The sequence below is a fragment of the Miscanthus floridulus genome, chromosome 4 (genome assembly GCF_019320115.1).
Source record: "Miscanthus floridulus cultivar M001 chromosome 4, ASM1932011v1, whole genome shotgun sequence".
Classification (NCBI taxonomy): Eukaryota; Viridiplantae; Streptophyta; class Magnoliopsida; order Poales; family Poaceae; genus Miscanthus; species Miscanthus floridulus.
Genome location: NC_089583.1, coordinates 29,109,892 through 29,181,980, shown reverse-complemented (window position 1 = coordinate 29,181,980; position 72,089 = coordinate 29,109,892). Strand labels below are relative to the sequence as shown.

The following is a 72,089-nucleotide window of genomic DNA, read 5'->3' as shown; positions in this document are numbered from 1 at the left end:
ATCAAATTATCTACAACTATTATTCAGAGCACATGCCTAGATTCTGTCGTTAGGTTACTCAAAATTAGGACACAACCGAAACTATTCTAGATTCCAGACTGCGTAGAAACTTTAACTTTAAACAACCATATCTCTCAACCCAGATCAGATATAAGGGTGATTCCAGAGGAATTGGAAAGATACTTAAGTCTAATTGTTCCCATGAAAATGTCATAATTTTTGGTTAAATAGATTTAGATTGGCATTGAGATAAGGGCATACTACTCTAAAAAATAGATCCGAGAGAACAAGATGTACTAAACCCAACTATTTATTTATTGACTCAAACTTTAATATTCTTAACTATGGAACTTGCGGACATGCCCACAAAGTTCCAGCACTCATTACAAAAATCTAACTCACACATAAACATAATAACAATTCAACTAGGCATACCAATGTTCACACCGCACTGCTACACTCGACTTGACTCAACTTGACCCGTTCTACTAACTTCTTATTACATAGAAAGGACTCCAACACCTATGGGTAAAATTTATGGGGAAGCTCCTCATACATCCTTGGCAAGTTGAGACACTCCCTTTGCTCGTCTATCACTTGTTGGTATCTCTTAAGGGTTTCCTGCTGTGCCTTCAACTGATCTTCCAATCGCCAAATCTTCACTACAGACTCACAGCCAAAGTGTACCATCACTTGGGTAGTTGGATCCATGCCATACGGGTCCATCATTGCCCACTCCAATTCAGGGTGTTGGCGAGGGAGGAATCGGTATTATCTTCCTTCATGTCATCAAAGCGATGACCACAGAGACCCATGCAAGCTACAGCGGCTGCATCTTCTATGCTATCCTCCATGGTAGCACAGTGAGCATCATGCGCATAGTTTGAGTCCAGCTGATATGTGTCCTTCTATTCATCCCTGATGGAGATGCACACCCTGGTCTTCCAATAGGTGTCCTCTAGAGGATGCGTACGCTCTGTGCAGACATACTCCACAGCTACGTCCTAATCACCATAGTAGGTCTGAAGAATCCCCATAAGTTGGTGGTATGAGATGAAGGATTCACACCCTGGCTTGTACCAGACCTTCATAGTCCATCCTAGGGGAGGGATCGGCTCATCCTCTTGTACGGCGTCTTCCTCCTCATCATCATCATCATCAGATAATGAAACGACCTCCACTTCTTTAGGCTCTTCTTGGAATAGCTCAGGCATAGTTGCAGGTGCTGGCGAGTCAACTTCTTGTTCTAGGGGTTCCTCCTCTGTACTTGGTGCCATGGGCTCATACAAGCCACGAGGCGGGTAGTAGCCTTCGGTGCTGATGCGAGCGGTCTTATTGGCAAGAGGCATCTACAGAATTAGATTTAGTTAGATTAGAAGCAATAATTTTCATAACAGAGTGAGGCAAAAGAAGCATAACACTTTAGCAAATAATAAGGGTGAGATGGGAAGCATGAAATAAGTGAAGCAGAAGAAGTTAAAACGACCATTGCTAACTAGGCTTGCATCCTACAGTCAACACGGCTCTGATACCAATCTGTCACACCTGATTTTAAGGATAAAATCGAATGCAAAATCTTATGTGTGCTTAGAGATCAGTCACACATATAAGCCGATAAATTATCAATAGTATCATCACAAGTGTTTATTACATCATGAATAATAAGACAGTCTTCACATAAATATAGCGGAAGTATAAAGATAAATATCTAATGGAAGCTCCATATCACAGGGACGTCAACTGCCAGACCACAAGTCTAGTATTCCTCAGGGAAGTCGTCATTACCATAGCCATCTATTACCCATCTGAGATTTTAATCCAAATAATTGAAAAATAAAGTAAGTGTAAGTACATATCGTACTCAACAAATATATCATGGGGTTCATGAGGCTCAAAAGGCTGACACAGGTTTAACAATATTCAGCTTTTAGTTGTCACAATTTTAGCATAAGAGTAGCAATAAGTTGGTTCAATCCCAAAGTAAAACACATGATCAATGTAAACATGAATAATGAATAGCATAAACCAATAATTCTTAGTGATCATCTATTCCATAAATGTTCTAAGGCCACTCGTGACTGTGAGCACGGCTGTTATAACAGTTTTACACTCTGCAGTGGTTGTACACTTTCACTGTGAGTCATGATTTGCCCTTTCACCCGAGGTCGCGAGCCTCTTAACCCACTACCAAGGAAGGTCGACAGGGTTCATTTGAAGCCTTTTAAAGGTTCATCTAACAAGTTAGGGCTATTAGAGTCACTCAGCAAAAAATGTGGAGCCCCTCTTCCCGATGGCACATTGACACGCAACCTATACTCATGGGGATAGAGGCCGCACTATACCCAATTTGGAAAGCCATTCTTACACCAGTTAAGGTAATCACTAACAAGCTAGAAAAAGTCCTCATACAAAGCTAAAGCCAGAGCCATATAGCCCTCATAGATGTACTATAAGTCATGGATGATCACTTATAGATAAGTCCTTAGGGAGAGAAATCTAGAGCACTATAAAAATAGCCCAATGCTCTAGCCCCCTGGTTCCATGTTGCTAAAAAGTCATATTTTAATGTTTATTGCATATACCATTAGTCAAGTTACAAGATTATGGTTTAATTGAGCACTAGCAAAGCTACCCAATACAAATCCCATAGGATACAAGGTATAAGTTCAATTCTAGGGAATCCCTATCAAGGTGACATATGCAACATGAATTAAATGTATTAAAGTGAATAGGAAACAAGAATGATCCCATGCTATACTTGCCTTGAACAAAATGCTCCTACTGATCTTGCTCGTCAAAGTAGTACTCTTGTTCACCCACGAATTGCTCACCGTCTATACTCGATAACCACAACAACATACAAGCATCTAGAAGCAATCATGCATAGCAAACAAAAGCTATAGATTAGAACAGTATACCAATCAGCATAAAATCAAGATGAAAATTTTGTGAAACTAATCTACGTCGTACTACGAACACACATACGCGAAGATCATAAAAATCGGAGCTAAAACAAAGAAGTTATTATTTAAACAAGATTTCCTTTAGTAAAATAATAGATTAAATCTAACCTCGAATTTTAAAAGTTGAAAACATACTTAACAGTAGTATGAATATGTAGATTATGGAATTACGAACCTAACGCAAGTTGACCAGATCAAATCGGAGTTAAAACAGAGATTTTATGGCCTACAGAATGCAGTGGCAGTTCTGTAAATAGAGGAAACTTGATTTTCAAATTAAAATAAATAAAACCTGATTTTTAAATCTGGCCGAGGACTGCGGGCATTATTAAAAGAAAAGATAGGGGTCCTTTTGAAAGAAACTACGGCCGGCGGGTTAAGATCTAAATAGTTATAAGGTCCTTTTTGCAAAAGCGACCGACGAAGGGATATCGGGTCATACCGACCGTTGGATTAGACTCGGGCGGCCAGGATTGATTCAGGAGGGGGAGGTGGCCGGCGACGAGCTAGTCTGCGGCTGTGCCATGGCCGAAGCGGGCGGCGCTAGCGATTCACGACCTACGGTCCACGACTGAGAGAAACAAGGCCACGAGGAGAGGAAATCAAGGCGAACTCATCGAGACCGAAATCAAGAGCTAGGAACCGACGATGGCGCGCGACGGCTGCTCGAACCCGACGACGGCGCGCGACGGCTGCTCGAACCCGACGACGGCGGCAGAACATAGGGTTGCGATGGCTACGAGCTCTAAGCGAGGGCATAGGCTTGCGCTAGGGCGGAATAGGGAGGCAGCGTGGGCTCAGGCTACTATTTATGGGCGGAGCTGGCATGGGGTTCACACTAGGCGCGGCGTAGTGAAGGTGGAGTCGAATCGGCGACGGCAGTAGGGAGAACTCTGGCGCGGACACGGGAGGAAGATGGCGCTGACAAGCGGGGCAGGGCCGTCAGCGAGAGGAGAAAGGGAACGGCGTGGCGTGGCGGGGAACTGGGCCGCGTGCTGGGCCGAAGCCGAGAGGAGAGGCAGGCCACGCAGAGGAAGGACGGGCCGCGCAGGGAGAAGAGAGGCGCGGGGATGAGACTGGGCCGGCGCGGAGAAGCGGGCCAGCATGCCCAAAGCAAAGGAGGAGAAAAATTCCTTTTCCATTTTCTAAACTAATTTCCAAACAAATTTTGAATGCAAATTCAATTCAATTTGAAATCTGATTTCAAACCACACAATACAAAAATAATATGCAGTAGCATGAATGCATAAACATGTAGGTAAAACTCATATTTGATTTTAATTTGATAAAAAATATTATTTTCCTAAATTCAAATGCTCACAAAAAATGCATAATTAAATCATTCTCTCCTATTTTAAAATTATGCAAATTTTAGGGTGTTACATAAATCCAGTACTAAGACATCTAGTAATGGACTTAAATAAATCAATTTGGTGTTGTAGAGGTTTGTGTATTTTCTATGAAATTAGTCAATAAATATAGAAGTATGATGAATTGTTTCAAAAAAAACGGCTTGATTCTTAACCTATGGAATATGACAGAACCCGATAGAAGAATAATAATTATCTACATTATTTTGTGATCACCAACATTTTTATATTAACATATATATATATATATATATATATATATATATATATATATATATATATATAACTAATTTATTTTCGTCTGTATGCCCGCTATGTGAAAACCAGAAAAGTGATGACTTTGTTGTGCGTCACTAGTGATCAATATACCTCTGGGTAGGGTCATAAAGTGGCCCAACACATTTGAGTTATTACTAGAAAATGCCCGTCACCAGTGACAACAGCGACGGCTGGGTTGTAGCACCGTCCGCCAATTTTCATTGGGTGAAAATTTCCAAACACCATTTATCCAATCCACTCCGGTCTCCTACATTGTCGCTTGCGAAGCAGTTTTTGCCATCAACACGTGATGCCACCATCGATGAGTTCTAGAAGCACAAGTATTCTCGTGCCCGTGTCACCGGTGCGCCACTATGCCAAAAACACACAATGAAGACACTACATCGGAGACGAAACAACAGCGCTTGTCTGTGATATGATATTAGAGACGGGCTTAGTTGAAACACGTATGTGATGTGTTAGCCCCAGCAAAACCTGTATCGGGGAACATATATCACATACAGCTCTCAAGAAAACACGTCTGTGGTATATAGTTGTCGCCTATCTATAAAATAAAGAAATATATAATAGACAGGGTTCACAGAACACACGTCTGGGTTCACAGAACACACGTCTGTGCTCTAAGTCCAAAGACCCAAAATAATTATTGATTTCGGTGCACCAGTGACTCAAATCCGTTGTTCGATCGGCACCCTGGTCACCTCCCCCATTTCTCCTGTCCTCGCCTCTCTCATCTCCTCACCCATCTCCCTCAGGTTCGCTTGCCCTCCTCCCCCATGCTGCCCATATGGCACAGAAGCGGCACATATAGTGCCTCAACACTACCTCGCTCCTTTGGATACCAATATATAGGCCGTGTTTGGCCGGGCTCCGCTCAGCCTGCTCTTGTGCGAGAGCCAGAGCCGGAGTGCCGAAGCCTCATTTTGTGGCTTCGCTTGCCGTACTAAAAAAGAGCTCCTCCCCACCGATCAAAGCACCAGAAGGGCTCCTCTCCCACCAGCGTTTGTTGCGGCTCCACCACCGAAGCCGGAGCCAGAGCTATGCAGGAGCCACACCAAACACACCCATATCCTGGCTAGCTACTTTATCATGCTCTAGAGAAAAAAAGGAAGCAATGTTAATGTCTCGTAGGCATTTATGAACTATTAGATAATATGGAGCCTTAGATGAATAGGATGTTAATGTTAGCCCACAGGATCACCGGCTCAAGTGAGTGAAGTACTCATTAGTCTTGCTGAGCACCCGCTAGTGTTGCCGAGCACCCACTACCTAAGCCAACCATGAACAAGCATTGTCTGTCCCCACACACTATGGCTAGAGGTTGAAGAAGAGGGAGAACAGAGCATACACACTCAGTACAAGACACCAGCATTGGCCGAAGCCCTGTATGGGAGATGGCAAAACTGAACTCTCTTTACTGAGTTGTCGTGGTAGTCTATTTATACAACTCTATCTATCTAGTATTAGTATAGCGTACATATTGTAACAGTAACTAGATAACACAGCAGGACTGACTTCTACGCCTGTCCCTGCATGTGGCTACAGTATGACAGGTGAGCCATTCGGCGCCTGCCTCTGCAATGGCTACAGTACCATGGCAGGGGGGCTTTTCGGCGCCGCCTTCCCTTGCTGTGTGTTCACACAAGGAAGTAGTAGTTTATTCTAACAATTCTTCCCCTAAACCTACTGCTACCCCTTGTACCCCCTCCATGCCGATCATCTCCTTCAGCTCCGTGAGTCGAAGACGTTCGAGCAGCTTGGTGAGGACGTCCGTGAGTTGCCAACCAGTTTCGACGAACTCGATGACGATCTGCCCTCCATCGACACAGTCCTTGAGAAAGTGGAACTTCACGTCGATGTGTTTGCTCCGGTCATGCAGAACCGGATTCTTCGCAAGGGCGATGGTGGCTGGTTGTCCAGCATCAGTGCTGGTGGGTGAGCTTCCACGTCGGTCAGCTTGCCCAGCAGCCGCGTAGCCACACAACTTGGAACGCTGTTGTGGCCATCGCTACGTACTCTGTCGCGCACGTAGATAGCGCCACCACCTTCTGTTTCAGCGACATCCATGAAATTGGGGCCGACCCGAGGAAGAAGAGCACGCTAGAGGTGCTCCGTCGTCCGTCAATGTCCCCCACCATGTCTGCATCGCTAAACACAGTGAGCTATAGCCTACTCCCGCCGGTCTTTGGGAAGATGATCCCATGATCTACCATCCCCTTGATGTAGCGCAGTAGCCGCTTCACCGCAGTCCAATGATCCTCTCTGGGATCCTCCATGAAGCAACTGACGTAGCCCACGGTGAACGCAATGTCCAGCCTCATGTGGACTAGGTAGTGCAGACCGTCGATGATGTTCCGGTAGAGTGTTGCATCCACCTTCGCCACGGTGCTGGCCTTGTCAGCTTCAACCGCTCTTCCATCAGAGTCACGCATGGCTTGCACTAAGCCATGTCGCTTCGCTCCAACAGCTAGGCATACGCGCTCAGACCAAACATGAATTCCTCCTTCCTCTGTCTCACCTCGATGTCGAGGTAGTATGAGAGTGCACCGAGATCGCTCATTCAAAAACGAGCCGCCATCTCGCGCTTGAAGCCATTGATGTCCTCCGTGCGCGTGCCGGTGACGATCAAGTCATCCACATACATGCCGACGATGAGCTCCTCCTTCCCCCATTGCCGTGTGTAAAGCGCGTGCTTAGTTGTGCACCGCTGAAACCCAAGCTCGCCCAGCGTGACGTCAAGCTTGGCGTTCCATGCCCATGGGGCCTGCCGCAGCCCGTAGAGCGCCTTGCGCAGTCGGAGCACCCTGTGCTCCTCTCCATTGACGGTGAAACCTGGAGGTTGCCTGACGAAGACCGTCTTCGCCAGCTCGCCGTTGAGGAAGGCCGATTTAATGTCCAAGTGATGGACGTGCCAGTCCTTTGCTGCTACCAGGGCTAGTAGCAAATGGACAGACTCCTTGCGTGCTACTAGCGCAAAGACCTCCTCGAAGTTTATGCCCTCACGCTAAACAAAGCCTTGGGCGACGAGGCGCGCCTTGTACTTGACAACGGCGCTGAGCTCATCCCGCTTGACCTTATACACCCACTTTAGGCTGATCAGACGACATCATGGAGGTGGATCGATGAGCTGTCATGTCTCATTTCCTCAATCGCCTTTATCTCCTCCAGCATCGCTCGTCGCCAGTTTTTGTCCCGCTCGGTCAGCATGAACGTGGGTGGTTCCTCTACACTGACGAGCAGCAGCTCTGTGTCATTGAGCAGCCGACCAGCCAGTCTTGAGGGTCCTGTGCCACCGACGATGTCATCTAGCCTGGGGAACCGCACCTCCTTACCTTCGTGGTAGGCATCCATGAACTCAGTGATGTCACTTGGAGGTGAGGCGAACTCAATCAACACTGATGGAGTTCCCTGTTCCACCAGAGTGGTCGGCATAGTACCTGAAGTGCTCGGCACCCAAGATTTAGTGCTTGACACTACTTTTGGACTTCTCGTCATAACTCCTATAGTGTTCAGCCACACTGTAGGAGTGCTCAGCCTCAGTCGTGCTCGGCACCCGTCCTGTAGTGGTCGCCACCACTGCAGAACCTCCCGGCACCACTCCTGGCGTGCTCGGCACTGCTCTAGGAGTGCTCGGCGCTCCTCCCGGAGTACTCGGCACCTCTTCCCTAATGTCTCCACCACCATGGATGACCAAATGCTCAACGATGAAGGTGCTAGTGAAGCTGCCAGCTTCCCCCGTGCTTGGACTGCTCCAGTCCCAAGCCGCCTCCTCATCGAACACGACGTTGCATGAGACAAGCACCTTGTCTTCGCGTGGGTCATAGATCCAGTACGCCTTGGTACCCTCCGCGTAGCCTAGGAACACCATGGGTGTGCTCCTGTCCTCAAGCTTGGTGAGGTTCGGCTTCGTCTTCCTGACATGGCCGATGTAGCCGAATGTCCGGAGGAAGGACGCACTCGGCTTGCGCCCATACCAAGCTTCGAACGGCGTCTTGCCTGTCAGGGCTTTGGTTGGAGCGCGGCTGAGGATGAACACCGCCGTGGTCACCGCCTCCCCCTAGAACCTTGCCTGCATTCTTTTGGCCTTCATCATGGATCGGGCCATGCCGACCACCGTCTGGTTCCGTCGCTCCACCACGCCATTCTGTTGTGGCGAGTATGGCATGGTGTGGTGTCGCACCACACCCTGATCCATGCAGTAAGCAGCGAACTCCACCGAAGTGAATTCGCCGGTGTGATCAGTCCTCAGCACCCGGAGCTTCTTTCTCTCTCGGCCTCCGCGCGCATCTTGAACTTCTTGATCGTCGCCGCCACTTTGTCTTTGCTCATCAGGAGTTGTAGCCACATGTAGCGACTGCAATCATCCATGAGCAGGAGGAAGTACCACCGACCACCGTTTGTAGCAGGCATGATCGGCCCGCAGAGGTCATCGTGGACAAGCTCGAGAGCGTCCTTCACGCGATACTTGGCCGCCTTTGGGAATGGTAGCCTCCTCTGCTTCCTGGCCAGGCAGCTGTCACACAGCTCGCTTCCATGCTTGATGTGGGGTAGCCCTCGGACCATCTTCTCTAGCCGACCAAGCACGTCGAAGCTAAGATGTTCGAACCGGGCATGCCACATCCATGGTTCCTTGGAGTGCCTTGCCGCCAGGCACACCGGCTGCACTACCTCTAGGTTAGGCAGGTACAACCAGTTTAGGGACCTCTTCACCTTGGCAAGAAGTCACTGCTCCTAGTCCCTGATCCTAAGGACTCCATCCTTGATCAGTACCTCGCTACCGCGCTCATCCAGCTGACCAATGTTGATGATGCTGGAATGCAGCTGCGGGATGTAATATACATCTGTTAGCGCATAGTGCTCCCTGTTCTGGCACCTAAAGATGATGGTGTCGTGCCCTTGGATAGCCACCCTTGAGCCATCACCAGACTTCACCATACCGGTAACATCGTCGTCGAGCTCAAAGAAGGATGCCTTGGAGCCCATTATGTGGTTGCTGGCACCAGAGTCCAGATACCACCGCTGCTCCTGGTCAGCGCCCACACGTCCGAGGTGGACTTGGATGTGTGGTTCATCGAGGTTGACAGTCTTCAGGGCCTTCCTAGGTCCTTCCACCGTCATCGCCTCTTCCTTCTCCTCGGCCTCGACATCGTGCAGTGCATAGAACATTGCCATCAGGATAGTGGCCTCAACCTCATAATCAGCTTGCGCTAGATGAGCCTCGGCCTTCTTCTCCTACTTGCGATTTGGGCACTTCCGTGCCCAATGACCCATCTTCCCGCAGCGCCGGTAGGTGTTGGGTCGACCTGCTTCTTCTTCTCTGAAGAAGCCTTGCCATGGTGCTTGCCATCGCCACCGCGGCTAGAGGAGGCTACCTTCCCGGAGTTCCTCCGAGCAGCCCACTCCTCTTCTGTCAGCAGCAGTTTGCCGTTGTCCTTTATTGCTGTTGCCTGCTCTAGGCGCTCGTCCACCGCCCGTAGACGGCCTCTCACATCCTCAATGGTGAGGGTGGACAAGTCCAGCATCGTCTCTATGGAGAGAGCGATCTAGATGTACTTTGCTGGCATGGAGTGGAGGTACTTGGAGACCTCTTCCTCTTCGTCGATGGTGACGCCATGGCTCTTCAGCTTGTCGATGAGTGTCTACAGGCGAAGGGAGAAGTCCTCCACGGTTTCACCATCCTTGAACTTGAGGTTGGCGTACTCCTATTTCATAAGCTAGGCCGTCGCCTTCTTTGCGTGGTCGGAACCGACGCGCATCGCCGTAATAGCCTCACACACCTCCTAAGTCGAGCTCTTCGCCCCCAACGGCTCCCTGTACTCCACCGGTACAGCAGCGAGGATAGCCTCCAACGCTGACATGTCATCCTCCTCATTGTCAGTGCCCTTGTCAACATCATTCCAGAGCCATCGGGCTATGAGCTTGACCTTTATGGTCACCGACCACTCTCCATAGTTGGTGCAAGTCAGCGTCGGCCAACTGGTGCCACTGACCTCCCGCACCGTGCGAACAACGACCTATGGTCATGGCTGGGCAACCACAACAGTGCCACTGTTGTCGCCCATCTCCGAACCGCCCGTCATCGCCAGCAGTTATTCTGGCGACGGCGCTTGTACGGCTCCGATACCACTTGTTAGCCCACAGGATCACCGGCTAAGGTGAGTGAACCACTCACCAGTCTTGTCGAGCAACCGCTAGTGTTGTCGAGCACCCACTAGCTAAGCCGATCATGAACAAGCGTTCTCCGTCCCCACACACTATGGCTAGAGATTGAAGAAGAGGGAGAACAGAGCATATACACTCAGTACAAGAGACCAGTGTTGGCCGAAGCCCTATATGGGAGATGACAAAACTGAACTCTCTTTACTAAGGTGTCGTGGTAGTCTATTTATATAACTCAATCTATCTAGTCCTAGTACAGCGCACATGTTGTAACAGTAACTAGATAACACAGCAGGACTAACTTCTGCGCATGTCCCTACATGTGGTTACAGTACGGCAGGTGAGCCATTCGGCGCCTGCCTCTGCAACGGCTATAGTACCACACAGCAGGGGGGCCTTTTCGGCGGCGTCTTCCCTTGCTGTGTGTTCACACAAAAAAGCAATAGTTTATTCTAACAGTTAAGTTGTCAGTCATATACAGTTGTATAAATGATGTCATTTACGAAAGATTTCTAATCGGATCAAGAAGTATGTCAAACACTCTTCAAATAATGAGCCGGGTATTGTCTTAAAGCAAATACAACAATCAATGGAGGTTGGTTTCCACAATGATAAAGTAGTAAAGCTATTGCTACCTAGAGGAGAAAGGTTATTTATTAGTGATGGGCATAGAGAGATGTACGTCACTATTTAGTAAATCAAAACATGACGGGCATTTTTTTATTTGGATATTCAATGATGATGTGATTCACTCTACTCCCATCACTTTCAGTGCTAAGGGTCTGTTTAGTTGCCAAATTTTTTTGCGCAGTACTCGTCACATCGAATCTTGCGGCATATGCATGAAGTACTAAATGTAGACGAAAAAAAATTAATTGCACAGTTGGGTGAGAAATCGCGAGACGAAACTTTTGAACCTAATTAGTCCATAATTAGACACTAATTGCCAAATATAAACGAAAGTGCTACAGTTGCTAAAATCCAAAAATTTTTGGATCTAAACGGGGCCTAAATCTACTTAAATACCCAACACTTTTGACAAGTCATTTGTGACGTCTCACAGGTGGCCACATTATAGCATTTCAACGGCTTTGAATGTTCAACTTTAAATACATAGTGACCACTTCACATGAGTTAGGTAGTCTTCTCTTTTCACCTGAGAACTGATTATGTCTTCAGCTTCTGTACACAATGCCTCGTGAACGAATGAATCTGTACGATTCAGTGCCCATATCATAGAATGGAAAAGAGTCTGCAAACCTTACAATTCCAGATTCAAGCATCTCCTTCCAAACTTGCAAGGAAATGAGTATTTTGACAGAGATATCAGAGATTTCTTCGGGATGCCTACAGTTGGCTTGTAAACATCTTTCGATCATGAATTTTTTTATTAACCATTGCGATAATCGTGCTACCGTAAGTCAGAAGCTTAACCGTTTTTCTCCAAGATCGGTTAGCTTCTCCTTGCTGGCCTGTTCGCCTGTAGCGGGGGCTTAGGAAGGCCCCATGCTTCGAGCAGCCATCCTGATCCGCTGCTCTGAAGTCAGGCGATTGCACGCCTGAATCCTGCCAATACCACCTGGGGCACTGACTAAAATCTCTATGATTCCTCCGTTCTCTTTCGAGCAACCGCAACGTCACAGCCGCTGCGCTCCTCGAGGTGAAATCTCTGTTCAGTACGGTGACAGGGTCTCTGATGGGTCAACGTCACAATGCAGGATTGTTTTGATAAACCCGGAACACGGACTGCAGTCACTCCAATGGTGTACTAATCATCCGACATGATCAGCAAACAGATGCAAGCTCGCGTTTCCTGATGCATCCCAATCTCATGCATGCTCTTGATGTAGTACTAGTCTCTTAACTTTGCCTCTAGTTTTGTGCAGGAGCGCGTAACGTTCTTGTGCGCGATTGAGTCTACACAGGATCATATCAAGCAAGCAATTCAGAAGGGTTCTTCATCACCAGTCTTATATATAATATAACCCGGCCCTCGCTCGTTTGCCAGCCAACGAGAGGCATGTGCATCCCTGGATCGGAACTGGAACAGGTTCTAATTTTACTGCAGCACGGCACGGTGCTCCTATTTACCACAAATTAACCTGCAGCACACAGACCAGAAAAAAATATTATGACGGAGAGTTAATATTAATAACACCAGAATATTTTCTTTTTCATATTCTTCCATTAATTCCATGCTGATAATACTATGCCCGATCCTTATCATATAGAGTATATGTACATTATCTTCATTGAGGGTGGATACTGAAAACCAATGAATTATTAAAAGCAAAGGCATCAGGCTGGCTACCGGCTTTACTCCTACTGTACTCTACGTACGTCGGTACGTGACTATATGGAGAACTGATCCCAATAAACTTTTGGCCAGGGCTCACTCTGGCTCACAATATATATAATACGAAACGATGTGAAGCAGCATCCAAATTTCGCCATATACCTTGAAGGCTAGCTTCAACTTACGAACCTGGATTTCACCTAGGCTCGGTTTGGTTCCCAGGAATTGATCGAGAGAAATCGGAAAATAATCCAATAATAAAATGAGAAACACTTTTTTAGATATTGTTTTGAATTCATAGGATCCAAACAGGCCCCCATAATGAATTTTCTTGTGTTAGTTGCAGCAAACATTTAGCTCAAGCAATCAAGACAATAACCTCCACTACGTCACACAGGGTTTGTAGGGGCGGCTCAAGACCATTTGTAGGGGGCGGTTTGGCCAGCCGCCCCTACCAAACCATCTCTATAAATCATGCATTCCTACAAATCATTTGTAGAGGCAGCTGGTGTTATCAGCCGCCCCTACAAATCAATTTGTAGGGACGGCTATAGTACCAGCCGCCCCTATAATACCCGTTTGTAGGGGCGGTTCAGTATAGAACCGCCCCTACAGTACATTTTTCCGCCAAAAAAATTTTAAATTTACAATTCAAATTCGACCAGAACATACATATGGCCCTGTTTGTTTCCGCGTTCGCATTGCGAGTGAGCAGGAAAGTGAGATAATCCCGTCGAACGCGCCGCGACCAATGTTCCGAACCGCGTTCGTTCAAGAGTATTATATAAACTACAAGCACAAGAGTATTATATAAACTACAATTACAAGTCCAATTCACAAGAATATATACAATCCATCATTAAATAGACATAATTCACAAGGTAAAACAAATGTCAAATTCCATACACATTGTTATCAACGGCCTAGAGCTAGCCTTTCAGTCTCACGAAGATGTTGGTACTGAGGATTCCTACCTAAGTCAGACTCTCGGTCATAGTAGGTGCCTTTGACGTGTACAATCTGGTCCAATATGAAGTTGCAAAGATCGCCGATGAGCTCTAAGAGTTGGTCATCCTTGTATGGGTCTCTTTTCATTTCTTTCTCTTCTTTCCACTACAAGAGAACAAGTTTCGGTTTAGTATTTCATACCATGTACGAAGTTTTTATACTACAGGTGAAGGGGTTCAAACTTACCCTTAAGGGGTGTCTCCTGTAGGCACCGGTGTTACTCATCATAGAACATACATAGTATCCACAATGTACACTTCCAGACTTCTGCTTGGGGCACTGTGTGTTTTGCATATGAAAATATTAAGTAATGCTTTTGACAGTCATGTAATGGAGTACTGAAGAAGTAAGTTATACTTACCGCACATAGTGTTTTTATAGCCAGCTTTTCCTTCCTTACTGGATCATGCCTTCCATGATGTTTAGTGACATAGAACCTAAATGCCCTGTTCGAACTATTTTAGTAAATACAACTTGTTAGTATCCAAAAGTGAACATTACAAGTATGTATACAAACATATAAGCTAACGAGGATTGTCGATATGTATACGTCTTGAGAATCGATATGAAGTCTTTGTATGTCACTGAGTCCCTATCTATTGAATCAAAGACCCATACCATGCTCCTCCCGACATCGATGCCTATACAAATCCAGTGGTTGCTGCATGGATTTAATCATAGAACTAGATAAGCTCTTTTGCATCGAATAAAATATATCGAACAAAGCTTTAAGTATAGAGTTGAACTTACTCGAAGTTGTATGATAGCCATATAGTAGAGTGCTATTGGAGAATTTTAAAAGCCAGGGCAATGTATACCAAAACCTTAAGGGACTATTCCCTTAGTTTCTTCGTACGGATGTGCTCTTTCTCCTGAAGGGTCTTTCCAGCAGCTAGCTCTTTGTCATCCAGTTTTCACTGTTTAGGGTAATTAAAATTTGTTTGTGCTATAGCTTGAGGGTCTATATACCCGGCTTTCACACTTGGCATTTGTTTTACAATGTGCACTTGCATTCTACAAATCACGACGTGGGTTAGTTACAACAAAATTCAAAGATTACATTCATATCATATCGGGAGGACAAGGACTTATAGGCACCACGTGCGAATTAGATTCATCTCCATTGCTCTGAGGTGAAAGCATGTATGTATGTCATTGAAGTCAAAGATAATTTTCCTGGCTAGGCTTCCAAATGTACCGATGGGGAAGCATGCTTGTACGAGGTCTATGCTCGTTAGGAGAACACGCAAATATCAATCATGGAACCTTCTCATTCCAAGTGGTACGCGCTGGATGTCCCAGTTTAGTAGGAAGGGCTTGCCTCTTTCATATGTTTTCGGGCAATCCTTTAACCGTTTGATGGCATCAACATTTGGATATTGCTTTGCTGTTTGGTGGAGTTTGCTAGTGACGACCTCCTCAAAAGCTCGTGATGGGACTTTTTTAACTTGGTTCTCATGCTTGAACTGGTCATGGGAATACCACTTGTGCATCGACGAGACGTCTTTCATCAAAACATAAATTGGTCTTATGGTGATTGAATGCTTCTTTCAAAGTTCCCATTTAGGCGCGTCCTCATCTTCTTGTGCATCACCTTCTTCAGGAGGCACTCGTTGTTCATGTATCGGTTGTGCTTGTTGAGAAGACTGTGGCATCTCATCATGCACTTGCTCGGTACGAGCTGGAGAAGGTTGTGGCTTATCAGGCACATGCTCGCTAGGAGGCGGGGAAGAATGTGGCATCTCAGGAATCTGGTGGTCACGAGATAGTGAAAATATCTCCCCGGCCTCAACAACTCGCTCCAAATTTGGGAGAGGGGGATGCGGCGAAGAAGTAGTCAATGTAATGTCCCGTTTGTGCCAGAGGATGAACTGCCCCATTACGTCTCCGAGTAACACCAGCCCCTTGGGAGTTGTGTAGTCTATCCTCCACTGCATGAACTTGGGCTTCACAGTATGCACCTCAACCCTAGTGTAGTCCAACAGTATCTTATTATTATGGTGTAAGCCACTGGGAGGATGTGCCACACCCGTAGCCACCTCCATCACAATGTTCTGCTAGCTGCTGAGAAACACCAAGGTGCAACTAGTTGGTTCCCGTATGCGATCGATGGGGGTTGTGGCTGCACTGGAACCTTCACTACTAGGAACTTTCGGAGGGCTGCCAACTAATGCCAGTTCTCCCGGCGGCGTCATTAATATTTGTGGCTCCGTAGATAGTCCTTGCTCCTCCAGCACCTTCGCAACTAGAGCATTCACTTGGAGCTCAAGATTAGTCTCCCGGTCTCTGTCATGTTTCTTGTACATGTGTTTGTCCTCTTCGAATCTGTGCTTCTAGGTTGTCCTTTTCCCTAACCCCCTAGTGCGGTATGTGTGCTCCTTGTTTCCCAAGCCAAGGCTAAGCTCGTCCCTCTCTCTGGAAATATTGAATGAACCCTTCTCCTTGTCTTCAGCATATTTCAGTATCCTTGATACTGCCTCTTGGGTCTCCGGCTTATCAAACTTAAGATTACCGTCGGATGATTCTGTACTCCTTGCATATATCTAATTCCTTGAGCGTACTTTCAAATTCATCACATCAATATTCCCAGCAGTTGCGGCCTCTTCGTCCATCTTCCTAAACTGCTCTTCCTTGGCATAGTAGACACCGTGGCCAAGATGATGGTGGTGTTTGTTCCTCTTCGCTAGCTCAGTGTTACGGGCACTAAGCTCCAATGCCTCCGATGAAGTCTTCTGAGCCACGAGCTCCTCCCATTGAATAGGAGTTATGTTGCTGAACTCGTTGAAGGGAGTTAACCCCTTTTGGATATACTTCTTGTTGAGCTCCGACCTCCAACATTGGAATGACTCTCCTATGATCCTGAAAGCATTTTTTACCAGTTCATGCTTACCCTCCAAAAATCTAAAATTGAGCTTCAGCTGCCTATCCCATAGTTCATCCTTTTTCTTCTTTGGTACCTCTTTCCAGTTAGGGATTGCTGGGTTCAATTTATCTCTTACTAGGGCCCCGATTGCATTACAGAATCGTCCTCTTAATTCCTTCAGCTCAAGGATCTCCCCTGCTGGCCCGACCTCCGTTATCACATAGCATGCCTTATCTGGATATTGATTTGCTTTCCTATCCCCTCGTTTCCTCTTTGGCTTGGTAGTCATGGTTGTGTCTTGGGGTTGTGGAGCAGAGGCCTCAATGTCCATGTCTGTGGCTGTTGCCTCTGCTCTCCTTTCCTCTACTCCGTCTTGTCCAGCGAGATGTCTCGGACGTCAATGTCATCTTTTCTGAGTTTCAGGAGGAACCTGTATATACGATAGGTCAAAGTGTTAGTAGAGGTAACACAGCCAAAGCTTTAGCAAAATTTACAAGCTAAGGCTTTTTCCCTACCTCCTAGTTCAGGTCAAAATTCTTGTCCAAATCTTTCTCTGTTGGCCTCCTTCTGGCTTCACGTGGGAAAGGATCCTAGGGACTTATATATCCCTCTTCTGAGTCCTCATCATCATCTTCTTCTTCACCTTCAGCTGCCTCTCCTGCTCTTCCTTCTGCTCCCCCTTCTTCCTCGTCATACTGCTCCTGAGTAAGCATCACTTCTAGATCCTTTTCTAACTTGTTATCGAACTGCTCCTGAGTAAGCTGGTCTTCTAGTGCTTGCTCCTCATAGGTTGGCTGCCCATCATGCTCAAGGCATCGGGCTGCACTGTCTGGTGTCCACGATATTATTTCATGCTTTGTTTTAATAGATGCAAGAAAGTATGCTTTAGGTACGCGAGAAAGTATAAGAAATCAAAAAGGTCTATAAAACCAAAGTAGTCTTATAAAACAACAATATATCAAAAAATGAGTAGTGGCAGTAGTAGAGGCCTCAGAAACATGTCAATCATCATCTAATCTTGAACTTGGACCATCAAGGCATCATAACAGAGAAGAGAGAAGGTAATGTAGGGGTGGCTGCTAATGATGCCAAGTTCCTCACAAGTTCTTGATCATTAGCTCATATTCCATATAATGTATGGACTTGGACAATTTCATCATCGGTAAAACAAAGGAGAGGAGAGGAGAGGGGAGATTTGGCAAAAAAAACCAACAACTGCTTAGCAAATATAGAGCAGCAGCTGATGGCAAAAATAGCCAAAAAATTGTCATCCTTCATTTATGGCTAAGCAGCCAAGCACAATCATATTACCCTTGTACCATGCATACTGAAATGGAAAAATGAAATAACTTACTGAAATTACAAACTAAAATAAATGACTGAAAGAAAATTGGAACTGCAAGAACAAGATATACATAGAAACAGCAGCTTACCAAAGGATATCAAAGTTTTTTTTTGTTTGGGTGCTTTCAGTTTAAAAATAATGACTAATTGAACGACTAAGAAAAAACATTGTTACATAAAATGTAATTCAAATACGTCTGGGTATTAAATGTAAACTATGATTAAGGCTTAAAGGGGCTTCAGGCTAAAGATATTATTCCTATATGACAAGTCTAATTAAAAATCCTCAAGCTTCCTTCAAGATAGGGTTTAAGGAAAATGGATGAGAAGTTCAAGTAAGAAAACTGAATGACAATGATTCTATTATTTATGACTACTTTTTTAGTTGCATGCTTTCTAATTAGCAAAAGATGTGCTCAGCATCTAAAAAAGCATCCCTAGCACTTACCTATCAGTGCCGAAGTCCTACTAAATTAAATGTTTACGGTGACAAAAACAACTGAATCTGAATGGACTTATATCAATGGAACAAAAATGAACACACACTAAGATGATACCATCATTTAGCAACTAAAGCAGCTTAGCAAAGATATGTAGTTTATGTTATTGTTAATAATTGTTTACTAATTTTTTAGTCATCTTAAATCCAATTAGCACAAAATGTGCTCAGCATCTAAAAGAACATCATTAGCACCTATCTGCTATTGTCCAAGTCCTACCAAATTAAATGTTTACCGTGAGAAAACTTGTGAAAAAAAATTAATCTGAATGGAGCAAGAATGGACAAGTAAGATGTTAGCCTTATTTAGAAACAAAGACATGCAATTTCTGCTATGATTATGATTGGATACTAATTTTAGTCATCTTAAATCAAATTAGCAAAAGACATGCTCAGCATCTAAAAAACATCATTGACACTTATCTGTGAATGCCCAAATCCTACTAAATTAAATGTTTACACTAAGAAAACTTGTGAAGAAACAACTGAATATGAATGGACTTATCTGTAGGGAACAAAAACGAACAGCAAGTAAGATGATAGCCTCAACTAGCAACTAAAGCAACTTAGCAAAGACATTTCTGCTGTGTTTAATTACTGTATACTAATAAATAAAAGATGTGCTCATCAACAACTAAAAAAAGCTGCCCTGGCACCTATCTGTCAATGACCAAGTCCTACTGTGCATTCATATTCAATGATTCTAGCATATTGCTGGTGCATCTGTTGTGCATACTACTGAGTATTAGCCGATTAGTGATTCCAGCATATTGCTTGAGTCTACGCTCTGAAATATATATGTGATATATGAACACTTATCACCCTTTCTTGTAATGCTAGCATCAAAAAATAAAATCTATCAAAAAGTAATGTCAATAACATTTGAGTAGCTTGCCACAACATGATTTGGTGGAAGCTTATATTTTGTAATGGAGTGTTGTAGAACTATTCAACCAATGAACTAAGCAGAATAAAGAAATGGAGTCTAAAAGCATAATCAATGATACAAGCATCTAAATCAGAAGCACAACTGAGCTACTGATGCATGGAGCTAAATATCCTGCTACATACATAATGCCAGTACCATTATGCAATGAACCAAATTATTTGTGCCAGCGGAATCAGACACTTATAGTAGGTTAATATGTAATGCTTTTAGTCCTACATTCAGAATGGTACTACAGGGACACTTGTCGTAGCCATGAACTAAGTATGGTATTCCATTCAGCAAGTAGTGCTACTGCTACAGGGACACTTATAGTAGGATTAGCAGTAGAGTACTAGTAAAGGTCAATTAAAAACAATAGTAGTAAAGGAGTAGTAAGACAGTAGTAGTAAAGGTCAGATTTGATCAACACAGCAGCCAGCAGTTGGAAGGAATAATATGACAGTAGACAGTAGTAGTAAGACAGTAGTAGAGACAGTAGGAGTAGTGTAGAGTACCATACAGCAGACAGCAGCCATGGCCCATGATATATATGTGGAAGGAATAATATGATGGACAGGTGGACCAGCAGCAAAAGAGCTAGTTAGCAGGGAATGAAGAGCATATATGAACATGATGATGCAGAGCAGTAGCATCCATCTCATATCATTGCAAACATGAGCAGTGGTAGTTCATGATGAAGGAACCAGTGCTAGATGGATGGATCGAAGATAGATAGATAGATGCAGATCGATGAAAGCAAGTATAAGATGTTAATAAGATGAGGGTTAGTTCAATCGATTTGCCTCAGATTTAATTGCCTTTTTATTTAACCTTGAACTTGGAGCTTAAGAAACATAGACAGCAACAAACCTCAAACAGATAGTAGAAAACCAAGATCATGACAGGCATGAAACCATGCGAGACATCTAGCCCAGCCATCAGATTATCACAACCGCCCAGCTATTGCTTGGGCATGGATGTCTCACATGGTTTAATGACAACCATAAGAAGCATAAGCAAAAGATAGAAGAAACAATGCTCCAGTACCTCACAATTCCAAAGTCATCAATGTGCATAATCCATTACTCAACTGGCACTGTTATCTTCATAGGCATGAAAAGGATCTCACAATTGTATTAGCCTCAGTCAAAAAAATGGTGGACATCGTAGGCACAAAAAATACAGTCCTCAGCTAACTGCAAACTATGTTATGTTCATCTTGCAAGCTAACTGCAATCATCCCAGGTGGCAAATAAGAACACAAATTGCTGAGGCAAGTTCATGGCTCCCATGGAAGCGTGGGACACGTCCATCCCAGCCATCAGGTAGGTATGCCTACAACAGTTGCTTGGGAATGGACGTATCCCATGGTTTGATGAAAGACATGAGATAACACAAGAAGACAAAAAAGCACCAACAGGAAGAATACCCATAGCCACCTCAGATTGCTATAGTTTGCATCATCGGCCGATGAAACCAGAGAAGCAACAGCGGAGGACGAACCAGAGAAGCAACAGCGGAAGACGACTAAGCAAAGCACGATTATCATTGGCTCCAATACTTAAGGTATAGGGCTATATAGGCACATACATATGCAGCAAAGTGGTGGGTACATACATGTAGAGTTCCCCAATTAATATTGCCATGCAAATACATATATAGTTGATGATGATGAGTTCATGTAAACAAATTAAATGTGTCTTAAAGAGCTAGATATGCATGGTACATTAGCCTCTCAGAAGGAAGCTAAATACAATTCATAGTGTCTGTTACATAAATCATTGACGAACAATGTAATGATAATATATATATGTATGTCATCATAATAAGGGGTTTTAGTACGTAATCATTCATCTGATGATGATGAAGGATCAGAAGCTTGGCTTTGCCTAACCATGTCTGGCTTGCTTGGTACGGTGAAGAGGACGACAGATTAGTGTGATGATGATCAATGCATGATGATATATGGGAGAGGAAGGGAAGGACCAAAACAGAGATTAAAATGGGCAAGAGCTCCTAGCTATCCTAGCTAGTTATTAATTGCACTGGTTCATGAAGATGTATATATATTATATATGACTAGCACAAATTGACCGGTAATTTCAGTAAACCTTCTATGTGCATCTCCACAAACTTCTATGGAACTCACACATGGCTCGTGAAAATGCCATCTTGAGAGAGATGACAGGATTAGTTGAGTAACGTTGCACATGAAAAACCAGCAGTGACCCATCGGTTCAGTTTGTCCTTGCACTCTTCCATATGAGTGCAAAGAACAGTTAGGAAAGCTCGATCTATGCCTAATAGCTAAAGTAATATTATGATGTATAGAACTACATGGCGACTAACAAAAACAGGTGATGACTGTTGGTGACCTTTATGCATGGCGACTACAAAGTGATATTATATTCTTTTTAGGACACTGATCAGTGATGAGCTGGACATTATGGATTCATCAAAGGATTTTATAGCACAAATAATAAAGGATGATGCATGGAAAATTGGACCTGCCATGGTCCTTTTGCATTGGTTAGTAGTCAGGCGAATGCAGCACCCAACCCAGAGTGAGCATCGCCGTCAACAAGTTAGTCCACACCCAAGCAGAGACCGAACACCTCACAAAGTTTACTACAACCTAACAAAGCTGCTAGCAGCTCATACCTAGAGCATGCACTTTCAGTGCCTGTTAGCACTGGTGATTCTGAGAAATATGAAACATAACAAGCAACTATCGTACTATCTAGATTTTCAAAAGTGCCAATAACAATCACTTCCTTATGGTCCATGTCTTAAGTTACCAATTTATGGCTTAATTCATTAACACCGAAGACCACAATGCAATCTTGATGAATGTCAACTGCAGCAATCAAATCAATGGCTACCACCGCAATAATCAAATCAAAAAACAAAACATGAAACTATTAGAGCCAAAAAGGGTGGTGGACACCGGAGGGAATGGGTACCAGAGCCGTTGGGGGAGGGAACAGGGACGTCAAGGCGCACCAGCACCGGGGCCAGCGGAGGAAGAGCGGACACTAGAGCACACGGCGGGTACCAGAGCCGCTGAGGAGGGAGCAGGGATGTCGGGGCGCACCAGCACCAGGGCCGGTTGAAAGGTCCTTGTTTGGTTTTGGTATTTGAGTGACAACTTAGGTGGACTAATTGTGTTTATGTGAGATACACAGGTGATTAGTCCACAGGTACATGTGTGTGAGTAACATATGCCATGAAGGTGAAAATGGCTTGGAGATGTTGCAAAGCTCACACATGTGATGATGAAGGAGCTTAAATGCACATGAGACATGACATTGAGTCATGTGATCAAGGTGGAGAAGATCAAGACAAGACTTGGCTTGATGGACCGGTTGCAAGCGTGAAGGGCAAGTCGAAGGCTTTGGAGTGATGGACCGCGTGGCGGTGAAGCTTGAGCAAGACTTGGCGCCGATGGACGATGGCAACGGTGAAGAGCAAGTAAAGTCAAGATCGATGAACCAATATGATCATATGATGATATGAAGTGGATCATATCATTGTTGATCGTGTTGGTGCATGTGTTGCATCAACATTGGAGGAGATGGAATGGAATGCGCAAGGCAAAGGTATAACCTAGGGCATTTCATTTCACCGGTCATAGGTGTGTAGAGAAGTTTATGACCGGGTTTAGGATAGATGGTTGTACTATCAAGAGGGGCAAACTTGTTTGCATATCGGTCATCTAGTGCCACTCGAGTGATCTAACTTTGCATTATCGCTAGGATCGAGTGGCGTGGCAAGTTGAGTGGCTAACATCCTTTGGGAAATGATTGTGAAAATGCTAACACACATACACATGGTGGTGTACACTTGGTGGTGTTGGCACATTTACAAAGGCGGTGGTGTTTGCAGGGTTGAGATGGGTTTGGTGTTCGCAAGCTCGGCGGGATTCGGCGCTTTTGGGAAAATGGAATGTCTATTTTCTATTGCGCCGGATGCAAATTCTTGGTGGTTAGCACATTGGTGTAAGGGTGAAGAAGTTAGAAGTGAAAACGAGTTGGTCGCGAAGATGCCGGCATCGGTCAACTGACCGGACGCTGGATCTGAATGCACCGGACGCTGGAAGGCTGCGTCCGGTCAGGCTGACGTACGATGATGCAGTAGCTGGAGTGTGACCAGACGCTGGCTGCGTCCAATCGTGTTTGACCGGACGCGTCCGGTCATGCTCGGGAGCTTACTGGAAATGACCGGACGCTGGGGGTTCAGCGTCCAGTCAGTTGAGTGCTGCTGTGTCCGGTCAATTGACCTAAGCTTGTAATTACTTTCATATACATTGTGCTTGTGTAGTTGCTCTTGTAATTAGTTTGCTTGTGTAGCTCACTAGTTACCTTCTTTCTTGTGTAGCATAGAAGTAGCTCTCTTACATACTATTTTGGTTTGTGTAACCTTGTTAGTCATATTGCTTAGTTTGTGTAGCTAAGTATTTGCGCTCTCTAATTTGACATTGGTTGCCTTGTTATTGAGCATTGCTAGTGAGCTTAGTTGGCTTTGTGCTTTTGCTTACTAGCATATGTAGAAAATCCCCGTTGCGTAAAATACTAGTGGCATAGGTTTGTGTGACCTTGCTTCTAGAATTGGTTAGGTGAGCTCTAGATAGCCCGGCACCTTTGTTGCTTAATTAGGATATTTGCTAGGTGCTAGAGAACATAGATAGAGGGGTATAGTCTCGGCTAGATCGATTGTTATAATTTCGCATTTGTTTCGGTTAGCCAGCACGATTAGATTTTAATAACAACTATTCACCCCCCTCTAGTCGCCATCTCGACCTTACAGAGACTACTAGGTGAAAGCCAATTCACTTTTAGAAGAGGAAACTAGAAATAAGGAAAACCTGTTTTGAACGAAAAGAATATCTAACCTCAACCATAATAAAGACCTGATTTGAATAGGATAGTAACATGTCGGATCTCATACTGTGCATATGGTGTTGGAGAGGCAACATCAAATTTGATCTGAGCATAATAAACTATCAGTATGTCGCAACATAACATAGATGTCGTAGTGTCTAATTAGATGAGTCTTGCGATATGATAAGAAAACTAAGTACCTCATAAAGATAACATGATCAAATGGGGATGTACCTGAAATATTTTAGTTTAAAGGTTGCCATCTCTATAGAAGCAGTGGATGCCATTGGCCTCTCTATAACTATTGGGAAAGACAGACCATAATCAGAGAAGGTAAACAATGACCTGATTAACGACGAATCAAAATCAATACTGCATCAATAAATGCAACCAGTGATGTCGTGGAAAATGAGCACAACAGTCGAGAGAAACTTTCAAATTAATAACCTCATTAACGCCCGCTCTTGTATCTCAGGATATGAAACACATAATTTGATGCAATTATTTCTTAAACAAAGATAGCTCCATTGCAACGTGGCTACAGGCAATATATTAACCAAAACCATGTAACATCACTAATTAAAGAAAACATGTCCAATATCCAAGCACTAATCTTGCCGGAGCTGCAGCAGCAGATGGTCACTAAATTGCAAGAGGTAAATGGCAAGTAGCATCAGCCATCTACACACAAAAAAACTGTCAAGCAAACGAAGAGGTAGATGGCACTATGGCAGACTCACCAGGGCATTTAGTGATTTGCCCCCAAATGAAGTGTTGATGCAGCTAGAAAAAACAAATGAAATACATATTGATGGAACCGGTACATAGATGTACCAAATCGACCAAGCTAGTATCATATCTTACCAATAAGATAGTCGTAGGGACCGTGGGACAGCGACTTGAACCTGGTTGGATATGACAAGCTCATTTTCCAACAGATGTGCAAAAATCATTGATTTTAGTAATGCATAAAGGGCCAGCAATACAAAAAAAAGCAATGTAAGGAAAGTAGTCGTGCCTACCAACAAAATTGTGGATCATCAATAATCACAATGTGTAGTTGCATGTTCCTCGGTACCTATCCATGTATCCAAGTCAAGGGAAAATGGTGTACCCAGTGCAGAAGATCGAGAGACCGGATCTGGATCTAAATCTGGAAGAGAGAAGAAGGCAAGATATTTTTGTTGTTGTTAACCATTGGGAGGGTGACACGTGGAGCTGCAGTAAACAACCAGGAGAGTAAATTTGGACAGTAAAGCTATGATCATCGGAGGACCAACGTCGACCTATTGAGGTCAAGTGACGCTGCCAGTGCACCTAGGCAGTCCTCTATCATCGTGTGTCTGGCGCGGCCCTCCTCCATGCCACCATCGTCCATGGCTCCCGAGGCTTCACTGTTGGTGCTCTACACAGATCCGGCGGGGAAAAGATCGGATCTGACCATGGAGGCCCTGGATCGACCCTAGCAAAGAAGGCCGACAAGCACAGATCGATGCTGCACCCTGGCACCGGCGAGGGAAAGGGAGGACAGTAAGGTAGGGAGGCCACCTTCACCTGTGTCTTCTGGCGCCAGAGTCGACGAGCGCGGGGGGCCGTGGCCAAGCTGTCGCGTGGGGCCTAGCCGCGCCGAGGAGGTAGCACCGACCATGCAACGCCATGGCAGGGGGCACCGCCCGCGCCAGAGGGCACACCGGTCCCGCATGGCCGTGTTGAGGGGCGGGCCAGGCCCATGCTGCCTTGCCGGGGGTGGCACCGCTGGCCCCGTTCCACCGCGCCTGCACCGCCACAAGAAGAGGGAGAGGGAGGGAGGAAGGAAAGAGCAGATGTAGTCCTGAGGAGGGAGGAGCGAAGGCAGCGCCGCTGCGGACGACGGAGGGGACGAGGGGATGAACGAGGATGAGGATGGGCATAGTAAAGAGATTGAGAGTAAATGTACGAAGGCTCTAGACCACACAAAACAGAATAGTAGCTAAAACAAGATCCGAACGTCGAAGCGGCGATCCAACGGGACAAAATCAATTTGCTATCATGGCTATCTTGAGCGACGGCCGAGGTAAACTGTCTTAATATATAGAATGAGTACAACATTCGAACTAGGGTCACACACTCAGGCCACCAAAACATACTCCATCCTTTCTTTTTTTACATGTCGTGTTAGTTTTATTTTTATTATAACTAGCAAATATGTCCGTACATTGTAACGGAAGAATAATTTAATGCATTATATGTGGCACTAGTGTGGCTGAAGCCGTGTGTGGACACACAGCACGCGTGTCTAGTGTAGGACATTAGTGCGTCAACCACTGGCAAAGACATGGGATAGCACTGTGCAACACCGTGATAGGGCAGTACGCCACCCATGTGGGCGTGGCTCTAGTGGTGCTTGAGTGGACACGGATGCCTGCGGCAGCATATATAGGCATGGCTAGACGACCATGGTGGAGCGAGCATGCAACCCTTAGAGTGCCCTTAACGATCAAGAAGAGCGGCATGCATGGGAGACTGAAAGCATCTAGGCCCCTAGTTGGGTTTCAGTGATTAATGACAATACGTGATTACTGTGACTAACATGTGTTTTGCAGAAACAATTAAGTTAGGTCATAGTAATGGAGATCGAATGGGCAATCAAGGTTGTCATGCCCCTATGATGGAAATCGTTTCGGTTTTTAAAGGATGAACGACAAGGTTAAGGATGGACTAGTTCTAAGTGTCGATTGGAGTTGGAGAGACACTTAGAGTAGTTTAGGACTTTGTTTTTTCCTTTGGCCGTACTATTAAGAGGGATATGAATAGGTAGCTTAACCTAGGTGAGTCTAGTGAGTTAGGTGTGGTGCACACTTGTTAAAACTAGCACTAGGTAGCTCCACAACAGCCCTTTGATCCAATGGAGCAAACTTCATTCACATATGATCGAGAGTTGGAAGTGAATGGAGGGTCAAATACTGACCGGATGCTGGCTCCGGTGTGACCGGACACTGGCTCAGGGTCCGGTCAGTTCATTTGACCAAGGTGAAAGCATCTGGAAGTGACCAGACGTTGCTAGGTCAAGTCACCGGACGCTGAGGGCCAGCGTTCGGTCGACTCCAGTAAGGTCCCAGAGAGGGAGAATCCTGATTAGACATGTCCGGTCAATGCTGACCGGACACTGATCAGGTTCCGGCTACTGACCGGACGCTACTCAGCAAGTGACCGGACGCTGGGGGTCCAGAGTTTGGTCGACATCAGTAAGGTTCCAGTGAAGGGAAAAATGTGACCGGACGTGTCCGGTCAGTGCTGACCGGACGCTGTCTAGCGTCTAGTCAACACTTAACCACTGGAGTACGGGGTGTACTAACCGGTGCATCCGGTCCACATGACTAGAGCGTCCGGTCACCCTGTAGAGGCACATAACTGTTCGTTTTTTAGCCGGTGTTATAAATACAACCTTCGCTCGTGTGTGGGGATACTTTTGCTTATTCCAACAGCTGAGAAACACCTTAGAGAGTGCCAAGAAGAGCAAGGTCCTAGTGAGGTGATTGAGATTTGAAAATCCCAAAGAGAGCCTTCATTAGTGAAGATCAAGAGTAGCAAAGTGTGCATCCACCATTCTCATTAGGCTTGTCGTGGTCAAGTGAGAGTTCGTGCTTGTTACTCTTGGTGATCTCCATCACCTAGATGGTTTGGGGGTGATTGGGAGCTTGGTGATCATCCGGAGAGCTTGTGGATGACCCAACTCAAGTTGTGAGCGGTTGTGGGTGATTCACCGCGACAGAGTATCGAAGAATCAACCCATAGAGAGCACTTGATTCTTGCGCGGATCAAGGGGGAGGTACACCCTTGCGCGGGTGCTCCAACGAGGACTAGTGGGGAGTGGTGACTCTCCGATACCTTGGCAAAACATCGCCGCGTCCCTGCTTCTCTATTTACTTTGACCATTTACTTTGAGCAATTTAATTCATGTCTTTACATTCTTAGAATTGCCATGCTAGAGTAGGATTGGAACTTAGGTTGCAAGTCTTTTGTGTGGTAGAACAATTAGAAACACTTTCTAGGCACAAGGGGTTAATTGGGCTAACCTTAGGATTTAATTATTGCAAAGAAATTTAGAATTAGCCCAAATCACCCCCCGCCCCCTCTTGGGCATCTTGATCCTTTCAATTGGTATCAGAGCCATGTGCTCATGTATTTAGACTTAACCGCCTAGAGCAAGATGTCTCACAGGGACGGACCTCCTCCTATCTTTGAGGGAGATGATTTTCCTTATTGGAAAATTCGCATGGAAGCATATCTAGAAGCTCTAGATGTTGGTATACTTAGAGCCGCCTCACAAGGCTTCCCAAAACCTCAGGATGCTACTCACCTATAAGGCGATGAGGTAAATTACGAAAAGTGGAATGTAAAGGCTCAAAACACCATCTTTAGAGGCCTTTGCAAAGATGTGTTCAATCGGGTGAGGAACCACAAAGACGCCCAAGCACTATGGTCAGACGTTTGTGCGCTCCATGAGGGAACTAAGAGTGAGCGTGAGGAACGCTATCATCTTGTCATGAAAAGCTCAATTGTTTTGAAATGCTTCCTAAAGAATGTGCTAATGAGATGTATTCACGTTTGAATATTCTTGTAGAGGAAGTCAATGGGCTTGGACTCACTCAAATGCAACCATCCGATGTTGTAAGAAAGATTTTGAGTGTCCTCCCCATTGATAAATATGGGCATATTGTGACCGTGCTTCATCAAGGTGATCTTTCCACCGCTACACCGACACAAATCTTGGGAAAGATCAATGCTCATGAGATGTACATGCACATCACGCCACAAGATGGCTCATCCTCTATCAAGAAGAAAGATAAGGACTTAGCATTCAAAGCTAGCCAAGAGAAGGGCAAAGCAAGACTTGAGTATGAGAGCTCAAGCGATAATGAAGTTGATGATGAAAGTCTTGCTCTCATGGTGAAGACCGCCAAGATGCTAAAGAAGCTCAACAAGAGTGGCATCAAGTTTGATGGCAAGAAGAAGTTCTTCACTAGCTCTAGAAGGAAGCCAATCTCCGAGATGGATTGCTTCAATTGTGGAGAACTTGGTCATCTAGCACACCAATGCACTAAGCCCAAGAAAGACAAGTTCAAGAACAAATACAAGGGCAAGAAAGATGACTCAAGTAATGAAGAAGAAGAAGAAGAGAAGAAGAAGAACAAGCCATATAAGAAGAAAGATGGCAAGAAGAGGGACTTCCACAAGAAGAAGAAGAGTGGAAAGGCATACATTGTCGGTGATTGGCTCACGGACATTGATTCATCTAGTGCCTCATCCGATGATGATAGTGACAATGAGAAGGTGACTGCAATTGTTATCAACTCTTCATCATCTTCATCGCCACCACCGCCATCATCCTCTACACACCTATGCCTTATGGCCAAGGGTGACCGCAAGGTATCGAACAATGATGATAGTAGTGATGATGAGCATGCTAGTGATGATGATAGCGATAGTGATGATGATAAATATGAATCACCTTCTTATGATGATCTTGCTAGATTGCTAAAACAATACACTAAGATCATTATAAAAACTAGAGCTAAGAATGAAAAGCTAGAGGCCAAAAATGATGCACTTTTAGCAAAATGTGATATAGCCGAAAAGGCTAGTGTTGAGCTTAGAGAAGCAAGTGATGCTATATCATCCAAACTCAAGGAGCTCAAATCTTCTAAGAAAGAGCTTAAAGATAAACATGATAAACTTGAGAGGACACATAATGAGCTCATCACTAGCCACAACAAGCTAAGAGAAGAATATACCACTCTTAAGGTTAATCATGATACTCTTGTTATTGCTCAAGAATTCTTATCCAATGAGCCACATGATGCTACTAACAATGTTGTTAAGATTGATATAGCTACATCATGTGATGACTTGATTATTGAGAGCATTGAGTAAAGTTCTAGTAGCAAGGGCAAGCAAGAGGTTGAAGCTGATGATTATGATGAGATTGTCAAGCTCAAGAATGACCATGAAAAGCTCAAGAAAGATCTTGAAGAACTCAAAACCACCAAGTCCATTGTGCTAGAAACTATTGTTCATGATGATGGTTTGATCCTTGAGAATGAGAAGCTTAAAGATGAGAACAAGAAGCTAAAGGAAGAGAAAAACAATGATGCTCTTAAAGAAGAAAACAAGAAGCTCAAGTTGGAGAAAGAGCATCTTAAGATTGGATTGAGCAAGTCCACTAGAGGCAAGCATCTTCAAAGTGAGCTACTAATGAACACCGTCATGAAGATGGATAGAAGTGGCATTGGGTACTTGGCAAACCAAGAGAAGAAGGCTCAAGCATAACAACAACACAAGTCAAAGCCAAAGCCAAAGAGATGTTTTGAGTGTGGACAAGAAGGCCACTTTGCTCATGAGTGCCAAACTCCACCACCACAACCCTTGCCCAAGCATGCTACACCTTTTGCCTTCAATGCTCACTACATGCTTAGAAAGGATTCTAGTGGAAAGATGAAAGTCATGTTCTTAGGTCCTCCCAACAAGAATAGGCCTAAGAAAATTTGGGGTGCAAAGTCACTTGTTGAGAAGGTGAAGGGCCCTCAACAAGTTTGGGTTCCTAAAGCTTGATCTCTTGTGTGTAGGTGAACTACAAGACCGGTGGAAGTCATTGGGTTATTGATAGTAGTTGCACACAAGATATGACCGGTGATCCTCGTATGTTCACCTCACTAGATGAAGAAGTAGATGGACAAGAAAGAATCACATTTGGAGATAACTCAAAGGGCAAGGTCAAGGGATTGGGCAAAGTGGCTATATCAAATGATCATTCCATCTCCAATGTGCTATATGTTGCTTCATTGAGTTTCAACTTGCTATCCATTGGATAATTGTGTGATTTTGGCTTCCAATGCTTGTTTACCGAGAAGGAGGTTGTTGTATCTAAAAAGGATGATGATCATGTGATATTCAAAGGATTTAGATACAACAACCTATATCTAGTGGACTTCACCTCCGAAGATGCAAACTTGAAGACATGCCTATTCACCAAAACAACACTGGGTGGCTATGGCATAGAAGACTTGCTCATGTTGGGATGAGCTCACTCAAGAAGCTAATGAAGAATGATTTGGTGAGAGGGTTGAAGGATGTGAAGTTTGAGAAGGACAAGCTTTGTAGTGCATGTCAAGCCGGCAAGCAAGTTGCAAATATCCATCCAACAAAAGCTTTCATGTCAACCGCAAGAGTGCTAGAACTCCTACATATGGATTTATTTGGACCAACAACATACAAGAGTTGGGAAGGAAATCTTTATTGTCTTGTGGTTGTTGATGATTATTCAAGGTATACATGGGTATTCTTCCTCCATGACAAATCCAAAGTTGCATCTTGCTTCAAGAAGTTTGCCAAGAGAGCACAAAATGAATTTGAAGTGAAGCTCAATAAGATAAGAAGTGACAATGGGAAGGAGTTTGACAACACAAACATATAAGCTTATTGTGATGAAGTTGGAATCAAACATGAGGTCTCCGTAACATATACTCCTCAACAAAATGGTGTAGTTGAGAGGAAGAACCGGACATTGATCACTCTTGTAAGAACAATGCTTGATGAGTACAACACGCCCAAAGCTCTATGGGCAGAAGCTATCAACACCGCATGCTATGCATCAAACTGCCTATTCCTTCAAAAGTTTCTTGGCAAGACACCTTATGAGTTGCTCAATGGGAAGAAGTCGGACGTCTCCTTCTTTAGGGTGTTTGGTTGCAAATGCTACATCTACAAGAAGCGGCAACACCTAGGGAAGTTTCAAAGACGTTGTGATATTGGTTTTCTTGTTAGTTACTCATCAAAGTCCAAAGCATATAGAGTATTTAATCATGCCACCGGCTTGATTGAAGAAACATATGATGTGGAATTTGATGAATCTAACGGATCCCAAGGAGCACATGAGAATCTTGATGATGTAGGTGATGAACCATTGAGGGAGGCTATGAAGAACATTCCGGTTGAAGACATCAAGCCTAAAGATGATGAAGATGATGTACAAGTGATTGATCCACCTTCTTCATCAAGTGTGCCACAAGATGGTAAAAAAGATGGGAGAGTAGAAAATAAAGACACTCATGTCTCCAATGAACAAATGGTGGTACAAGCACAAGATGTTGATGCTCCACAACCTCCTCCTCAAGTGGTCAATAGAAGAAATACACCTCTACTTCAAGATCATCCATAAGATCTCATCATAGGGAGTCCATCAAAGGGTGTAATGACTCGATCACAAAAACTTGCTTAATTTATTGCTCATCACTCTTTTGTCTCTTGCTTTGAGCCTACTAAGGTAGAAGAAGCTCTTCAACATATGGATTGGATAAATGCAATGCATGAAGAGTTGAACAACTTCATCCGTAATGAAGTTTGGACTCTTAAAGAGCGGCCAAAAGGTGCAAGAGTCATTGGAACAAAGTGAGTGTTCTGAAACAAGCAAGATGATCAAGGTGTTGTTGTGAGGAACAAGGCAAGACTAGTGGCAAAGGGGTTCTCTCAAGTTGAAGGTTTGGATTTTGGAGAGACCTTTGCACCGGTTGCAAGATTAGAAGTCATCCGTATCCTCCTTGCATATGCATCACATCATGAAATAAAACTTTATCAAATGGATGTGAAAAGTGCATTTTTAAATGGCTTTATTAATGAACTAGTCTATGTTGATCAACCTCCCGGGTTTGAAGACCCTAGATATCCTAATCATGTTTATAGGTTGTCCAAGGCATTATTTGGGCTTAAGCAAGCCCCAAGAGCTTAGTATGAGCGCCTTTAGGACTTCCTCATTGAGAAGGGCTTCACCATTGGGAAGGTCGACACCACACTATTGACCAAGAAGCTTAATGGACATATCTTCATTTGTCAAGTGTATATTGATGATATCATTTTTGGATCATCAAATGAAGATTCATGCAAAGAGTTTGGTGAATTGATGTCGAAGGACTTCGAGATGTCAATGATTGGAGAGCTTACATTCTTTCTTGGTTTTCAAGTCAAGCAAATGAGAGAAGGAATTTTCATCTCTCAAGAGAAATACACTAATGATCTTCTCAAGAGATTCAAGATGGATGAATGTAAGCCAATCAAGACACCAATGCCAACTAATGGACATCTCGACCTAGATGAGGGAGGTAACCCGATTGATCAATCTCTCTACCGCTCTATGATTGGTAGCTTGTTATATTTGACCGTATCTAGGCCCGACATCATGTTTAGTGTGTGTATGTGTGCTAGGTTTCAAGCTAATCCTAAGGAAACTCATTTAAATACCGTAAAAAGAATCCTTAGGTATCTTAAGCACACACCAAGCATTGGCCTTTGGTATCCCAAAGGAGCTATATTTGAATTAGTTGGCTATTCCGATTTGGATTATGCCGGTTGCAAAGTTGATAGAAAGAGTACACCCGGAGGGTGCTATTTGCTTGGTAGATCACTTGTGTCTTGGTCCTCCAAGAAGCAAAATAGTGTGGCATTGTCCACCGCCGAAGCGGAATACATTGTTGCGGGTGCTTGTTGTGCACAAATACTTTACATGAAACAAACTTTGCTAGACTATAGAGTAGTTCTAGAAAAGGTACCTCTTTTGTGCGACAATGAAAGTGCGGTAAAACTTGCAAATAATCCGGTTCAACACTCACACCAAGCACATAGATATCCGTCATCACTTTCTTAGAGATCATGTTGCAAAGTATGATATATCACTAGAAGGTGTAAGGACCGAGGATCAATTAGTGGATATCTTCACTAAACCGCTAGATGAGGCAACATTTTATAGATTGCGGAATGAGCTCAATGTGCTTGATTTTAGTAACGTCACTAAAAATTGAGCTTGTGTTGTCCCTTGCATTGCATTGTAATATACAACATGTTCAATGTTTCATAATGCATATAGGGCTTGTCTAACATGGTTAAGATAACCACCAAAAAGCATGTGAAGAAGCTTAACCTTGGATCAAACTTGACAAGCAACTAGATTTACTTACAAGTATTGCATTGCATATGCATGAATGTTGTTTTGTCATTTGTCTTCAAATTGCCCTCTTATTGCCTATTTTCTTAAAAAGAATTATAGCCTAAGGCAAAATATTTTTGAAAAACTTGAGGGTTTGAGAGAGGTCACTCATATCAGTCTCAATTGGTGTTCATTTGGATCTTATTTGAGTTGGGACTTGATTAGGTACAGGCAGCACGAAGGACTTTGAAGATTTGCTGAAGAAAGAGTGACCAGACGCTGCACCGGACTCTGGGGTCCAGCATCCGGTCAGTTCACAGGAGGTGAACTTGCAGCGAAGGAGTGACCGAACTCTGGCTTTCAGCGTCCGGTCAGAAGGCTTTTAACGTCCGCTCGTGTGGAAGAAGACAAAGGCTGTATTAACCAGACTCTGGCTGCGTCCAGTCGGTGTCCACCGGACATGTTCGGTCGTAATTCCAAAGGAATTAGACCTCTCTGGAATCGACCGGACGCTGGGTGGTAGTGTTCGGTCGCTGCCACCGGAGTGTCCGGTCAATAGGATTCATGCGGCATACGAACTCTTTTCTCCTTTCCTATTCTATCACATCGAGGAACCCTATATTAATCTAATCCACTACGCCGTGTCCTGTATCCCACATCGCCGCAGTGCCATTTGCCGTCCCGAGCCGCCGCGCCGCACCCATCGCCGTCGTCCCCGCTCATAGCAGCTCCAGCTCGCCGCGCCGCCTATCCTACGCCACAAGCCCGCGCATCACCACACCCCACGCTGCTCACTGCGTCGCACCGTGCCCTAGCCGTCCCACCGCAGCAGAGCCGCCGCGCCTCCACTGCCCTAGCTGTCGCCAAGATTCACAGTAGTAGCACCACCATTGGATCTCTAGTGTTGCTGCTGTACCCTAGCGCCTACATTGCATCCTCGCCAGAGAGCCTTCTATGCTTCGCTAACCCTAATCTTCGATTGCCGACTCGGTGGTTCCCCGTGCGTCATTTCTTTTCTTCTCGGATCGCCAGTTCATCAGGTAGCAAGCCCCACGTTTCAATTTCGTACCTATTTGCTTGATTTCTTAGGGTTTCGCATCTCTAGATGAATAATTAAGATTATTTGTATATCCTATCTATTTCATCGTGCAGCGAGTTGGTTTCGTTGAGGTGTTAGTGGTAGTTGTCAGTCACTCGGGGCCAAGCTCGCAAGTACGGAACGAGGCCAAGCCTCGAAAGTGACAGTTGACCTTTGTCAGCGCAGTTGATTCTTCTCTGATCCTTCAGATGGCTCGTACGAAGAATGTCGAAGGTGGTCCTGGTGATGAGAATCTGAGGCCCCCGCCTCGCCAGCCTGCAGAACCAAAAGGCAAGGCAACAAAGAAGTTGGCAGTAAGGAAGCGCAAGTATCCAGATGCAAATACAGCGAGAGCCACCGTAGTTGTAGAGGCCGCAGAGCGTGCTGAGAGAGGAGGCGCTTGCAGTGGAGTCCGGATTGTTGATCAGCTTTCACCAGAAGCGAGGGCTTCACTTGAGCGAGTTGAGCGACTTCATGGTAGTCCAGCTAGGACTCTCATGATTGGAGGACGACGTGTTGCCATTGATGAGGTTCAGCCTTAGGGGGAGCCACAGCAGCAGCCACAGGCAGCGCAACAGACTCAGGAGCCTCAACCAGCACAGCAGACACAGGAGGCATAGCCGGCACAACAGACTTAGGAGGGTGAGCAGACCATGGAGACAGAGACGGCACCTCAGCCACAGTTATGCCACTCTGGTCGTACCCATGCACCAGTCATGCTGAGGTCAGACACTCAGCGGAGGGGTTCTCATCCACCGCCTCGACCACAGGGTCCACCTTTAGTGACTCATCTTGACTAGTGGGGAGTGGCGACTCTCCGATACCTCGGCAAAATATTGTTGCGTTCCTCCTTCTCTATTTACTTTGAGCATTTACTTTGAGCAATTCAATTCATGTCTTTACATTCTTAGAATTGCCATGCTAGAGTAGGATTGGAACTTAGGTTGCAAGTCTTTTGTGCGGTAGAACAATTACAAACACTTTCTAGGCACAAGGGGTTAATTCGGCTAACCATAGGATTTAATTATTGCAAAAAAAATTAGAATTAGCCCAATTCACCCCTCTCTTGGGCATCTTGATCCTTTTCAGAGAGCTCTATCCATGCCATCAGTGCACGCGACGACACAACAGTTGGTAGAGGTCAACCTAGCCAGGAGTAGTTGGATCACGTGAAGGTCAGTCGATTGCTCCACCGTGGGTCTTCCCACAGCAAGATCTCATAAGTATGCTTTTATGTGTCCTTTGCCTTGCCTCATTGTTATTGTTCTCCTGCGGCCTCTCGAGGGCTCCATTTGCACGTGCTAATGAGACTCTAGATGTGAAAAGGGATAGAACCTGAGAGAGGGAAACTAAACAAAGCTACCACTACATCCAACACCAAAGAAAAAACAGGACAAACACATGGATTAGGAAGTAGACATACGCGAGCAAATGATATAATGGATGCAACAAATTTATGATAAGAATATCTATTAAAAATAGGAGATACTCATAAAAAATACGACCAGGTGATTTAGTATTAGAAATAAAGGCATTAGTAAGAAATCAAAATAGTTTTTTTAGGGGATAGTTTGGAAAAAATACAAAAACCATAAAAAGAAAGCAAAACTCGAAGCATACAGAATTTTTGGGAGAGAAAAAAAAGGAAAAAAAGCACAGACAGATGAGAGAGACCGAGAAAAAAAAGATGCAAAAACAGAAAAGCGAAAACAAGACGGACGAAACTAAAAAACAAAACCGCGTGAAAACAGAACCGAGAAACACCCGTAGATGGATTACGTCTCTCGCTTAATATTAGGAAAGGAAAAAAAAACATATGAGGATCAAGCAGTGCCCTATTCGTTTGGCTGATAAGCTATAGCTGAAAATACTATTTGCTGATTTATTGTGAAAGAAAAATAATGCTCGTTGGCAAAAAAAAAAATACTCATGATATTCTAAAAAAAAATACTCACGATCGTGTGGTATACTCAATTTATTAGGAAATCAGATTAGGATTACTATCTGCTTACCTCGAGACTCCTGGGGCGGAGAAACACGGACCGGGTGGTATGCTTTAGTCAGGACTGGTTAGTCTTTTTATATTAGGAGTATACAAGTAGATAGTGATTTTCGTCCATAGCGATCGTGTTTCGTTATAGTTGGCCTTGATCAAACTCGTACACAACTGCACATATGAGCCAATTGTTTGTTGCCAAATCCTAGCCGACATGGAAGTGGAACCGAGACAGAGCTGTTCGAACTCGTATAATCAAGAGATATATATACATATATAAGTCCGGTCCTAAGAAACTCTCTAGATGGTTAGAGAGAGACGGGAAAAAAAATGGATGGACAAAAAAAATAGCTTAAAATTTTGTCTTTTGATTATTAGGTATAAATATAGATATAGATTTTTTACCATAATTTTTGTGAAATCCATATAGTTTCACAACATGTACATTATATATTATGAAAATACTTGTCATAGTGAATTTAAAAACATAAACATTATTTTATTAACATGTATATTTTTTTAAGTTGATGGTTATCAAAATTAAAAATATTTTAATTAGATCTAATATAAAATACGACATGTAAAAAAACGTAGAGAGTACAAAGAATGGGCCTGTGTAGGGCACCGAGCCCAGGCCCACGGCGAACTGCGAGGTAACCGAAAAGCTGGCCCAGCTCAACGAAACCGAAGTAGCACCACCACACCAGACATCACCAATTGCCGCCGCCTCTCTCTCAGTCTCTCATGGCGCAGCTCCGAGGCCCCGCCGCCGCCGCCGCCGCCAATGTAGCGGCCGTGAAAGAAAAGACTGCCGCCTGGGAAGACGCGCTGGATCTGGATGACTCCGACATCCGCTTCGATCCCCAGCCCCAGCAGGACAAACCCTCGCACCCCTCCCACCGCATCCCCGAGCCCGCCGCCGCCGCCGTCCAGGACACGGTCCTCCCCCGCTCCACCACCCGCTCGCCTCTCTCATCGGGACGCGGGGACGCGCGCGCCACGGACGCCGACTTCCTGCGGCCCCCGTGGCTCTGCGCCCTCAAGTTCCTTGGTGAGGGGCAATTCAGTGAAGGCCTTCCTTCGCGTTTCGTGCCGAGGTTGTCTCCGTGTGATTTGTTTGTCCGTCTTTGGTGGCTTGGATGCAGGGAAGGACCGCGCGTGGGAGCGGCTGGGGATCAGGGCCATTATGGACGACGAGGACTTGCTTCGAGCACCTGTGGTGCGTGCTCCGCACCTGCCAAGCTTTTAGTTTTTCATGACCATTTCTCCCATCCTAGAGGGGGATATTTTGGGGGTTATATGTTCACATCAGTGTATTGTCATCAGGTGGCTGGGGTGGTGACCTCGTGCAAGCCAAACGGGCTCGGAGATCTCTTCTTGATTCTGAAGGTTAGCGCTGAGCACGTCATTTAGCTCTCTGTGCTGTCTTGATTTCGTTTTAGTTTTTTTTTCCCAGCGAAAACAATCAAGGGAGCTGTATGCCATTTCATTGAGCGCGCCACTGAAACAAGAAGCAACCTAAAAACTGAGACAGCAGTCCTTAGAAAATATGGTTTGTGAGGTCTTTGGCCCCAGCTGCACACCATAAGGCACTCTCTTCCAATGCCCTCACAACCAAGTTTGTACTTGGAAAAGATCCATCCAATATGCAATCAATGCAATGTTTCCACAACTCTCATACCACCAGGATAATCAAAGTATTCAAGCCTTCCTTCTCTATGCTGCTTGTTCACACCTTTTGATTGCACAGCACACCCATGTAGAAAGGCTAGGCAAGCCTTTGTGAGGAACTAAAGCTTGTAAACCCAGCTTCTGTGACACGATGAACCACACTTCCTTTGAAACTACACAGGAAACCAACATGTCATTGATGTTCTCAGCTGCTTGATTGCACAAAAGGCAAGAAGCAGGGTGAGGCTACCCTCGCTTAACAACCTGTCATCTGTCCAACAGCGTTACAGTCATTTAGGACAGCTTGCCACAAGAAGAACTAACCCGTCAATGGAGCCCAAGACTTTCGAATATATTTCCAAGGTGTAAACCCGTTAGATTCCACGAACAGAGTTGTAAGCTGATTTGCTTAAATATAATCCTGACCCTGTCTATTTCTAAGGGTACTGGCAATGAAATCCATCTTGGAGGGTGACATTTTGTAGCAAGTCACATAGTTGGAGATATTCCATTGTTGCCTTTAAAGTGAGAGCACCTCTGATATCTTTTACCCATCCCCTATTTACCACAGCCTCCTTCACAATTCTCCATTTAATTGCTTGCCAGGGACAAGGATGATAAGGTTGGTAGTAACTTCTGGTATGGTCTTTCCTTGCAGCCATAGATTAGTTTAGAATTTAGTAGCGAGCCCATCCCCTACATTGGTTATCTTATCATATCCTTATCAAAAACAGCTGTCACGGTTGGATGCACCTGGATTTATGACCCTGTCCATGGTTGACCAGAGTCTGTTTTCTCAAAGCCATACCCATCTTACTTATGGTGCCCAACCAAGAAGGGTCAGATCATGAATATCAACTATCAAGCCCACAAAATTGAAGTTGCTGTTGTCTGTTGAACTCACTGCCAATAAACAAGTCAATTACCACCATTGTCCTCTTGGCCTTTCCAAAGAAAGCCTTATCTTTTATCAATTGCCTTGATCATCAATTTTGGAAGGCTCATAACGGTCATAAGATATGTCAGAAACACCCGTACCAAAATTAGTCTACCATCTTCTGTTCATCAAAGGGGCCCTCCAGCTTGGCAAATAATCAGCCACCTTATCAACAAATGACTACAATTCGGTTTTGGTGAGCTTCTTCATGGACAAAGGAAGCCCTAGATAAGTACCTGGAAAGTTCTTGATTTCACATGTGAGATGATCATGTAAATTTCAAGCTCTTTGCACTCGATTAGTGTGGCCGAGGTCTTGCGATTTAAGAATATTGGCTTTGAGGCTTGAAGCTTCTCCAAAAATGTGCAATGTTTGCTTGATCAGTTTCCATATCCTTCACAACGGGCCGTATCAATAAAACAGCATGATCAACATATAAGGATGGCTGGTGCTGGTGCCATAGACCATGGAAAAGAGTAGCTTTAACAATCCTTGTTGTGATGCTCTAAAGACCAAAGAGTTCAGAACCTCCATTAACAAAACAAATAGCATGGGTGATAGTGGGTCGCCTTGTCAGAGACCATGAATGAATCTCTCCTAGTTCACTGTTCACCAAGACACAGGTGGAGAATAGGTGGGCAGCAAAGCATATAGCACCGTAGCATCACCAATGACCAAAATGTCTTTTTATATGTCTAACTTAAATAGGGTATAGGGATCCTTTTGTCTATGTAAGATTCTTGTTGTCTGTTGGAATAGGAAGAAATTATCATGGATGCATCTTCCCCAAATAAAAGCACTTTGATTAGCTGACACTGTGGAACTACTTTAGTGCACGTTTGTCAGCCAAGAGTTTTGTAATAAATTTTTAGAAAAATTGTATGCCAAATATATAGATCTTAAGTCTTTCACTTGAATAGCATCAACTTTGTTTTTGATCAAAGTGATAGAAGTAGTGTTTGGCAGTCCAACCTTTGCCATCTGACCTAGCACCTGCCTTCGTCTAATTTTGCTTAATGTTGTGGGGGGAAGGCTTGCCTCGGTTTTTCCCTTCCCTAGACCCCACTCATGTGGGAGCCTCCCGCATTGGGTCTCCCCTTTTTTTTATCAAGAAACAAGACCTATATCAAATGGACCATAAACCCATCCAAACCCAGTTCCTTATCTTGATGAATGTCCTTTACAATGGCCCAAACCTTATCTCCAGTAGATATGTCATCTAAATTTTCTAAATGATGGTGCTGCAGGTTAAGCTCATTGGGATCAACAGTGAAATATCTGTGTAGAGCAGTCCCCAGGAAATTTGAATTTCATCTTCATTAGTGACAATCTGATCCTCCACTGCTAATGAAAAAAAGGAAGTATCTGCAGCACCCTCTTTTATATAAAGAATATAGAGGAAGTTGAGCCTAGCTTAGTTATTTGATGGTGTGGATGTTCACCTAGACCACTCAGTTTACACATTTGGGTGCCTATTTTCTTCTTAACATATAAAAGCTGACTAATTCCACCTATGTTGGTCTAGGTTTTAGCAACTCAGCCTAGGTCAGATGGTCAAGAGTGTGGATGTATTCTCACACCACCCAAGTTGTCAAGGAAAAATTGGGTGCCTAAATCTTAACTAAAAAGCCACATAGTTCCTCCTAGGTTTTTCAAGTTTTTTGGGCCAAGCATACCCTCGGGATGTTTCTCGCCTTGGGTGTAGTTTTTATATGAAGAATACAGGACATAGCTTTGCGATTGTGTGCTTCAAAGAGGACAAACCAAAACAAAGCATTATTGGTTTTTCGTAATCAATCCTCCATTGATATGTTGAGATGAATATCAACTGTTTACTCTTGATAGGATCCAACCGACTCAATTGGTGCCTCAGTTCACAAGAAAGTCCTTTTAGAGGAGAATAATGGCCATGATATCTCAATTGGGTGTGCTGTTGTTTTTAGTAAGGTGAGTACATAAGTTGTGACTTATTTTGTTGTCAAACTACTACTGTGGTGGCTGGTGGGAAGTGATTGGTTCAACTGTTAAATATGTTGTTTTCAAGTCCAGGTAGCTATTTTCCGTCCGTCTCGCAAGTTGTGCTACCTCAATGTTACCAAAGGAAAAGTGATCAAGGTATTATTCATAGTTTCATACTAATTTAGATTGCTACTGATTACTGTAATCTGTTCTGATATACATGATGATGCTTTCCCAGTTTAATTGTTGTTGAAATCAAAATTGTTGAATATAATTTACTACTGAAGTAAAAAGAAATAAATCAAAGTGAACTACTCTGGGATTTGTACAAAAATACTCTTGTTCTGCTTAGCCATTTTTGGAATCTGGTTATACCAGTTATCAACTGCAACTTTGTGCATTGGATCTGCATTAATGAGGTACAAACTGTTATCTGAAGGCAACATATCAAGTGCAATCACAGTGTCAGGTACAATTTTGCAGTCAACTATTGGTTTCGGATTGACTCAACGTATCGTGTATAAAATCCTGAAATTTTAATGATTCAGTGATTCTACGATTACACTGAAAAAAATATGGCACTTGGTATCTCCCTTAAATTCAATTGCCTTCCAAATCTCAGGAGTCAGGACTCAGGACTTGAAGTTTATAACCATCTTTCCACAGCAGTTTCATGGTGCCATTTTTGTGTCAATATTGAAGCACTATTACAATGCTCTCAAACACATTACATCATAATAATATTTTTTGTACAGAAATCCTCTTGGGACATATGGGTATAACGATGCAAATATTTACAGGTTTTTAGTAAGGATTGTGCTGCCCCAGCTAAGCAAGTGATTTCATCTAGTACTACTGAAAGAAGTCAAGGTGGAGATTATACCAGCAATATAATGATGAAAATTTTTGGTCGTGAAGACATGATGCCCAGTAACAACGAGATGACAGTTACTGAGGTTTCTCATGAACACCATGCAACACCTGATTCAAGTAATAGCGCTTCAACGTGGGATATTTATGGTGGGTTTAGTGTAGGAAGTAACCAGGAGGGTAAATTGCTGGTAGGAGATACACACAAGCATACATCAAGCTCCAGTACTGATGAGCATCCCCAGCAAAATTTGAGCATTCCAAACACTACAGGTTGCTTCTCATCCCCAAAAGAAAATGTTAATACCAGCAGCGGATCACTTGTCAAACGCAAGAGGGCTGTATCAGAATGGACAGAGGAGCAGCTTTCTGAACTGTTTGCTGACTACTAGCATTTTAATATATATCTGATAAACAAGTTGTTAGATTTTTATTAGTCAATGTATGGCAGTTATATTAATGATCTGAGCTTGTAAGAACTTGACAAGTTTTGTACAGTGGCACTTATAGCATCTAGAGCTGCATATGGTTGTTGTCCAGGAGCTCACTTTTCTGAAATGGTTGTCATGCCAGTCTTTCAGTGTACACAATTTTATGCTTCTGTCTTCTGATAATTGAACTACAGATAATTGTGTCATTGTATATAAAAAACTGGGAAAGCAGAGGTTTTTCTGTAGTCTAGGCCCCAGAGACATTGATGGGAGCTCCTCCCCTCGTTCAAATTATAAGTCGTTTTGATTTTTTTTGTGTCATCCATTTTGTTATATATCTAGACATATTATCATATCTAGATACATAACAAAAATAGATGTACCAAAAAAAAAAGTCAAAGCGATTTATAATTTAGAACAGAGAGAGTACTAATTACCAGTGAAAAACAAGGCGACATTCCGCGGTCGCCTAGGCGTGACTAGGCGCTGGGCGGAGGCCTCCCGCGGGGCCTAGGGGGTGAGGCGGACATCTAGGCGGTGGGCGAAGAGGACTGGTGGGGATGGGACGCGTGGGGGCGGCGCGGAGGTCGGGAGACGATGGGGGAGGAGCTAACGTGAGGCGGCGGCGGCCGGTGGGTGAAGAGGTGGCGTCAGGCGGTGGCGGCGGGTAGATCCGCCAAAGCAGGGACGTGTGGGGGCGGCGCGGACGTCAGGCGGCGTTGGGTGAGGAGGTAACGTCGGCGGGGGCGGCAACGACTGGTGGGGAAGGAGGCGACGTTGGGCAGTCGGGCGATGGCGGCGGCGCGGGGCGAGCGACGGAAGCGAGCGCGAGCAGAGGAGGCTGGGAGGGTGAGAGACGGGGCTGGGAGGGGAGGGGATAAGACTGGCGTGGGAGACTTGGGCCAGTTATTGGGCCTCTCCTCTTTCTCCCCATTCTATGACCATTAATCTAGCTATTTTTTCTTTTCTTTTACGTATTTATGCTTATATTAGCTACCGCCTAGAAAAACGCCTTGAAACGCCTAATCCCGCCTAGATGCGCCTAGGCTCTAGGCGGTGGGTCACCGCCTAGAAAAACATTGCTAATTACAATGCATTATATTGCCAGGAACAAAACACACATACCAAAGCCTTACTCAGTGGTCAAGTTTAAACCAATTCATAGACAAGTTGTCTTCCATTATGAAAACTAACCCACTGCCACAAGATTAAGGTATATCAAGATATTTTAATGCCTATCACACGCTAGGATTACATGAAGAATTGAAGATGTCATTACATCACATTTCATTATACACAGCAGAGCACCCTATCGGACATGAAGATTGCATTACTCCCTTGTCTTAAAACATAAGGTGTCCTTAAAAAATTTATTACAGATTATGGGGTAAAACAAATTACACATGTAACCCTCTATGTTAACCCTCTGTGGAGAGATCTTGTTCTAATCATATGTTAAACCTAGTGGCAGACACTAATGGTAGGTACATAACGCTTCAGGGAGGGTTAATTCATCTAGAATACTTATAATTTAGGACAAATTTTAAATACCCCGGTACCTTATATTTAAGGACTCAGAGGGTATATATCACATTCCATCATAAACCAATAGGGCACCCTGTCGGACATGATGCCATTATATCCCGTTTCATTATCAACAGCACGTCAACCCTGTTTGGAGCAACATCGTCTAATTGATTGTCATCCAAAAAAATAGCAGTTTGCATCTAAGCAGGATGAGAATATGATGTTCAAACCTTGCTTACATGAATGCACAAACACATAGTTAGAATACTACTACTGCACAAGTTCTGTTCGTAATTTTCACTTCCTGCTGCTACAATCTGTATCCTTCCCAGCTGCAGTGTTGACTTGCCGGTTGAGATATGCTTCATAGATCTCCACAACAAGCCTTGGGTCCTTCTCGACAAGCTCCTTGTATTCCTCGCGATCCGCTAGCGTAGACATGCTGTCCATGAGCACAGAAAGCGAGGCCTCCAGCAGCTGCTTTGCACTGTGACGGTGCGCGAAGGCATAGTGGGTAATAGCATTCTCGTTATTCACTTTGGATGTTATGAACTTCTCACAGTACGCCTTCAGGTGCTTTACTTCATACTTCTCAGCCAACACCAAGAGGTCAGATGCCATCTGCTCATCTAGAAGAGCTTCTGCAGTGTACATGTAATGGACAAAAGCACGAAGGATGTCATAAGAAACATCATAGATTTTGATGACGCCACTCCTACTTTCTTCCATCTCATTTTCGAGCATCGCTCTGAAAACAGGAGATCTGCTGGCCTGTTTGAAAGAAAAAGTCAGTTTAACATATAATGCAGTTCCACTTGCAACAAAAACACACAAATAAGACAGAGATAAAATTAACACACAAATGAAAAATATATTGTGCAAACCAACAACAACTGCAAACAGTAAAATAAGAATGCTGGCATGAATGTAAATCTGCAAAAAAAAGTTAAAGTTACCAACTGAAATGAGCACAATTAGACTAAAATATGCGATGCAAACTGAAAAGTAATAAAGAGTCAAGCACTTTAACCAAATAGTTGACAGATCAAAGATTCCATGCAAAAAATGTGTGGCCGCGTAAAGAATGAATATATTTTTACCATGTGAACAAAATCCCACCCTGGAGCAACACTGGAAGTCTGTGAGTAATTATGCATTTAGAATCAGCACAATTAAGCACTGATATAAGCAAGATTAAAATTTTATATATGCATGTGATTCAGTGATTGTGCCATGTAGTTAATTGATCAGCACTAACATGTTCCAGTAGGTGGTGATGCTTATTCTCAGCATCTCTTATCACATTGTATCTTATGTTATACTCAAGGCAAGAGGATGCACATGAAAAAAGAAGTTAAGAGAGAATGCTCCACCATATGCATAGATACAAGTACTCGAAGCATCAACATATAGGTTAGTTTAACACATCAAGAAAGTTTTAATTGGTGCAGGGATATCTGAACTGTAGCTCTAATGCTGATTCAAGCCATAAATAAGCTCCATGCTTTATGGGGGAAAAACTGTAATGTTGCATCAGATACCTTGACCTTTTTGCGCTCAGTCCACTTCACCTCATCATCTAGATGATACAGGAAGCATTTAGATACAGTTGTTGGCATGTAGCTTTAGAATTTCCTTCAAGCATTTTGACATTTTACATTGGCCACCACATCATGTCTCAAGAAAGAAAGTAAGAACTATTACCCACTGCGTATCTATTCTACAAGCATCTGATTCCAGCACAATCGTTTCACATGAGGATTATAAATGGGAACTTATACATGAATTCATGAATAACAGCATCATGCAAAGAATGCTCATTGGTCAGGCAACTCAATATCACTCCATCAGGAACACCGCTGAGTACCACACTAGAGGATTGGTCAGTAGGACAGTAAGCTACTAGAACTGCTCAATCCACTACTAGAAATCAGGTCTATGCATGGAATGGAAAATAAAAAAACATGGGCATCAAGACACCTCATCACAAATTGACTAAAAAAGGGCGTACTGTGCGGGGTCTGAGGAAGGGTGTTCAGTGGCGAGCCTTACCCTCGCCTGTGCAATGCGAGGAGACCGCGACTCGAACCCGGGACCTTCCGGTCACAGGCGGTAAGACTCTACCGCTTGCACCAGACCCGCCCTTCCTCATCACAAATTGACTACCTTCCTTTTTACATTCTAGGATTAGGTTTAGTTCTAAGACTAGTCGATCTAGATGTCTGTCAAGAACTGAACCATCATTCCATCAATAAGGACACAAACTAAGTAATCAAACCTGAATCGCACAAAGGAATCATGTAAACAGCGCAAGGAAAAGTTTGAGAAGGAAAGGAGGACCCACGAGGATGACGCGGTGGGCGGGGACGGCGGGTGTGTCGGGGGCGCGCCCAGCATCGCCGTCGCCTCCCGCGCCGGAGGAGGAGGAGGAGGGGCAGGAGGGGATGGCGTGGAGGAGGAGGTCGCAGTTGGGGGCGGATGCGGCGTCGAGGGTGGGGGACGGGAGGCGGAGGAAGAGGAGGCGGGAGCGGAGCTCGTCAATCTCGCGCTTGAGCTCCTCCTCCGTCTCGCTGGCCTCGTCGTAGCACTCCTTGCAGGTCCCGGCATCCTCCTCGTCGTACCCTTCCTTGCACGAATGGCACCACATCTTCGGAGCTCCTCCGAACGCCGGCCGACCTCGCCGCCGCGCTACGAGGGCTCTCTTTTCGGAGGGGCGGTGGCGGCGCAGGACGGGTGGTGGCTTCGAGCCTTCGACTCGAGAGGGCTGGGACTGGGAGTGGGAGGTGGGGTCCACGTAATCACGTGGGCTTGTCTGACGGCTCTTGGCGAGTTCGTATATGGGCCTAAACTCACTGCTCCCATGGTAGCCCGGCACACTGACGAACATCATTTCTCTTTCTCACATTTCAGTGAGAAATTTCAAAAATCGAAAATCCCCTCAAAAATACATAACATTTATGCGTAACAACAAGCTCGCCGATGTCCAGACCGACGCACGCGTCCGATGCCCCGCGGCTGCTCTGTTTTCCCTGGGGCCGGCGACGAAGCAGAGGATGGGTGGGCATGCGGCAGCAGTGCACAGACGATAGGAGCACACGCTTTTCGGGACGAAGCGTCCGGGCGCGGATCTCGGCAGCAAAGTGGAGCTCGCCGGCGACGCCCGAGCTCTGCAGCGCGCAGAAGGTGGCGCAGCATGGGCCTAGGCATCTATGCACAGAGGGTAGGATGGGACGCGGCGACGGCATATAGAACGAGAGGGGGAGGGCGGCAGCGGTGGCAGAGGATAGGGTGGATGTGCGGCGACGACGTAGAGGACATATGGGGGCGGCAGCAACACCCACCGCTGCAACACATTGGTGATGTACTAATGAAACAATGCCTGGATTACTAATGAAACATGTATAATATTGTTGCTACAACATGGCGATGTACTACCGAAACATGTCCAGATTACTATTCAAACATGTATAATATCGTTGTTGCAACATCCGTAAACACAACACCTGTAACATGCACCTGAAGCACCTGCAACATGCTCCCAAAACACTTGAAACAATTGGAACATATGCTTGTAACATAGGCTTTCGCGGCAACGTCTCCTTGCAACATGCGCCCTGAACTACCTGCAACATACGCTCGAAACACCTGAAACATTCCAAACATAGGCTTCTCAGAGCAACTTCTTCTGCATGGGCGAATGGAGGCTCATCAACACACAGAGCTCAATGGAGGTGCGTGGAGCTCGCCGGTGGCACGGATCTCGATGGTGTGGAGCTCACCTGGCAACGTGGATCACGGCGGCAGTGGAGCTCGCCGGCAACGCGGAGTTTCCGCGATGCGCAGACTGGCGATGTCGCACGAACCACACGGAGCTGGGCGCCGGCGCGTAGAGGGCACGGTGGGGCGAGCGTGATGGCGGAGAGGATGGATGGGGGCGGAGGCGGCGGCGCGCAAAGAGCGGGATGGGGCGCGGCGACGATGCAGAGGACAGGTAAGGGCGGTTGCAGGCGGCGCTCAGATGACGTGCATTTCGAAACGAATCGTCCGTCCGTTCGGACGCTCAGGGCGTATCATTATCGCATAACAATCTGGTCAAACTTCGATGACAGAATCTTGTGAATAAAAAATTCAAGACACTAGCAAATATAAGTCTGAACGTTGGAATTACCACAGGCTCCTAGTCTCCTAGATCAGTAAATATGGCCTAAGCCCAGGCCTCACCCAACGCACAATCTGTTGCTTTCTCAACACCCTCTCCAGTCTCCAATGGCAAGCGTGAGATTTCCACTTTATGTCACACGACAAGTCCCAACCCTATCGTATGGCACACTTGTTGTTCAACCACATGATCTGCGCTAACAAACAATGGTTGACACGGGACCTGGGGGTATATCCAGTTTTTGTAAGACAGATTTTGAGCCTATATATGCGGCTACGGCGAGCTAGCTAGGCAGCTCATTGTGATGCATCCGGATGGTTTACTTCTTTTTTCTTGTTTGTGCATCGTTCTAAGCATAGCAAAATCTTGAACATTGGTAAATAATACTCTCTCCATTTTATATTATATCACTTGGACTTTTTCTAGGTAGATAAGTTTTGCTATGTATGTGAACATAGTGTATATCTAAGTGTATAGCAAAACTATGCACTTAGAAAATCAAAACGACTTACAATTTGAAATGGCCGGTGTAGTTCACAACATAGATACAAACTAGGACAGCATCAAAGTAATTCTAAAATTAAAGATTGTTTTTCATTTTAACAAACATGCTTCTGAAGATATAGTGATCGAAATCCATGTTGCTCCTCACCAGTTATCTTTACACCCACTCCTACAGTTCTAAATGTCAATCTTAGTTGTACTATTCCTTCTAATCGTTATAAATACAGTGTAAACAACGTGTAAAGTTTGTTTAATACTTTAGTTTTAATGTATGTAACATTGTTACTAACCATAGTGTACAGTGACTTTTAAAATGGTGAAATAGAGGGTCAAGATATGTAAAAATTGGTGGTACGTGTAAGAAAAAAAATGGCTAGAGAATATTGTCTAGACTTGATTCATGCTTTGATTCTATTCTAAACCTGCACCTGAAGTACAATGTGTCATTTCTGTTTCTTTGTATATGGCCCTAGCAACCATAAAATATAAGCATTTGCGAAAGCATGCCTGCAAAGATGGGACTAAAGGAAGGTCACCGTGAGCACACTCTTGCTTCGCTCCTTGGAGCGCTGCGTGAACCCTTCGCCTTGCACCGGCGATTGTCCCCGACACGATTGCATCTGGTTTCTCTTGGAAGTAGATGCCCATGCCACCCCGTGCCACCCCTCTGCCCGCCGGCAGCCACCCTGGCCCCAGCGCGTGCGCAACCCTCGCCGCTAGCTGCTCCGACGTCGGCATCTGTTGAATCCCATGCTCTGGAGCCCTGTTGCGGACTGCTTTCGGCTGTACGGGCCTTGGGGGGCAAACCCCCCCCCCCCCCCCCCAGCGACTTTGCCATGGACGGCGGTGAAAGGATCAAGATGCCCAAGAGAAGGGTGAATTGGACTAATTCTAAATTTCTTTGTAATAATTAAACCCTACGGTTAGCCCACTTCACCCCTTGTGCTTAGAAAGTGTTTCTAATGTTTCTACCGCACAAAAAGTCTTGCAACCTAAGTTCCAATCCTACTCTAGCATAGCAATTCTATGAATGTAAAGACAAGAATTGAATTGCTCAAAGTAAAGAGAGAAGGAGAAACGCGGCGATGTTTTGCCGAGGTATCGGAGAGTCGTCACTCCCCACTAGTCCTCGTTGGAGCACCCGCGCAAGGGTGTAGCTCCCCCTTGATCCACGTAAGGATCAAGTGCTCTCTACGGGTTGATTCTTTGACACTCCTGTCGCGGTGAATCACCCACAACCGCTCACTAACTTGAGTTGGGTCATCCACAAGCTCCGCCGGATAATCACCAAGCCCCCAATCACCACCAAGGCGTCTAGGTGATGGTGATCACCAAGAGTAACAAGCACGAACTCTCACTTGACCACGACAAGCCTAATGAGAAGGGTGGATGCACACTTTGCTACTCTTGCTTTCACTAATGAGGTCTCTCTCTTGGATTCTCAAATCTCAATCACCTCACTAGGACCTTGCTCTTCTTGGCACTCTCAAGGGTGTTTCTCAGCTGTTGGAATGAGCAAAAGTGCTCCCTTGAGTGAATAGAGGAAATATTTATAACCCCTCATTCAAGATGAATCATTATGTGCCTCTGTAGGGTGACCGAATGCTCTGATCAAGATGACCGGACGCTCCGGTCAGTTCACCCGCCTTTGTGCAGTTTAAGTTGTGACCAGACGCGTCCGGTCATAAAAACTGCCCTCTGGAACCTTACTGATGTTGACCGGACTCTAGCACCCAACATCTGGTCACTTTGCTGTTCAGCGTTCGGTTAGTAGCCAGAACCTGACCAGCGTCCGGTCAGCACTGACCGAACGCGTCCGATTAGGATTCTCTCTCTCCGGGACCTTACTGGAGTTGATCGGACTCTGGCACCCAGCGTCCGGTCACTCACCTCTCAGCGTCCGGTCGCATCCTAGATGACTTCACCTTGATCAAATGAACTGACCGGACTCTGCGCCAATGTCCGGTCACACCGGAACTAGCGTTCGGTCAAGATTTGACCCTCCATTCACTTCCAACTCGCAATCATATATGAATGAAAGTTTGCTCCAATTGATCTTAGGGCTATTTTGAAGCTATCTAGTGCTAGTTTTGACAAGTGTGCACCACACCTAACCCACTAGACTCACCTAGGTCAAGCTACCCGTCTATACCCCCCTTAATAGTACGACCAAAGGAAAAACAAAATCCTAAACTACTCTAAGTGTCTCCTCAACACCAAACGACACTTAGAACTAATCCATCCTTAACCTTGTCGTCCATCCTTTGAAAACCAAAATGATTTCCATTGTAGGGGCATGACAACCATGATTGCCCAATCAATTATCATTATCATGACCTAACTTAATTGCATCTACAAAATACATGTTAGCCACAGTAATCTCGTATTGTCATTAATCATCGAAACCCAACTAGGGGACCTAGATGCTTTCAATCTCCTCCTTTTTGGTGATTAATGACAATACAACCTCGAGTATATAAAAGAGATGAGGTTTTCAACATGCTTGGTTCATATAAGCTTTTGATAATAAGAACAAAAGAGTTAGATAAGCTTATATGACCCAAGCCAACATGATGTACTCAATAGATATGAAATAAGCAATGAGTACAAATAATAGAGCTCATTTGCATCGGAGTAAAACGCGGACTCATAGCAAATGAGCATAACACAAGTGATATGACATATAAATAATTCAAAGTAGAGAGCACACATGTCAAATATCACGATCACGTAGATATCACTATCACATAAATATAGTTCGATGCATGAAAGTAAACACATGAATGCATAATAGTGTATCACACATAAAAAGCCAAATATAATAGATAAGCTCCCCCTCTAAAAATGTCGATCCCCCTAAGTCTAACATACTTGATCCCTCTCTCCCTTTAGGAGTCAAACACCAAAACCTAATGGTCGGTCAGCGGGGCTACAACGGACTGAGTCGGGCGCTGAGGTGCGAGGAGCAAGCTAGAACTGTGTGCCATCATCATCTAACCCTGAGCTCTGAGCTCTGTAGCTGGAAGCAACGCTGAAGCGGTCTGGGTCGGATCAGGAACTGGTGCGGCCTAAGACTCTGCAGGTATGACTGACGCAGGTGGCTTTGATGATGCAACTTGAAGAAGGGAGCGTCTGTGTAGTCCCGGATAATAGGTGCAACTGTGGAAGGACTTGGGACATGTAGATATGGCGGAGTAGGCTGCCCTATCAACTCACTGAAGGTAGCACTAAGGCTCCTAGAGACTGAAGTATCTGGCACAAGCAGTGAGAAAGTCTGAGCCAGGTGTGAAGCCTATCTATAGAGGATGTGAACTATGGGGCTGGCACTGGCGAGGCAAACCACTGGGACACCTGCTCTGTAGGTGAAGGAAACTGAGCTACTGGCTATCCCTAACTCTGAAGCCCACTGGGCTGTACAACTAGAGTTTGTGAAGTGGTGGCAGGGCTGACCAAGCTAAGGTGTATGCTGTGGCTGGTAGAGCTCCAATAGCATAGACAAGATGCTGCATGAATCCGAGTAACTTCTACTATATGAGGAGCTGCTGCTGCTACATGGCCTGCTGTTGTCGCTGGAACTCATCATGTCTGGCCTAAAACTGTGCAAATGTAGCAGTGGTCTCCTAAGCCTAGGCGAGCCTGATCCTGCCTCATCCGCTCAAGTATAGCAAGTAGAGTGGGGTCTGTTTATGGTACAGGTGGAGCTGAGCTGGAGCTACCGGCCTCATGGTCATGTTGTCATGGAGGCATCTGAGGGATATCCTAGGTAGTTATCATCTGAGCTATCACTAGGGTCGCTCTCTACCATACCCTCCTGCTGAGCATCAAACTGCTCCTCCTTTGTAGCTACAATGCTCCTCCTGCTGGGCTGCAGTCTCTAGCACCTTCGGGTGACTGGCGTGGCTGGCTAGGTGCCTGTGGCCTGCTATGATGGAGCATCTAGGTCAAGTTATATGCAGGGAACTTGGTAGTAGCACTAGAATACTCTGCCAACATCTCTGGAGGCCTCACTATAACTGCCCTTGTGAATCAAGAATATAATCCAGTGAGCATATGGTAGCTAGTCTATGTCCTCTAAATCCTTCTACAAGGGTATCCTCCATCTCAGAAAGTATAACATCCCAAACATCAAAGATTGTCTGTTGTATTAGGGCGTTCAGTAGCCACAACTGAATGTGAGTCAAGCCCTCATGATATCCTATCCTTGAAAGCAGGGTCCTCCTCATGATAGCATCTAGCAGTCTGGCTATAGGAGTAAGATCCCTAGGGAGTCCTGCTCGACCCCTCGCCGAATGGTTCTGTGAAGCACTGGTGGACCAAATCTGTAGGAGGCATAAGATAGCCGTGAGGGCATCTAGGAGGCTCTGTATGTCCATAGCAAACCTCATATATACGGATGGGAGAATCCTATAGCATGAGTATCTCCCTGACCCTGAAGCTCATCAGCCTGTAATCCTGGCCTTTGAATGCAAAGTGGAAAAAACATGTGGCCTGGGTCAATATAGAGTGAAGCATAGAACTCACGGACCCAAGAGAACATATCTACCTGTCCATCCAAGTAGATCTGTCAGCCCTGGCAGGTAAGAAAAGTGAGGATGAATCTGCTCTCCTGCAGCTGCAACAATGGCCTCAATAGAACAAACCCTTTGAGACCTGAATGCAACCCCACTGTTAAGATATGCATTATAAAAGTCCTCCTGCAGTGATGTGTAGAAACCCTCAGAGGCACGCTCATCCCTCCTAGGTGGGAACCAGTCCTCAAACTAAACGAACTTGAGCTGCTGCACCTGTTTGGCCGTGGCGGCCCTCAAATCCAGATGAGTCACTGGAGGTGGACCCTGTGGTCTGGGAGGCAGACACGAACCCCTCCACTGTGTCTCTACCCTCGGTGTCACCTGGGTACGGGATACGACTAGAGCAGCAAAGCTATGGTGCTGGCTCTGTCTCGTCTGCCTGCTCTCCCTCCTGAGCCTGCTTTGTCTGCTGCTGTGGCTCCCCCTAAGGTTGTGTCTCCTCCAAAGCTACATGGCAGTCCCTCAAGCATGATAGTCCCTAGCTGAACTACCATGATGATGCTCAACCTGCTCTATAGCTGCTCTCTGTGCTGGTGAAAGCTGATCTGTAATCTGGACTCCACTCCTAGCACCTCCTGCCTCTGCACGCTCTGTAGCGGCTGCAACTATGGCTGCTCTAGCTATATCAGCATCTGCATACTTTCAGCTTCTTTGATGTGATCTTCTTTGTCGCCTTGCCTTTCACATCAGTAGGCAAGCGAGGTGGAGGCCTTGGATCCTCATCACCTGGATCCACCTCCGGCATTCTTGACATGAGCCATCTGAAATGAACTGCTGCCTCTGACAAAGATCAACTGCCAACTGTCACTTCCGAGGCTTGGCCTCGATCCATGCTCAGCGAGCTTGGCCCCTGAGTTGACTGACAACTACCAATGAGACCTCAACAACACCGACTCGCTGCATGATGGAATAGATCAGGATATATATGAATAATTTAAATATAATCTAAAGATATGAAACCCTAAGAAGCAAGCAATAGATACGAAATTGGAAATGAGGGCTTGCTACCTGACGAACTGGTGAATTGATGAGAAGAGGAACGAATCGGGGAACCACCGGATCGGCAATGCGAGGCTAGGGTTAGGGTTGCAGCAATTTGGCGTGGATCGGCCGTGGAGATGTAATGCGAGGAAGCTGTTGGCTCTAGCACTAGGGCACGACGTGCGGTGAAGGGCGGCACGTGGCGCTGGTGAGACGGCACGGCAAAGGCATGGGCGCGGATGGCATGGGCATGGCGATGCAGCATGGTGGCGTGGGACGGCAGCGCGGGAGCAGCGGCATCGGAGCGGCGGCGCCGAAGCGGCGCGGACTTCGTGAGTAGGGTGGCGTGGCAAGCGATGGAGCACGGCTAGGGCATGCGGCGTGGTGGCTCAAGAAACTGTGATGTCGGTGCGGGCGTGGATGCAGAATAGGTCAGCGCCGCGGCGTTATATGGTGGTCCCCGACGGATCAGAAAAGGAAACGAGATAAGAGTTGGAATCCCCGCATGATTTCTGCTGACCGAATGCTCCGGTGGCAACGACCGGACGCTGCCACCTAGAGTCCGATCGACTCCAGAGGGGTCCAAATCCCCTGGAGCCATGACTAGATGCATCCTATCCCAACTAACTGGACGCAGCCAGAGTCCTGGTCGATCCTGTCTTCATTGTCTTCGCTTGACCGGACATAGGGAGAACACAGTTTCAGCATCCGGTCACTCCTTCACAGTAATGGTTCACCACCTATGAACTGACCAGACGTAGGAGAGCAGAGTTCGGTCCAACGTCTGGTCACTCCTTTTCAGCAATTCTTCAAAGTCCTTCGAGCTGCCTGTTCCCAATCGAGTCCCAACTTCAATAAGATCCAAATAAACACCAATTGGGACTGATGTGAGTGACCTCTCTCAAACCCTCAAATTTTTTAAAATATTTTACCTTAGGCTATAATTCTTTTTAAGAAAATAGGCAAGAAAAGGGTGATTGAAGAGAAACGATAAAACAACATTCATGCATATGCAATGTAATACTTGAAAGTAAATCTAGTTGCTTGTCAAGTTTGATCTAAGGTTAAGCTTCTTCACACGCTTTTCAGCGGTTATCTTAACCATGTTAGACAAGCCCTAAGTGTATTACCATAAAGTAAACATGTTGTATATTACAATGCAATACAAGGGACAACACAAGCTCATTTTCTAGTGAAGTTGCTAAAATCAAGCACATTGAGCTCATTCCGCAATCGACAAAAAATCGCCTAATCTAGCGGTTTAGTGAAGATATACGCCAATTGAACCTCGGTCCTTACACTTTCTAATTATATATTATTCTTTGCAACATGATCTCTAAGAAAGTGATGGCGGATATCTATGTGCTTGGTGCTAGAGTGTTGAACCGGATTATTAGCAAGTTTTACCGCACTCTCATTGTCACACAAAAGAGGTACTTTTTCTAGAACTACACCATAGTCCAGCAAAATTTGCTTCATGTAAAGTATTTGTGCACAACAAGCACCCACGGCAATGTATTCCGCTTCGGCAGGTGGACAAAGCCACACTATTTTGTTTCTTGGATGACCAAAACATAAGTGATCTACCAAGCAAATGGCACCCTCTGGATGTGCTCTTTCTATCAACTTTGCAACCGGCATAATCCGAATTGGAATAGCCAACTAATTCAAATATAGCTCCTTTGGGATACCAAAGGCCAATGCTTGGTGTGTGCTTAAGATACCTAAGGATTCTTTTAACAGTAATCAAATGAGTTTCTTTAGGATTAGCTTGAAATCTATCACACAAACACACACTAAACATGATGTCGGGCCTAGATGTGGTTAAATATAACAAGCTACCAATCATAGAGCAGGTAGAGAGTTTGATCAACCTTGTTACCTCCCTCATCTAGGTCAAGATGTCCATTTGTTGGCATTGGTGTCTTAATTGGTTTACATTCATCCATTTTGAATCTCTTGAGAATATCATTAGTATATTTCTCTTGAGAGATAAAATCCCTTCTCTCATTTACTTGACTTGAAAACCAAGAAAGAATGTAAGCTCTCCAATCATTGACATCTCAAACTCCTTCGACATCAATTCACCAAACTCTTTGCAAGAATCTTCATTTGATGATCCAAAGATGATATCATCAACATACACTTGACAAATGAAGATATATCCATCAAGCTTCTTGGTGAATAGTGTGGTGTCAACGTTCCCAATGGTGAAGCCCTTCTCAATGAGGAAATCCCGAAGGCGCTCATACCAAGCTCTTGGGGCTTGCTTAAGCCAATATAGCGCCTTGGACAACCTATAAACATGATTAGGATATCTAGGGTCTTCAAACTCAGGAGGTTGATCAACATAGACTAGTTCATTAATAAAGCCATTTAAAAATATACTTTTCACATCCATTTGATATAGTTTTATTTCATGATGTGATGCATATGCAAGAAGGATACGAATGGCTTCTAGTCTTGCAACCAGTGCAAAGGTCTCTCCAAAATCCAACCCTTCAACTTGAGAGAACCCCTTTGCAACTAGCCTTGCCTTGTTCCTCACAACAACGCCTTGATCATCTTGCTTGTTGCGGAACACCCACTTTGTTCCAATGACTCTTGCACCTTGTGGTCACTCTTCAAGAGTCCAAACTTCATTGCAGGGTAAAGTTGTTCAACTCTTCATGCATGGCATTTATCCAATCCGGATCTTGAAGAGCTTCTTCTACCTTAGTAGGCTCAAAACAAGAGACAAAAGAGTGATGTTCAATAAACGAAGCAAGCTTTTGAGAGCGAGTTATTACTTCCTTTGATGGACTCCCTATGATGAGATCTTATGGATGAGCTTGTAGTAGAGGTGGATTTCTTCTATCAACCACTTGAGGGGGAGGATGTGGAGCATCAACATCTTGTGCTTGTGTCACCATTTGCTCATGGGAGACATGAGTATCTTTATTTTCTACTCTCCCATCTTTATCACCGTCTTGTGGCACATTTGATGAAGAAGATGGATTAATCACTTGTAGATCATCTTCATCATCTTGTGGCTTGATGTCTCCAACCGGAATGTTCTTCATAGCCTCCCTCAATGGTTCATCACCTACATCATCAAGATTCTCATGTGCTCCTTGGGAGCCATTAGATTCATCAAATTCCATATCATATGTTTCTTCAATCAAGCCGGTGGCATGATTAAATACTCTATATGCTTTGGACTTTGATGAGTAACCAACAAGAAAACCAATATCACAATGTCTTTGAAACTTTCCTAGGTGTTGCCTTTTCTTGTAGATGTAGCATTTGCAACCAAACACCCTAAAGAAGGAGACATTCGTCTTCTTCCCATTGAGCAACTCATAAGGTGTCTTGCCAAGAAACTTTTGAAGGAATAGGCGGTTGGATGCATAGCATGCGGTATTGATAGCTTCCGCCCATAGAGCTTTGGGAGTGTTGTACTCATCAAGCATTGTTCTTGCTAGTGTGATCAGTGTCCGGTTCTTTCTCTCAATAGCACCATTTTGTTGAGGAATATATATTGTGGAGATCTCATGCTTGATCCCAACTTCATCACAATAGGCTTCAATGTTTGTGTTGTCAAATTCTTTCCCATTGTCGCTTCTAATCTTCTTGAGCTTCACTTCAAACTCATTTTGTGCTCTCTTAGCAAACTTCTTGAAGCATGATGCAACTTCGGATTTGTCATGAAGGAAAAACACCCATATGTATCTTGAGTAGTCATCAACAATCACAAGACAATAAAGATTTCCTTCCAAACTCTTAGTATGTTGTTGGTCCAAATAAGTCCATGTGAAGGGGCTCTAGCACTCTTGTGGTTGACATGAAAGCTTTTGTAGGATGAGTGTTTGCAACTTGTTTGCCGGCTTGACATGCACTACAAAGCTTGTCCTTCTCAAACTTCACATCCTTCAACCCTCTCACCAAATTATTCTTCGTTAGCTTCTTGAGTAAGCTCATCCCAACATTAGCAAGTCTTCTATGGCATAGCCACCCAAGTGTTGTTTTGGTGAATAGGCATGTCTTCAAGTTAGCATCTTCGGAGGAAAAGTCCACTAGATATAGGTTGTTGTATCTAAATCCCTTGAATATCACTTGATCATCATCTTTCTTGGATACAACCACTTCCTTCTCGGTAAATAGGCATTGAAAGCCAAGATTACACAATTGACCAACGGATAGCAAGTTGAAGCTCAATGAAGCAACATATAGCACATTTGAGATTGAATGATCATTTGATATTGCCACTTTGCCCAATCCTTTAACCTTGCCCTTTGAATTATCTCCAAATGTGATTCTTTCTTGTCCATCTACTTCATCTAGTGAGGTGAACATACAAGGATTACTGGTCATATGTTGTGTGTAACCACTATTAATTACCCAATGACTTCCACTGATTTTGTAGTTCACCTACACACAAGAGATCAAGCTTTAGGAACCCAAACTTGTTGAGGTCCCTTCACCTTCTCAACAAGTGACTTTGCTACCCAAATTTTCTTAGGCCTATTCTTGTTGGGAGGTCCTAAGAACATAACTTTCATCTTTCCACTAGAGTCCTTTCTAAGTATGTAATGAGCATTGAAAGCAAAGGGTCTAGCATGCTTGGGCAAGGGTTGTGGTGGTGGAGTTTGACACTCTTGGGCAAAGTGGCCTTCTTGTCCACACTCAAAACATCTCTTTGGCTTTGGCTTTGACTTGTGTTGTTGTTGTTGAGCTTGGGCCTTCTTCTCTTGATTTGCCAAATACCCAATGCTACTTCTACCCATCTTCATGATGGTGTTCATTAGTAGATCACTTTGAAGATGCTTGACTCTTGTGAACTTGCTCAATCCAATCTTGAGATGCTCTTTCTCCAACTTGAGCTTCTTGTTCTCTTCCTTGAGTGCATCATTATTTTTTTCTTCCTTGAGTTTCTTGTTCTCTTCTTTGAGCTTCTCATTCTCAAGAATCAAATCACCATCATGATCAAGAGTTTCTAGCACTATAGTGTTGGTGGTTTTGAGCTCTTCAAGATCTTTCTTGAGCTTTTCATTATCATGCTTGAGCTTGACATACTCATCATAGTTGTCGGTTTCAACCACTTGCTTGCCTTTGCCACTAGATCCTTGCTCAATGCTCTCAACAATTAAATCATCACATGATATAGCTATATCAATCTTAACAACATCGTTAGTAGCATCATGTGGCTCATTGGATAAAAATTCTTGAGCAATAACAAGATTATGATGATTTATCTTGAGAGTTGTATATTCTTCTTTTAGCATATTATGGCTAGTGTTGAGCTCATTGTGTATCCTCTCAAGTTTATCATGTTTATCTTTAAGCTCTTTCTTAGAAGATTTGAGCTCCTTGAGTTTGGATGACATAGCATCATTTGCTTCTCTAAGCTCAACACTAGCCTTTTTGGCTATATCACATTTAGCTAAAAGAGAATCATTCTTAGCTTCTAGCTTGTCATTCTTAGCTCTAGTCTTTCTAATGATCTTAGTATATTGATTTAGCAATTTAAGAAGATCATCATATGAAGGTGATTCATACTCATCATCATCACTATCACTATCACTATCATCATTATTAGCATGATCATCACCACTACTATCATCATCATTTGATACCTTGCGTTCACCTTTGGCCATAAGGCATAGGTGTGTAGAGGATGATGGAGGTGGTGTCGATGAGGACGATGAAGAGTCAATCACAATGGCGGCCACCTTCTCATTATCACTATCATCATCGGATGAGCAACTTGATGAATCAATGTCCATGAGTCAATCACCGACGATGTATGCCTTCCCATTTTTCTTCTTATTGTGGAAGTCCTTCTTCTTGCCATCTTTCTTCTTGTATGGCTTGTTTTTCTTCTTTTCATCTTCATCACTTGAGTCATCTTTCTTGCCCTTGTTCTTATTCTTGTACTTATCTTTCTTGGGCTTTGTGCATTGATATGCTAGATGACCAAGTTCTCCACAATTATAGCAATCCATCTCCGAGATTGGCTTCCTTCTAGAGCTAGTGAAGAACTTCTTTTTCTTGCCATCGAACTTGATGCCACTCTTGTTGAGCTTCTTTAGCATCTTGGTGGTTCTTCTCACCATGAGAGCAAGACTTGCATCATCAACTTCATTATCACTTGAGCTCTCATACTCAATTCTTGCTTTACCCTTCTCTTGGCTAGCCTTCAATGCTAAGTCTTTGTCTTTCTTCTTGGTAGAGGATGAGCCATCTTGTGGTGTGATGTGCATATACATCTCATGAGCATTGATCTTTCCCAAGATTTGAGTCGGTGTAGCGGTGGAAAGATCTCCTTCATAAAGCACGGTCACAATATGCCCATATTTGTCAATGGGGAGGACACTTAAGATTTTTCTTACAACATCGGATGGTTGCATTTGAGTGAGTCCAAGCCCATTGACTACCTCTACAAGAATATTCAAGCATGAGTACATTTCATTAGCACTCTCTTTAGGAAGCATCACAAAAAGAATTAAGCTTTTTCATAACGAGATGATAGCATTCCTCACGCTCGCTCTTAGTTCCCTCATGGAGCGCACAAATGTCTGACCATAGTGCATGGGCGTCCTTGTGGTTCCTCACCCGGTTAAACACATCTTTACAAAGGCCTCTAAAGATGGTGTTTTGAGCCTTTGCATTCCATTTCTGATAGTTCACTTCATCGCCTTGAAGGTGCGTGGGATCCCGAGGTTTTGGGAATCCTTGTGAGGCGGCTCTAAGTATTTCAACATCTAGAGCTTCTAAATACGCATCCATGCGGATTTTCCAATAAGGAAAATCATCCTCCACAAAGATAGGAGGAGGTCCATCCCTGTGAGACAACTTTCTCTAGGCAGTTAAGCCTAAATACATGAGCACGAAGCTCTGATACCAATTGAAAGAATCAAGATGCCCAAGAGGGGGGGGGGTGAATTGGGCTAATTCTAAATTTCTTTGCAATAATTAAACCCTACGGTTAGCCCACTTCACCCCTTGTGCTTAGAAAGTGTTTCTAATGTTCTACCGCACAAAAAGTCTTGCAACCTAAGTTCCAATCCTACTCTAGCATGGCAATTCTATGAATATAAAGACAAGAATTGAATTGCTAAAAGTAAATGCTCAAAGTAAAGAGAGAAGGAGAAACACGACGATGTTTTGCCGAGGTATCGGAGAGTCGCCACTCCCCACTAGTCCTCGTTGGAGCACCTGCGCAAGGGTGTAGCTCTCCCTTGATCTGCGTAAGGATCAAGTGCTCTCTATGGGTTGATTCTTTGACACTCTGTCGCGGTGAATCACCCACAACCGCTCATAACTTGAGTTGGGTCATCCACAAGCTCCACTGGATGATCACTAAGCCCCCAATCACCACCAAGCCATCTAGGTGATGGCGATCACCAAGAGTAACAAGCACGAACTCTCACTTGACCATGACAAGCCTAATGAGAAGGGTAGATGCACACTTTGCTACTCTTGCTTTCACTAATGTGGTCTCTCTCTTGGATTCTCAAATCTCAATCACCTCACTAGGACCTTGCTCTTCTTAGCACTCTCAAGGGTGTTTCTCAGCTGTTGGAATGAGTAAAAGTGCTCCCTTGAGTGAATAGAGAAAGTATTTATAACCCCTCATTCAAGATGAACCGTTATGTGCCTCTGCGGAGTGACCGGACGCTCCGATCAAGGTGACCAGATGCTCCGGTCAGTTCACCCACCTTTGTGCAGTTTAAGTTGTGACTGGACGGGTCCGATCATGAAAACTGCCCTCTGGAACCTTACTGATGTTGACCGGACTCTAGCACCCAGCGTCCGGTCACTTTGCTGCTCAGTGTCCGGTCAGTAGCCGGAACCTGACCAGCATCCGGTCAGCACTGACCGGAAGCGTCTGATCAGGATTCTCTCTCTCTAGGACCTTACTAGAGTTGACTGGACTCTGGCATCCAGCGTCCGGTCACTCACCTCTCAGTGTCTGGTCGCATCCAGATGACTTCACCTTGATCAAATGAACTAACCAGACTCTGCGCCAACGTCCGGTCACACCGCAACTAGCGTCCGATCAACATTTGACCCACCATTCACTTCCAACTCGCAATCATATGTGAATGAAGTTTGCTCCAATTGATCTTAGGGCTATTTTGGAGCTACCTAGTGCTAGTTTTGACAAGTGTGCACCACACCTAACCCACTAGACTCACCTAGGTCAAGTGACCCGTCCATACCCCCCTTAATAGTATGGCCAAAGGAAAAACAAAGTCCTAAACTACTCTAAGTGTCTCCTCAACACCGAACGACACTTAGAACTAGTCCATCATTAACCTTGTCGTCCATCCTTTGAAAACCAAAATGATTTCCATCGTAGGGGCACGACAACCATGATTGTCCAATCAATTGTCATTACCATGACCTAACTTAATTGCATTTGCAAAACACACGTTAGTCACAGTAATCTCGTATTGTCATTAATCACCGAAACCTAACTAGGGGCCTAGATGCTTTCAGACGGTGCTTCCCTCCATCTCCAACTGCTTCAATTCATCTAAGTAAGCTCCTCCCTACTCTTCTTGCCATGGCACTTCCCGGGCTTTCATTTTCGCCGGGCCAGAGAGTTCAAGATGAGATTAGAGCGACGTTGGGGGTCCCGGTGTCTTCTTCTTGCTCAGATTCCTTCCTCTTGGTTGCTGCTTTTGGTCGTTGTAAGTTTAGGCTCTCAGAACCCTCGGTTGGCTTGATCCTTCAAGCCACCATTGGTGGCTCGGTGCCCTATTTCAAGGTTTTTGCTCTTGGCGATCTTGTTTTCAAGTTTTCGGTGGCTTCCAAGAAGACTGGATTATTCATCCGCCACCTTTTTCTGCTTTGAATGTGACATTTACAAGGTTTCTTTTCATCTTTGGGGCAATGAGGGTCCTAATTGGCGTCGTGAATTCGCTTTCTTCCTAGAAGAAGAACATAATTCTTGGCAACCTGCTATCTCTGGACGACCTGCCAAACCCTCCTATGCGACGGTGGTTCGATCTTTGGTAGCTACGCCTCCCCTCTCGGGTGCCAATGCCACCCCCTTGGGCAATGGCCCCATCCGCATCTCTATTTTCCAACGAATTGTTCATCCTAAGAAATTTGTGTTCAAGCGCTTGGCCCCTAGCCCTCTTCCCTGGCGTGGTTGCGCTGAGTCTCTTCGTCATCCTCTCCAGCACGGCACCACTGCCATGACCCCGTCTTGCGCTAGGTGCCTTTCTCATGGGCACACTAGGTGTGAATGTCGTTGGCCAATCAAGTGGCGTGCATGCTTTGCCTCGGGGCATGTCTCTGCCTTGTGTCCTTAGCTGGCCATTAAAACTCGACAAACTATAGACAAAGGCAAGGAGAAAATGATGCCAATTAAACCTCTGGGCTGGTTCACCTCTTCGGTTCACTCGGGCTCCTCCCAGCCACCTATGTTTAATTCCTTTGAGGAATTGGTCACGGCCCTTTTGCCTCCTTGGGCCAAGCCAAAACTTGTGCCAGAATTAATTATCCCTTGGCATTTCCGCCCGAATCCCCTATAGGTGGGCCGTGAAAGGCCGGATCTCAATATCCCGGCCACTTTAGCCCCCTTGGCATGGTCTCTGACCACCCTTCGCCTTCCTCTATCTCCTATGTAAGCGCGGCAACCCCCCACTTCTCTGAGGAAGAAAACCCCAACCCCAAGCTACACAACACTCCCTCGCCTCCCGCTGGTGAGCTTCCAAGTGACATGGTGTACCAGCGGGCGGACCCGAGGCCCTTCATCCTGCGGATCTTGGTGTGGCAGGATGTGGTTAATTGCCCGACGATGGTCAGGGTGGTGGCTTCAAGAAGAGCTTAGAAGAAGAACGTGGACCTCGCCATCGTGACCACCTCCCCCCTGCCGAGTAATGTTCTTGACTTCGATGTGGTGGATGAGGTGTTGAGGGAGTTCTTTGATGCTAGAAGGGTGGTGATTATGGATATACAACCATGTAGTCTGGGTCAGGCCTATGTCAGGTTTGATAGAGCTTTAGATAGGGATGCTCTCATCCAGCAGGGCCCCATTCCATTTGATAATGTGACCCTCACCTTTGTCAAGCATAATGAGGGGAGAAACTGGAGGAGGGTACATTTCAACACGGAGTGTTGGCTCATGTTGTTGGGGTTTCCCCTGATTATCAAGAAGAGGACTACAATCAGGATGCCATTGGTTCTTTCGGCAAGTTCCTTTTATGGCAGGAAGAAGATCGGAGGTTGACAAGGGTAATCATTAGAGCACGTGTGATCGATTTGCAGTCAGTGCCGCACTTCATAGTTTTTTCTAAATCAGAAGGGTTTGAAAGTGACTCATGGACCATGCAATGCGAGATCTTGCAGCACAACTTGTTAGGTGGAGGGCCACCAGATGAGGATCTAGTTCCGGAGCTACCAGTGGGGGATATAGCCCCTTTTTCTTTTTTGGGCTTGGACAACCAGGGGCTGGGCCAGTCCATCAGCTACAGGAGCCAAAATAGGGACCAAAGCAGGACCAGGGTCAGGATCCAGATGGGCAGCAGCCTTAGGAGCAGAATTGGGGGAATCATCCCATTGGGCATGCCAATCCTTGGAATGGAGCATGGGACCCATGGCCACAACCAGAACAGCAGCCTTAGCAAGCTCCTGCTATTCAGAACCTAAACATGCAGCCAATGGAGATTGATCTTAACAATCTAGCTCAGCAGCAGGAGAAGAATCCCCAGGAAGTGTTATTGCACCCCATCCAACCACAGGGACAGTTTCTAGAACTGAATGATATCCTAGAGGGTAATGATGTGGTTGAGGAAGCAATTAACAATGTTCTTCCACCACCAGCTCTAGAAGAATAGCAGCTACTCCATCTTACTGATGATTTGCAGTAGCATGTGCCACTCTTGCCAGTTAATCATGTCAATATGGTTGATGAAGAAATTCCTCTTGACCAGCTGATTGATGTCAATGAGGTTAATTTACCTGATGATATACTAGAAGGGCAGGATGAACCTCAGGAGCAGCGGGAGCCTAGGAACTTTAACCAACAGCTAAATGTTGGCATGGTTCTGATGCCAGAAATGCAATTTGGTCCAATCTTCATGGAGTGGGAAGCTAGGAAGAAAGACAATGAGACCGTCAAGCTCTGGGAAAACCTTGTATGCCAAGGTAACTTTGATAACACATTTGTTAGAATTCGATCAATTTGGGTTCCTTTCTTCTCATCATTGTTGCTTTCACCAGATAACTTTGGTTGGACAAAGGAGTTTTTAGCCTCTAGTGCTTCTGGTTTCTTGGCTGAGTATGCTGGTAATTTGTCTATGCCCATTCCCAAATCCTATCCCACCAATTCTAAGACAGTCTATATTTCTAACAATGTTTTCAAGTTGTCCAGTCGAACCTAGTCGCCATGGGACTGACCAGAAGACTAATCGCGATTAGTCGTCGACCAGAATGATTAGTCGAACCTAGTCGACCCCTGGTCGTCCTATATATCAGGATATATATACCTACTATATATATACCTATATATACTATATAGTATTGTTGATGCAAAAGTGGATTTGCAAACACAAAGGGCTAATACCCGAATCGATATCCAAAGCGTGCCAGTCGATTTGACCTGTTAATCGACAAGGATGAAGATACGAGCACTTTGGTCCTGACAACAGCGATACGCCCGGAAGTCACGGCCAAGAGGTACTCACGCGGAACTCGTGAATCGCCGAAGGTTGCACTGCGATGCAACTCGCCGAATCAATGAGAACTCGTAAAAAGAAAAATGTGCAAATTGACGAAGTCGCCGAAAAGTAAGTAGATGCAAATAGGAGTAAAAATTGGTTTTGATATTGATTGATATATCTTTTACATTGCCCTTCAATCCATATTTATACCCTGATCTAAAGAGACATAACCAAACATAACTAGGACACCAAATCCATACCCAAGGAAATACGTGACTCTTACATGAATCATATTCTAATAAATATAGAAAAGGAAATCAACTCCTATCTATTTCCCTGTCCGCCCCAATTACGATGGAAATCTCACCGACCTCCTCTCCATCGGCATACTTCCTGTTTCATCGGCAGTAGTCTTCAAACCTTCCTTCATCGGCATCGGCAATAACACCTCCAACCTCATCGGCAACGCTCGAGTCTAAATCAACCTTTCCATCGATCACCAGCAATCATCGGTAACCATCTTTATAAGCTGACTTTCATCGGCTGTCAGCGTATACAGTAACTTTCCTCCTACCGATTAGTCCACTCCGACCATTTTGACACGTGCAAAAACAGTGTCAACACATGACCCCCAATTTCGGAGTATAAAACCATTAATGCTCCGAAATTTACTCCAGATAACGTTTGCCTTTGCCCATTTACTGCAACTCATCTTCCAAGCCAAAACTTGATCTATTATCAAATTTAATCAAATCTAATCCTGATTCACGCACCTCAGCAAATATCGCACAATTCCCAACCATTCTTGCCCTGATTATGGTTAAGACACCGAAACAATAATTCATCGGCAAGATCCTAACATAATAATGCCGCCATTTTCAGAATTAAAATATCCTGTATCAAGTTCTCTTCCAAGTCATGATTACTTGCCATCGAATCATCTGTATAATCCCTTGATTACCGTGAGAACAGTTACCATATCCACCTGAACCACCTTGACCTACATGCTTGCGGCATAGAGATAAGTCCAAAATACCCCTACTCCGAGCGGCTTATAAATAGATTTCTCCGGAACACTCGTCTTCTATCCTTATATTCCAATCTCTGGCATTCTTTCTTTCCGGCGGTGACTCCGACGAACAACTGCGTGACCTCAACCAACAAGACTTCTTCTCCAGCGTCAACTTCAATTCTCCGGCCCGTGCCCCCATCTACCTCAAGATAATGGCAATCAACTTCGACGTCCCTGCGGTTCGTTCCTCTTCCGTTACCTTTTACCTCGATTCCTCTAGTCTTTGCTAGTTCATACAGTCGGTAATTTTTCTTTTCTTTTGTTCTTCGGATCCTCTAAACTTAGGAACTACGCAACAAATTAGTTATTCCAACCGATCAGCCACATGTCCAATGCCTAGGACCAATGGGCAACCCAGATCCAACTGATCTGATTAATGTAGAGGTTAACAGAATCCCCTTTAGAGCCCAAAATTTCTCTCTGAATTTATGGAAAGACACATTCCGATCTTGGCCCAAAACCACTAAAGGGTGGAAAGATTGGTACTTGAGGGTTAATAGATCGATGCAAGTATACTGGGCAGAACGGAAGCTAGACCAATGCATTAGGCTATCTATTGCCGATATGCAGAAGAATGAGTCAATGATGATTGCAGCTGCTTACTTCTGGTCAGACACCACAAACACTTTTATGTTTGGACATGGCCCAGCTACTCCCACACTTGCCGATGTATACATGCTCACTGGTTTGGATATTTCAACTGCCGATGAAGGCTCTATCGATGGCAGAAAATCTGAATATAGGGTGAATACCTGCAACATCGGTGGTTGGACAGGATACATCCAAGAATGCCAGAAGACTGGGACAGTTAATCAGAGGGAACATGCCACATTCTTGAATATGTGGTTAGAAAAATTTATCTTCTATGGTCGATCAGTAGGACCAACCAACGCTTTCCTCCCCGCTGCTGAACTCCTGGCCAATGGTGTAAGATTCCCTCTTAGCCGATACCTTCTGAGCTCCACTTATCATCTTCTTCATCAAGTGTCTCAGAAACTTCTGCTTGGTGAACCCATCGGCAACTTAGGAGGCCCGTGGTGGTTCATCAACATGTGGCTGAAAACCCATATGCACAAACGGTTGCAATGGGACTTCTTTGCCCAACAATTCCCACGAGAAATTGCTAAAGACCATGTGCTTGGGGACGAGGAATCGGCAACACGCTCACCTCTCAATTTTGGTGAAGCCATAATTGTCCTCCCTGGAACAGAAGCCAATGAAGACCAGATCGGTAGATTCTTTCAAAGCTTCTACAATGGTCTTTCTCATGATCATAGGGCCTGGGTGCCTTATATTGACGAAGAAAACAGATTCCCCCTTCTTTTCAATTTTACTGATGACACTCTGAATCAAGATAATGAGCTCATGATGGCTATCATTACTCCTAGGGCAATTCCAGTAAACACATTCGGTAGCGGGAAAAACACCAATATCACATATGAGTTTTACAACCCATCGGCAGTATCCCGTCAATTGTCTTTTGGGCAACTGCCAATCAAACTTTGTTTTGCCGATGTGATCAAACCCAGAGAAACAATCACCTACGGAATAGATTGGAACATGGTAGTGCAACTCTCCCCTGATGCCGATACTACAAATGTCAATATATCCGTCTAGACGCCAGTATCTTTCATCACCGAATCATATAAGCAATGGTGGCGAGAGTGGAGGGAACAACTATTTGCAACATCTGCTCACACATATCGGCACATGATCGACCCTGAATACGCCATTCCCGATGACGCAGTAAGTTCCTTTTAGCTCCCTTCCGCTTTTTCCTTTCATATATCGGTAACTAACTTTCTCGTGATAGGTTAACAACCCAGCACCAACTATGAGCAAAAGTGGGAAACCCTTCGATCTTCGGCCTGTTTCCCCGATATCACCGATCGGCTACAATGCTCCTACCTTGGCTACTTTGACTCACCAGAAGATCCGTGCCAAGACCATCACCTCCAAGTCCAAATTGGCTACAGCTAGGGCCACTCCATCGGCTGCTGCTACAACCTTGGTCAAGGCATTCAAGGTAACAACCCTGTCTATTTCTACTTATGCCGATCACAAACTATATTAACATTAATCATCAGGGGGTAAGAGCCGCTGCTGGATCGTCATCGGCAATTCCTCCGATATCAAGCACCACTTCTTCTAACAAACCTTCAGAGGTATCCCTTTGATTTCACATTTTATCTGTTAAATATCATACCTTACACTTGTTTTGCAGCAACAAATGGGTACATCGGCAAGCGTACCAGATGTCCAAGCTTCACAACCAACAAGTGCCGATGCCCCCTAGCCAACCGTTGCTGATGCTCAGGCAAAGCGCAAAGCTTTAACAGATGCTGAGGCACAGCCAAAACGACAGAAGTCCATGCCGATCCCTACATCTGCCCCAATATCATCGGTCATCATACCTCAAGAGCCAACCACCGATGAAGTCACAGAGGATATCCCATCGGCAAGCTCAGCCGATCCTCCACAAGGCATACTCCAGGCTGCTTCCTCTAGTCAAGCACAGGAAATTGCCTTGAAACAGGTAAACCGATTGACCTAGTTGATTTATAATACTCATACTTATCCTTAACTGACCTCCTTTTCTTTTCCTCAGGAACAAGACTCCCCAAACAGCCTATTCTCCTTTGCCATTGACGTTTCTGACGATGATGGAGAGGAAACAAGTTCTTCCCTTGCACTGGGAACAATATCGGTAGAAACTAAGTCCAAGTTGGAAGCTCTCCTGAACTTGTTACAGCAGGATACCGCCCAACTAGTAGATGACTCGGACCCCGCAAAGGAAATTTTCAAAACAATCCGTGGCCAGGTCCCTACCGATGTTGAAGAAGTACTCTTCCCAGCAGCCCATTTAGAAAGCCGCCAACTGCAATATCAACGGGCTGCTCAATGCATTGCTGATAGAGCAGTTCAGACTCAACTCAAGGAAGAGATGCTACAACTGAAACAAATTACCGATGAAAAGCACAAGGGCATCGGCATCTTGCAGACTTCGGGCGCTGAACTCAAGCAGAAAATCTTAGATTTATCGACAAAGAAGATGGCTCTATTGGCTGAATTGAAAGAAGTCGAGGCAGCCTTAACTCAGGCTCAACAAGAAGAAAGCCAGCTACCCAATGCCATCAAGGCCCTTCAGCAAGAAAGAGACACCTAGGCTCGCAAAGCCTTGGCCATGAAGAAAAAACTCAAGCCTGTGGAAGGTGCTGCCGATGAAGACATCAAAGAAATGAAGGAAGCCGACCAGATTCGCCTGCGTGCGATATTGGCTATCCAATCCTTGTTAAACTTGTAAATCTTGCCTATTGCATCGGCACTTTACGAGACATTGACATCTTTGTATAATTCTAGCCGATAGGACTGTTATCGGCACTTATACTTTTATGCATCCATCCAGATACTAGGGTAATATTTCTTTAAATATTTTCCATTTAACGCTCTGGGAAACACGACCCCTTCGAGGGTTTCTAGAATATACGCGTTACCAGGAACAGACTGATTTATCCGATATGGACCTTCCCAATTAGGAGACCACTTTCTGAACTTTGAACTTTTAGTCCCAATCGGTAAAATCAATTTCCAGACCAGATCTCCATCGGCAAACTCCTTTACCTTCACCTTCTTGTCATACCATCTGGCTACTCTCTTCTTATTTTCTTCGATGCTAACCAGAGCCCTTAACTGATGACCCGTCACATCTTCCAACTCATCCTTCATAAGAGTATCATAATCATCGGCTGTCAGCTGATCTTGAGAACGTATTCGCCTAGAGCCAGTTTTAATTTCCCAAGGCAATACTGCGTCGTGTCCATATACTAACTGATAAGGCGTCACTTTGGTTGCACCATGATATGACATCCGATATGACCACAAGGCTTCATTTAATACTGTATGCCACCTCTTAGGATTTTCTTCAATTTTGCGCTTAATGAGTTTGATGATCCCTTTGTTAGAAGCCTCAGCCTGACCATTAGCTTGAGCATAATATGGAGAAGAATTTAAAATTTTAATTCCTATACCTTCAGCAAACTCGTCAAATTCTCCTGATGTAAACATTGTGCCCTGATTGGTAGTGATAGTCTGAGGAATACCAAATCAGTAAACAATATGCTATTTCACAAAA

The 72,089-nt window shown here is 44.7% G+C and overlaps 2 protein-coding genes across 2 annotated transcripts; one reads left to right on the top strand and one right to left on the bottom strand.

The window, feature by feature from the left end:
* Positions 1 to 38,315: 38,315 nt before the first annotated feature.
* Positions 38,316 to 43,624, top strand: LOC136551232 (uncharacterized). Its single transcript, XM_066542805.1, has 6 exons — positions 38,316 to 38,669; positions 38,764 to 38,837; positions 38,945 to 39,007; positions 42,072 to 42,173; positions 42,276 to 42,341; positions 42,986 to 43,624. The coding sequence occupies exons 1-6, from the start codon at positions 38,363 to 38,365 to the stop codon at positions 43,445 to 43,447; spliced, it is 1,074 nt and encodes a 357-aa protein (XP_066398902.1). The 5' UTR covers positions 38,316 to 38,362; the 3' UTR covers positions 43,448 to 43,624.
* A 1,459-nt stretch (positions 43,625 to 45,083) lies between these two features.
* LOC136551231 (BTB/POZ domain-containing protein At4g08455-like) lies at positions 45,084 to 47,793 on the bottom strand. The gene is made up of 2 exons (XM_066542804.1): positions 47,358 to 47,793; positions 45,084 to 45,784 (listed from the first exon to the last, which is right to left on the bottom strand). The coding sequence occupies exons 1-2, from the start codon at positions 47,658 to 47,660 to the stop codon at positions 45,311 to 45,313; spliced, it is 777 nt and encodes a 258-aa protein (XP_066398901.1). The 5' UTR covers positions 47,661 to 47,793; the 3' UTR covers positions 45,084 to 45,310.
* Between the last annotated feature and the right edge of the window lie 24,296 nt (positions 47,794 to 72,089).

What these genes read in the sequence shown, in the direction of transcription:
- LOC136551231 (XM_066542804.1), bottom strand. Translation starts at nt 47,660, where the DNA reads ATGTGGTGCCATTCGTGCAAGGAAGGGTACGACGAGGAGGATGCCGGG. An exon ending in CCGCCCACCGCGTCATCCTC is followed by an intron (nt 45,785 to 47,357) that starts GTGGGTCCTCCT and finishes TCTTTCAAACAG; the next exon opens with GCCAGCAGATCTCCTGTTTT.
- LOC136551232 (XM_066542805.1), top strand. Translation starts at nt 38,363, where the DNA reads ATGGCGCAGCTCCGAGGCCCCGCCGCCGCCGCCGCCGCCAATGTAGCG. An exon ending in CTGCGCCCTCAAGTTCCTTG is followed by an intron (nt 38,670 to 38,763) that starts GTGAGGGGCAAT and finishes GCTTGGATGCAG; the next exon opens with GGAAGGACCGCGCGTGGGAG. An exon ending in CCAAAGGAAAAGTGATCAAG is followed by an intron (nt 42,342 to 42,985) that starts GTATTATTCATA and finishes AAATATTTACAG; the next exon opens with GTTTTTAGTAAGGATTGTGC.